Here is a 72,089-nt window from a genome sequence, read left to right as displayed (position 1 = left end):
ATTAAATTTTATTTATCCATTTATCAGTTGATGGATATTTGAGTTGTTTCCAGTCTTTAGCTATTAAGATTAATGCTGCTATGAACATTTGTGTATGAGTTGTTGTGTAGATGTATATTTTCATTTGTCTTGGGTATATACGTTGAAGTAGAATTGCTGGGTCATACAATAACTCTGTGTTTAACTTCTTGGGAAACTCAAGCTGTTTTGCAAAGTGGCTGCAAAATTTTACATTTCAATCTGCAATGTTTGAGGACTCCGATTTTTCCACATTGTATCCAACACTTGTTATTGTCTGACTCTTTTATGTTAGCCATTCTAGTGTGTGGGAAGTGGCATCTCATTATAGTTATTATTTTCATTTCCCTAATAACTGATGATGTTGAGCACCTTTTCATGAGCTTTTTGTCTGCTTGTGTATCTTTGGAGAAATGTCTATTCAAATCCTTTGCACATTTTAAAAAGTTCGTTTGTCTTTATATTATCAAATTGAAGAGTTCTTTGTGTATTCTGGATACAACTCCATTTTCATATACAAGATTTGCAAATATTTTCTCCCATCCTGTGGCTTGTCTTTTCATGTTCTTGATGGTATATTTTGCATCATTAAAACTTTAAATTTGTCTATTTAAAATTTTCAATTTTGTCTATTTATCTATTTTGTCTATTTGTCAATTTGTCTATTTTTTCTTTGTTGCTTGTCCTTTGGTGTCATATTTAAGAAACTGTTGCCTAATCCAAGGTCACATAGAATTATTTCTGTAATTTATTGTAAGAGTTCTGTAGTTGTAGCTCTGACATTTAGGTCTAAAATCCATTTTGAGCTATTTTATATGGCTTGTGGTAGAGGCCCAGATTATTGATATGGTGGGATTTACATGTGCCGTTTTGCTTTCTTTTCTTTCCTGTACGTTTTACATGTTTTCTCTTTTTGTCTTTCATTGCCTTCTTTTTATTAAGTGAATATTTTCTACCATAACATTTTAATTCTTTTAATAATTTTTTATTATTTTTTTTTTATTTTCTTAGTGGTTGCTTTAGAGCTTATAATTGATATCTTAACTTATTGGCCTCTATTTCAGTTTTATACTAGTCCTAGTGAAATAGAGAAACTTTATTCCTATACAACACCATTTTCTCCTGACCTTTTTAAACCATTACTGTTTTGCCTAATATGTCAGTATATATTACAAATCCAACAGTACATTTTTACAATTATTACTTTATATAATATTATATTTTTTAAGTAACCTGAGAGAAGAAAGTATACCAAGTATATACTTATAGAGCTTGTTGTATTGATCACCTTACTTACCCTTTCTGGTTCTCCTCAATTCTTTCTGTGGATTTGAGTTACATCTGGTATCATTTCCTTTCTCCAATACAGCTTTGGTATTGTTAGATAGGTTATATGTCTGTATATTATGACCCCAACAATGCAATATGTGCAGCAATGCATACATTGTTTTAGTAATTGTTTTTTAAATCAGTCAAGAGAAGAAAGGAAAAGAAATATATAATTATACTGTCTTTTCCAATTACCTACGTAATTATCATTACTAGCGTTCTTTTGCTTTTTCATGTAGATTCAAATTACTGGCTGATGTCACTTGCTTTCAGCCTGTGAAGAACTTTTAGTGTTTCCTGTATGAAAGGTCTGCTATCAACAAATTCTTTCAATTTTTGTTTATCTAGGAGCATCTTTACTCTGCTTGCATTTGTCAAAGATAGTTTTACTGGATATAAGATTATTGGTTGACATTTTAACTTTCAGCCCTTTTAATATGTCATCCGGCTGCTTTCTGGCCGCCTTGTTTGTGAGAAGATATCAGCTGTTAATCTTATTGTGGTTCCCTTTCATGTGATGAGTCATTTTTCTCTTGCTGCCTTAAGATTTTTCTTGTCTTGGATATCAATGTTTGCATTATGCCATGTCTGGGTGGATCTTTGGTGTAGAGGTGATTCTACCCAGAGAGGAAGCAGACCATGAGAAAAAAGCTCCACAGCTTGCCTAAGGTTATTCCCTGTACTCAAGATAGGGGTGGGAGCCTTTTTGCTGGAGCACCCCGGCTCTATGAGTAAGCATGTGTGAGGGCGGATAGGCAGCCTCTGGTCTTCTGGACTCTTCTTGATGGGAAACCCCTTCCCTACGAGTGAGTTGAGACAGGGGCAATCAGGGTCCCATTATTCTTGGCCTATGGGGCATGAGGTGGGGCTTCTGCTCTGTGAGTGGGGACTGGCCAAGGAAAACAGACGTGGCCCTCTCCACAGTGCCTGCCTGGAATACAGCTTCTGTAACAAGGGTCTGGGGAAGTAGAAATGCCAGAATCTTGCCCGTCCTGGGGTGAAACCATAGCCCCAGACTGGTTGGTGGGAGACTTCCATAACACCAGGTTGTGGAGGCAGAACGGACTAGTGGTGGTCAACTGTGGCTAAATGCCACAGACTTTCAGTACTCTTACTAAGATTTAGTAGATGTTTTTGAATGAATGTTTCATTTTTTGTATGCCCTTAGGAAAATTTCCAGAGACTTGAAATGATTTTTTAAAAATAATTTTCACCAGTTAAATTGTTGTTTTGACGGGGAGGAAGGGCGACTGAGCTCCTTATTCTTTCATTTTGGAAGTCCTGAGAGGATTCATTTTTAAAGTTAAAGCTACGTGGGAGAAATTACTTCTGTGTACTTTTTATTTTTATTCTATCTCTCTCCTACTCAAATGCTGCCAAAGATTCTCCACTGCCTTGAGTCCACGTTATCTATTCTGAGCACCAAGGCTCTTCCTGGCCTCTGTGTTTTTTCCCTATTTATCTGCAATATTCCACACTTTATAGCACCTTTATTTCATACAGGTTGGTTCACATGTCTTCTGTCATTATTCATATGCTTTTAGTCTAAGCTTATGACTCTCTGTCTTTTTGTCCCAAGTAGCCAAACTTGTCCTTTATGGCCTGTTCCAGGTATTGACAGACCATCAGAGCTGAAACGGTATCCCATTCACTGGAGTAGCAGGACCACTTCTACTAGATAGTTCTGTGCTGCTCTTTACTTTGTTACTTTCATGCCATTTGTCCCTAGCTCTGTTTTAAGCATCTGAAGTAGAAATCGTTTTCTTATGGTTTTTCACTCCTTTTTAACACTTGGCCCAGGACTGACCATGCAGTGAGTATTTAGTGAATTTGTGGAGTAAATTCTCTGTGCATGTTCAATTCCAGCTTATAGGAACCTCTTCTCTGAGCAAGCACAGTCCTGATAGGTGAATTTAGAGTTAAATTTTAAATGCAGAAGGATTATGAATTTTGTTCAATTTATGGTTCTTAAAGATTTTTTATTTTCCTTTTTCTCCCAAAATCCCCCTGGTACACAGTTGTATATTTTTAGTTGTGGGTCCCTCTAGTTGTGGCATGTGGGATGCCACCTCACCTTGGCTTGATGAACGGTGCCATGTCCGTGATCAGGATCCGAATGGGCGAAACCCTGGCCCACTGAAGCGGTCGGTGTGTGTGAACTTAACCAGTTGGTCATGGAGCCGGCCCCCAATTTATGGTTCTTAATATGAAATGTATCTGAAGTGTTTTGTCATGAATGCCATATTTGTAGTTACAGTGTGTGAATATACACAATTTTAGTTGCCTAAAACAAACCTCATGTTGGAGTAATAGTTCTAAAGGCCCAAGGATTAAAGATTACTGGGAAAGATATTTTCTGTTCTACAAAGTCATAATATTCCGTTCACTAAGTGTCTATCAAAACTAGACATCATGTGGGATATCATGGATTTACAAACTTGAATCAGATACAGCATGACCCTAAGGACCTTAGTATCCAATAGGGAAGACTCTAATAAGAAATAATGAAAAAAACCCCACAAATATAAGGCAAACTGCATCATTGGCACAATATATTGTAGGTCTGTGAAGTCCCTCACCTGAGGGACCCTGGGCAGGTTCTCACTGGGGAGGTGGCACCTGAGGGCCTGCTGGACCTTGAAAAGTAGACAAGCTTTTAGGAGATGAGCAAGATGAGTTGGGGCTTTCAAGCAAAAGAGATAGAACAAAGTCCCAGAAGAGAAATCTAAGGGACTTTTTAAAAACTGTGGGCATCCCAATACGTTTGTATCACAGGGGCCATGATAAAGGTGTAGTGGGATACAAGAATGGACATTTAAGTTGAACCAGATCCTGAAAAATCTCAAGTGGTGAGTTGATGAGTTATTAGTTTATTTCATTCTCATCATTAGGTTTCAATTGAGTTACTGAATGTTTTCAAATCAGGGACTGGATGATTAGATCCAGATCTGCACTGTCCAATATAGTAGCCACTAGCCACTTATAGTTATTTAAAATTAAATTAATTGAAATAATTTAAATTAAAACTCAGTTCCCTAGTTGCACTAGCTGTATTCCAAGGGTTCGATAGCCTCATGTGGCTAGTGGTTTCCATATTGGTCTGTACAAAATGTTTCTATCCATGTCAAAATTTCCATTGGACAGTGTTGCACTAGATTTTAGGCTCTGACACCAGCATAAGGAAGGGTCTGTGGGGCTTAGGAAGCAGAGATGGGGGGATGGGAAAGAAGCAGTATAACTGATAAATTTTCAAAGTAATCCAGGTGAAAGGTAATGGGAGCCTCAGCTAGGGTAATGGAAATGTGGGGAGAGCTGAGGCAACCACTGTGACACACGTGTTAGATATTGAGAAAGGATTCTACGATAAAATAATTGCTGTTAGGAATGAAGTGAGGGAGACAGATACACTAAAACAGAAAGTTATCCTACTGTGAGTGGCTGAGTAGGCAGTGGGGCCATTCATAGAGATAAGAGGGAAAAAAAAGGAGGGGTCAGTTGACAGATTATTAAAATAATGAATATAATCTAGTAATGTGGGTTTGAGTTTCCTATAGATGAGTCAGGTAGAGATTTCCAGGAGACTGGAAAGAATATTCTGGAGGTTGTGATAGAAGGATATATTTATACCTAATATTTCTTACACAGAGGTAATTGTTAAAACCATAAAGAAAAGAGAAGAGGATCAAAAAAAAAAAAAAAACACCTAGAAGTATTTCACTATGTTTATTTCCCGTTTGTTCACTTCTTGATTAAAACAATCTAGGTCAAAATTTCAAAGTTTATCCATTGTTTCCAATCATTTTAGTATCATCTTAGTTTCTTAAGAGTAACCCAAAGCCTAGTTTATTTCTTCAAGGCACCACGTACATTTTTGCGAGATAACCGTTGAGAGATTTGAGATATTGGACTTTTCCTGTGTAGTACGAATGACTAAACTTGACCCAGAAAAATGGAGTGGTATTTGTGGTGCAGGCAATTTTGTTTTTAGATTAAAATATAGCTATTGAATTAACAGCACATATTACTCACTGATCTCTAATTGCTAAATTTGTATCCATGTATCTTGAAAAGATTTAATTTATTTTGTGAATATTTACTGATTATTTACAAGATAAACAAATACAGGCGCTACAAAGACTTTGCAACTCAGATCCTTGCTCACAAGGATTCACATTTCAGTGAGAGAACAGATATGAACACAAATAATCAGAATACAGTGTGATCAGTGCTAGAAAAGTAGAAATGGAGAAAAGCATTAAGATCTATATGGACGCAGAGGAAGGAAACGTCCTCTGGGGGAGTCAGGAAAAGTTTCTCAGAGAAGACGACTTCTGAAGTAGATGTTGAAGAGTGAAGAGAGAGCACACAGCATGAGTGGAAGACCTCAGGTTACCGATGATAATGCAGAGGCCAGAGAAGGCAGGTGAGGCCAGATTCTGATCAGCCTTTTACATTATTCTAATGAGTTTGCGTTTATTTTGAAGGAAATATGATAAAGGGGAATCATTCAAGGATTTAAAGATATGAGATGATATCATTGAGTTCCATTTTGGAAAGATACCCACCAGCTGTGGGGCAGGTGGATGGTAGAGAGATGATATTGGAGGAAACGCCAGTTAGAAACCTGCTGGTATAAACCAGATTTGAGGAGGGCTAGAAAGAAATTGATTCCAAAGATATTTAGAGGTTAATGAATACATTAGACATTCATGATACTTTAGGCATAAGTTAGAAAGAGCCTCTGGGATGGTACCCAGACATGTGACTTTGACGTCTAGGCTTAAGGAGGTGTGAGTCCTTGAAGTGAAGGTTCTGGGAGAAGGAGTAGGTGTGGAACATGAAGATGAATTCCAGTTTGGTAATACTGAGGTTGGGGTTCCTGTGGATCATCCAGAGGGCGGGGTGCACTGGGGGATATGGTTCCAATATTGTCTCTTATCCATACTGAATGGCCCAATCATTCATCCTGTGCACATTGGTCATTTAGGGTCCCTGTTTTATTTCCATCCCATGGGTAATGTCATGGCCTCAAGGTCTGGTGCAACTGACAGAAGGTGAGATGCCATTTTCTGAGCTTCCACAGAGGAGGAATGGACGTGGGACTTCGTGGCCCTTTAGGCTGCCATGTGCACTTGAATCTCGTTTGCTTTCTACTTTCTGACCCTGGAACATCCTTGAGAGATGTTTCACTAATGCTTTCCTCCTGTAAAATATTCCCTCTTTGATGTCTCTCTCTCTCTCCCTCCCTCCCTGCTTTCTCCCTCCATCCAAACCCTCTCATTTTTTTTCTTTTTTTTAGATCCTTTTCCTTCTGGATATTTTTACCCACTTGAAAGCTAAATTTCTTTCCTGGGTATATTTCTAAGACCCTTCTTACTCCTCCACTTCCATCTGCTGCATGATAGCCCTTAGGAAACCAGCTTAGAAGATCAGCACTTTGGAGCTAGGTGGAAACTTAGAGAATATCCTCTGTACTATCTTGATTTTGCTGATTTTGGGTTTCCAGAGAGGAAAGAATTTGTTCAAAATCACATCACTAGACTGTGCCTTTCATACACTTTTGATTATCTAAATCTCTGCAAGTTCAATTCTTTGAAAATGCTTTCTAGTTGTAGTATAAATATATAATAATGGATTTTTAAAACATGAAATATTGCTTATTGGTTACAAATTGATTTACATTGTACATTAAGCAACACATTCTGAGACTTCTTTTAAAATGTTTCCTCTAGTCCATTTGAACTTTATCATGTTAGTTTATTAAATTAATGAAGTTGCATTTATATTTCCTAGTGAGGTTGTTTTTCAGTTTATTGTATAAATAGAATGTTTTTCAAATTTGACTGGTATATTTAATATGGTTGTAAGTGTTGGTTTGTTGAATTAATGCATTTTTAAATGTTGTCTTTTAAAACACATTTACAGTTTTTCTTGTCAAAATTACAAATTCACTATACACAATTTAGAAAATATTAAAAATTAGGCAGAAGATTTAAAAAGTCATGTATAGTCTCATTACAATTACACAACACAGTATTTTAGTGTAGTTTTCCATTTATTTTTCTTCTCCATGTTAACGTGACTCTTGTGTAAGACAATTTTTATTCTTCTTTTTCTAATCTAACACTTATTGGTGTACTTCCATGATATATATCCTTGTTAGCAATTTTAATGGCTTTATAATATTCCATTGTGATTCTATTCCAAATATACTCATTTATCAACGTTCTTATTTTTGGATATTTAACTTATTTTCTATTTTTTCATTCTATGTATAATGCTATAAAGAATATTGTTGGATTTAAAGTTCTGTCAAATTTGAGTATTGTTTTCTTGGGGCTGGCCCCGTGGCTGAGTGGTTAAGTTCGCACGCTCCACTGCAGGCGGCCCAGTGTTTCGTTGGTTCGAATCCTGGGCGTGGACATGGCACTGCTCATCAAACCACGCTGAGGCAGCATCCCACATGCCACAACTAGAAGGACCCACAACGAAGAATATACAACTATGTACTGGGGGGCTTTGGGGAGAAAAAGGAAAAAAATAAAATCTTTAAAAAAAAAAATTTGTGCTTTGTTTTCTTATGGTAGATCTCCAAGATAGAAGCACTGAGCAAAAGGAGATCAACATTGGTGTATGAGGGTGATACTGTTGACCTGGGTTCAGCACAACATACAGGCCACAAGTGAGTTTTGAATAGTCTTGATGAATAGGTTCTGAGAACTCTCACTCTTGGTCTCCCCTGGGGCCAGTTGAGTATAATTTGAGGTTGATTGAGGTAAAGGATATAATTCGTATCTGAAGAAGCAGAGATTTTGCCTTGTTCATGCTAACTTGCCCATATGGGCCATAAACTTGATTATATTAACATTGGACTTACAATAATTAAGCTAACGAGGTCAATTGTCTATACTGCCATAGTGTAGACTTTATAAATATATAGTGGAGTTACATAGTCTACCTGGCTATTTTATAGAGTTATAAAATCTTGGAGCTGGAAAATATCCTTAGAAACATTCTAGCTCCTCTACTCTGCAAATGAGACAATGCTAATGAGAAAGAGAGGAACTTCCCATGGCTCATGCCAGCACTACAGCTGAAATCTAAGCCTCTTGCTTCCCAGATAGGAGGTTTTTACCTGGAAACTAATTAAGAATGAACAGTTATCTCATTTGAGCTGTGTTGAACTTTAGTGATCTTCATTCCATTAAAAAATGTATATGCTTCCAATTTTATTGACTCCAAGATACAGGTTAACATGGGTGAAGAGAGACCTTGATTACAGATTATTTGGGAAGCAAAGATACTAGAAAATAATTTCTGCTATTGGCATATCTCCTTAATTCAATTCTTTTAATTTTATATCCATAAATGGACAAATTAAAAGAGAAATTTTCCATTATAGCAATGCCATATGTATAAGATGCAATACACTCACAGGCAAAGAGGATGTTGCAGATACAGCCAGAGAAGGCTTTGCAGGGAAGGATTCTTAAGCTGGATCTTGAGAAAAAGGAATAATTTGCCTAATAAACAAGGCAGTAAGGGCATTCCAAATGAAGAAACAGTCCATGCAGAAGTAGAGAGGCATGACACTCTGTTGCATTTATTAGACTATAAGGAGTGAACATAGCTGAGAGGATAGCAATGAGGGTGAGAGTAAGGCAGCTACAAAAGATGGTAAGGAAGCCAGGTCATGGAGGCCTATAGGCTCAAAAGGGACTTTATTTGATGGAAGATGGTAAGCCAGTAAATACTTCTAACCAGGGAAGAAAGCTCATTTTGTATATAGAATAGTAAAAAGTAGTTAAAATTGTTTAAGTTAACTTGCCACTGAATAAATTGCTTGTTTTACATCTCAATACAGTATGGAGTTGACATGTGCTGTGGCTTCATTAATCAAGGGGGAGTTTATTGAGGTCATATGCAGTGATGTGTAATTCATCCTTTCCTCCATCTCTATGAACAGTAATATTTTTAGAAATTATACCCAATTGTTTTATGAGTGAAGTAGCCACAAGAGCTACTAAAAGTAGTGCTTTACTGAAATCCCTCTCTAGATGATCTTATGTCTGACCTTCTGTACTTTATCTTCCCAAGATCAGCTTGTGGTGTTAATTATGGGGTAAGTAAGCAGTTACTTCCTACAGCAAATCAGCCAAAGTCCAGGTTTGCTCTGGAGGTCCCAGGGATCAGAGCTCTGTGTTTCTTCAGGTTTCAATTTACCAGCCTCAAACCACTTAAAAGCAGGAGGAGGAAAGACTGGGGAGTGATCAGTTTACAAGTGACCTGGGAGTTCACAGCTTTCATCCCTGGAAATCACAGTCCATATAATAGGCCTTGTGCAGATACAATTGGGACAAATTGACTCAGGCGTTGTACTTTCAGAAATGAAAACTCTTCTTTACCCTTATCAGTATCCCCATGTCTGAGTTGTTAGAATCAAGCATTTGCTGGAGGCTGGTAGATGTTCTAAGGTCAGATAGAGGCTGTAGGTCCTGAGTAAGAGTGTAGGCTGTTAAGTGGCACCCAGCTGCGTTAATTGGTTAATAGGACTCTAGCTAGTTTAGGGACTTAAAAGTCTCTGCCAGAGGAACCATGCCTAGCAGACTTTTTCCTTTCCAGGCATGTGAGAGATGTAACTGTGGAACAATGTACTGCTGGCACATCTTCAAACTAGGTCACTGTTGTACCCAATATTTTTGAATATGCCTTTTTGACATGCTTTCAAAATTTTTGAATATTTTCAAGAAAGGCAATATTTCCAACTTGGCCCCTGAAGTTGACTTTTAGAGGCAGTTTGAGTTGCCAGCAACCTGGACTAGTGGATATGGTGATAATCCCTGCCAAATAATCATTCTCAGCAAAAAGAAGTGCAACTTCAAAATAAAAAAAAGAGAGAATCTGAAGGGATTGCTTTCTACATTCTTTTGGATATAAATATTGGATATAGAAGTTCTGGCTTATTTATCAGGAATTCAATAGTCTTGTTTTAAAGTCATGCATAAAATAAGCAATTGGAGCAAAACTCTCTTAACATATCCTTACCATACGTACAGGTACCCCATAAATTCATGCATATTATGAGGCCACAGCACGATAAAGTTCTAACATACTGCAGTTGAATGGATGATATCGTGTCTGTAATGAATATTTTTTAGTGTTTATCTGTCTTGACTCCTCAGCATCATCTGATACAGGTAATTCACTCTTTTCTTAAAATATCCTTTTCCTTGGCTTCCATGACATGAAATTCTCCTAATTTTCCTCATTCTTCTTTCTGGGAATCTCTTCCTCTGTCCATCCACTAAAGTGTTGTATTTCTCAGATGACCGTTTCCACTTTCAAAGACTTAATTACTTCCCGTATGTTGATGATTCCTAAATTTATATTTTCAGACTCTCTCTCCATTGTATGTTTGAGATTTATATTTTCAACTGTCTAATGCATGGAAGCAGTTAGACATCCCACAAGCATCTTAAAGTCGATATGTTTCACTTGAAGTCATTATTTTTACTCTTAAATCTACCCCTTTTATGGCTGCTAAAATTGGGCAATGGTACTATCATATTCAGCTTATAAAATTCAAGACCTGCTATCATCCTTGATTATTCTTTCCCCATATCCAACCAGGCATAAAAACTGAATAAATAACTACATTTAAAAAACTAAATAACACTGTTTATATCTACGTATTGATCGATCAATCGATCTAGTTCTAAATCTATATATATATATGATGTCCTCTTCTATTCACCATTATACTCATGGTTCTAGTTTAGGCTATTATCATTTCTCACATGGATTTTTAGCAGTAGTCTCTTAACCAATTGTTCTTTATGCTTCCTGTTTGGACCCCTCCAGCCATTCTTCTCGCTACAGTCAAAGTGATCTTTATGAAATGCGAACTGATCATGCCATTCTCTATTAAAAGCTTTTCAGTTGACTTCCCATTTTATTCTGGATGAAGTCCAAACTCATTAACATATTTCATAAGACCCTGCGTTAGTTTAATCTCTTACTATCTCTCCTCTGGACCCTGGGATAGCCATAGTGAGACAGTCTTTTTCCTCTTCTTAATTTATTGAAATATCTCTCACTGCTCATCTCGAGGTCTACCCATTTCTTAGAGCATTCTTGCTCCATGTCTTTGCCTTATTCTGGGTAAGGCTTGGGGAGCCCAACTCTCCATCCCACAGTACGGTACCCTCCTTTGCGTCCCCATGGAACCCTCTGTTTTCTTAGCATAGCAATCTGATTACACTGTGTTGCATTTATTGATGTCATTTTATCTATTCCCTACTAGATTAAGTCTTTTATTTTTATATTTTAATCCTCAGGACCTAGCGTTTACCTTTCCTAATAAAAAATGAATATTTGTGGATGATCTTGTCCTCCTGATCCCATTGCCCACCTTAGAATAACCTCCTCATTAATCTGGGCACTGATTGTTCCATTATTGCATAGATTTCATCCTGCTGTTCATAACACTTTATTATCAATCACTTATTGAATTTTATTATGCTCCAGACACAGTAGCAGTCATACATATGAAGTCTCAATTGCTTTTTCTTAAGTGAAAGACCCATGTGTCCCCCATGCAGCAGAGTGTCCAGGTAATATTTGCTGAAGCATTCTATAAGTAAAGGGCTTTCATAATTTAATTGTGAGAAAATAAAGTGCAGATATTGAAACTTCTGCAGATGGATGAAATCTCAGATATATAGCTCAAGAAGGGCTATGTCCCACAAAGTCAGTTTCCAATAAGATATATTTTGAATTATTCAAAAATAATCTTGAATGCTTCGTTTCAGGAAATCTGCCTCTTAGTGACAGTTTCACAGTTTCCACAGCTGTATGGGCTGCAAGTGTTCACTGCATATACTTCCTGTCTCCCATCCTATTCTGAAGGATTTTGAGATTAGAGGAGACAGAAGGGATGTCTCCTCTGTCCTCAGGGAGCACCAAGTCTTCTTAGGAAGGTAAAATATGTCCTTATTAACTAGTGAAGATATAAGGCAGCTAAAATCACAGTGCTTGTTTCATTTAAATCCCTGGGTTTAGGCTCCCCAGTATGTAGACAAGAGGGGGTATTATAAAAGATCAGAGTGCGATGAGAAGCCCCAAATCTAAAGTAGAGAATCTTATTAGTAGTAAGAGTAACAACTGGTCACCAGCCTATATATCATTTGCGGCTTGGAAGATACACATGTTCTCTTGTTTTATCCTCTCACAGAGCCTGTGATGCCAATGTAATTATTAGTATTACTGTTTTAATGATAAACTGAGGGTGAGCAGGATGCAGACATCTACTTTCTTACTAATGCCTGCAGGAAATATCTATATGCCAATAAATCTGTCCTTCTGATAATCTGAATTGATAAAAGTGATGAAATAGCTAATTAAATGCATTTTGTTTTAAAATTACTATAGCAATATATATCCTTTTAGCATGCGATACTGTCTATATGAAAAGTACCTAGCACACTGCTTAGTACAGTAACTGGTACTCAAAACATGAAAGCTATTATGATTATTTGTATACTTGAAAATAAAGTTTTTTGTTACCCTCACAAACACACTCTAAAGTGTGTTTTTCTATTATTTGATGTCGAGTAGTACTTTAGCGCCTCACTTTCCTGTTAAGTTTATGATGACAGAGATCTTTATTAACATCAGAAGACTGATACTTCCTTAAGAGGCTTTTGTGGTTTCACATCTGTGTACATATGCTAGAAAATGAATACTATGTTTATGAAAACTATGTTTGAGGAAATTATCTGAATTTGTCTAACTATAGATAAGTGAGAGGGTCAGAAGAAAACATAAAGGCCCTTCCAATCCTGAGAGTCCAAGAATTTTCCTTTCCCCATTCAATCCTCGTTAAATACAGGAGTTAAAAACATAGCCCCTTTCATGCTGCTTATCACTCTTCAGTTTTAACATCTACACAAAAGCATATAAATTTTCGTTAAATAGCAAATGTTTGGCCAAGGTCACATTTCAAACTAAGGCATTTATTGTTAATTTCACCTATAATTATTAATTTAGAAAATTTGTCTATGTTTGACAAAACCATAGTCAATGGATATCAAATGGGAAAAAGAATGTATGGTTCAAAGTATACTATGACAAAAGGAAAATATGCTTTTGGATTAGAAAAATCGTTTCAAGGAAAACATATCTTGTAAGAATCTGAACCCACCAAAAATTATTTGATTCTTCACAATATTTGGTTATCCTTTATTATACAAAACAATTCAGCATTTTGGGGAGTAATTTAGACAATGTTGGTAATTTGATAAACATTTTCAGAGAGTTTCTCAGACATTGTATCTAAAATTCTTCATGGATACCCAGTGGAAAAATCTCATCTGGCCCAATGATATAAGATATTATAAATGTGATTTTTGCCCATCTTTTTTTCAAGATTTGTACAAATATTTAATTTTCAATGAGCTAGTAATATATCACTTTTATTATTTCTATATGTATTTCTTTCATCATGTGGTGTGACTTAAGTGCACTGTTTGGCATGTTTATCCTATATTTAATTTCCTAACAATCATTATGTATTGAAAAATTCTCCAAGAAATTTCTCCTAGAGGATTGTGAAGAACCAAACCTGATTGTAAGTGACTTGGTATTTTCTAGAGTCCCTCCTTCCTTCCTTCTTTCCTTTCCTACTGTTTGTAGATGTCACTTGACCACGTCTTCTCTTAAACCCTAGTTTATTCCATTTTATTTAACATATTTTAGTTTTGTCCCCTAAAGAGTGGTACATGTTTCTTTTTCTGTGTCAGGACCTAGCAAACCCAAAGAAACTTTCTGAAATTCTAGCCCCTTGTGCGGCCCTCTGTTGGGCAGTAATTAGATCATTATGTACTACACTAACAGATTTAGTGTTTTCATTCCCACAGCAGCCTGCAGGCCCCACCTGTCAGCTGGGGAGAGACAATCTCATAAACCTGCCAATACTATGATTTAGCTGAATACATGTTTGTTAATAAATCTTTCATCATATTATAATCAAAGAGCTCTTTCAGTTTATGACCCACCTAATGAAGGATTTGGGGTGTCTACTTATCAATTTGATCTTTGTAAAGACAAAGCTAACGGGTGTCATTAGCATGTATTTACCCCCTTGGCTCAGGTGAAGAGTGGAGCAGGAGAGGTGGTAAAGGAAATGAGGGAAAATGTTAATTAAAATAAATGCATGGTGTGAGCTACATACTGGTTACTTTGAAAAGTAATGTCTTGTGAGAAAAATAAAATGTTTTGATGTCTTTGAAAATCTACAAAGCCACTAGCATCTTCATCAGTTCTTTATCAAATGCCCTTTTCAAATATTTAACTGCCACCATTATCGTCCAAAGAATTTGACGTGGTTCTCTCCATATGGGGGTGTAATTATTAATATGATGTGAGTGAAGTTTAGGACTTGCTAGGGCTTGCAACCCATGCCAGGGAACAATAATGAAAATTTATACGGCCTTTTTTGACATCAACAGTGTGTGTTCAGATTGCAATTTCAGAGTTTATTTGTGGTTGAAATTAAAATTAATTAAAATATTCTCTTGGTTATCTTTCTTAAGACATTAAGAATAGATAAAATGATTGTTGTCCTGGTATCTTTTAGATAGAACAGTACATATCCCCTTTGAAATATATGAAAGATTTTAATGAATGGAAAACAAATATAAAGGGATATATAATTTGCTAAAGTTATAAAGCAGTTTATACCTTCTGCTGAAAAATCTTTGAAATCGTACCCACCAACTGCATAATTAATTTTTCATGGCATTCTTTGCCCTGTCAAAGCTTTTCTCTGTGGTCCAGTTCTCAGCTGCCATTGACTGAGATCCAGACAAATAAATCTAGGGAAAAAGACAGTACACTGACCTTGGCTTCCTATGTGTTTCCTTCCAACTCTAGAGCAAGTTATGTTATAGCTCCACAATCAACAAATAGCTCTGAAAACCAAAGAGACCACACTGTTGGAAGTCAGAGAGAGCGAGGTCAAAGAAGCCCTAAATGGCTGGATATAAAGTCTTCTCATCTCCCCTGTGGAAATTTCCAAGCTTCACATTCATTCATCAGATATACTCTTTGCACGCTCTTACCAGTGAAATCTCTGGGCTGCTCTAGACTCCACCTGAGGATGACACAGCTGTACCAGGCTGGATGACCTTTTATGTCAGATCTACATTCATTGCTTTCTCTATTTCCTTTCCTTTGTGATATTTTCAGCACCAGGAAGTTTCACTCACCTTGACTATTGTTTTCACACATTTGGGCTACAGACATGGGGTTGTTGTTTAATTTCAATCCAAAAGGATGGACAGGAAGGAAAGCAGACAGCAGAGATATCATTCATTTCCTAACTGAATCATAACACTCTATTTTCATGACTTTGTCACACTGCAGAAATATGCAGGGTGTTCATTTGAAGAAGCATAAACAATGAGACTGTGACATGTGCTTTTGTCGAGCATCTCTGTACTAAACGTAAAGTATCAGCTTGGCTTCGGAGGGGATTGCTAGCTTCTCTGATGGCCCATTCTTCTAATAAAGTCCAGATTTGGTTCGAAATGTATATGCAATTTCCTACTGCTAAAATTATGAGTCGTTAAGTAAAGATCACTGTTTTTTTTACTATTTTTAAAATGGGTCTGCAGAAATAAGGCTGCCTGAACTGATGCTTTAACATTGCTAGTGAAACTTTAGCATGTGTACGTGTTGGATTTTGTTTAGATTTGTTTTTGAGCAAAAGTTTTGGTGCTTGACAGATCTGGTTATAGATATTGGTTTGACCACATACAGGATGTGTAGCTTTGGGCAAGATAATGAACTTTTCCTGAGCCATGGTTTCCTCACTACTAAACTGGAGATGAATGAACTTGAATTGTTGTAATGATTAAATGAGAAAAATGTACATAAAATACTTAACGTAATGCAAAGCACATAGTAAGTATTCATTTAAGATAGCTGCTTTTCTAATTAGTATCTTTATTGGTGTTGGGTTTTCTAGACTTTATATATTCTGCAGATCACTGTAATATACATGTAATCAAATCTGCACTCTGGGCATCCATAGCTATTCTGTTGAATTACCGTATTATTACTTGTGTTTCCTTTATATTTCATACTACCTTCTTTAAAATGATCTATCTCAGAAGTATTATATAAAACACAATTTTGTGTCAGTTTAAAGCATTTGTTAGAATGTTTTCTAGTTTATTATTTTCAAAAATACTTATTTTTTAGTTTTAATTTCTTTATGAAAATATATATTTCAATAGTTTTCATGACAATCCCCAAACTTTGGCCTTTTTTTGATAATAATTTTGTTTTTAAGTGAATGAATAAAAGTTACACCTCCTAAATAGATACAAATATTTGCCATATTATGTCAAATATACAATTTATATGTTCAAAAAAAACTTTAGGTGGGGGAGTTTGACACAGTCTGAGTACACTCATACCAACCACATTACCAGTGTATTTCCAGGTGAGGGTAATTAGCAGATTTAATTTTTTTTCACATTCTGTTTACAGCCAAGATATACCATTTATTGAATGAGTTTGCCAGCTAAATAAGAGTTATTGTCTCAGAAGCAACGAATAATCTTCTGTACCATGTGATCCTTCCATAACAACCTTAATTATTTGAGCTTTTTCAAAATAACCTTTCCCCGAAGTCAAAAAGCATTCTGCATTTTTATATCACTCAGAAAAGAACTAAAGTCAATAGCTTATGTCCGTCCTGGTGCTGGTGGTCCCAGAGCCTTATTGCATGCCTCAGTGTGTAGATCCAACCTTGGATCCAAGATGAGATAATGTTCTAAGGTCTTGTTTCAGGCCTCCCACTTCCTTAGCACCTTGTCCTCTATAGTTCCTCCTGGTGAAAATAATGCCTTTCAGGATTATTATATGCTGGTGACTATTGGGCTCCTTTAATTTCAGCTATCTCTTCAGCAGGACCAAAATAGGAGGAAGGAGGGAATGTGATTTCATGACATCACGACTCCTTGAGATATCATGAGAAAGTGATTAATAAAGAAAACTAGTGATGAAAAAGCCCATCTTAGTATATTAGGAATCTGGTGAACTGGGCTTCCCTCAGAGGGCATGATGGGAAAGTTGAGGAGAACACAGTGATTTGATAAGATTAGGGCTTATGTTGGGAGTACACTAGGAATGGGAGGGACAAAAAGGCAGATTGCACCCTTCTCGAACTCCTGGGAGGCTTAGAACCAAATTATGCATGTAATGGGTTCTCATTATATACTTGTTGAATTAATTGATAAGAATCTTTCCCAATATCCCGGTAATTCACACTTTAGAAGTTTTCCAGCTCCACTGTAAGTTGCAGGATTTCTCACCAGTGGGTATCAAGTTTTCAATTATACTCAACACAGGGAATTTACTACCTGCCAATGCAATTTTATTTTCCTTTCTGAACAATTCTGACAACTGGGAACTACTTTCTTACAATTAGCAAAAATCAGTCTCATCAAACTTCTCAGTTGTGTTTCTTCATCTAAATGGCCCTTCTGGTGTTTGTGTATGTGAATGTGGGCATGGATGTCCTCACAGAATTTTTCTTCTCCAACTACATAGGACTAGTACTTCAGAAACTTAGTTCAGGTTAACAAATGTTAAGCTGGGTACAAACACTAAAGGTATTATGAAAAAAATAAGCATGGCAGATTGAAAACAGGCTTTTTGTCTTTTCCCTTCCAAAACCCCACTAAAATAAAAAGAGAGCGATAAAGTAGAGATAAACCACCGAGGACTTGGAGAAAATGTAAAGAGTTAACAGAGAGATGTTAACGAAAATTTGGAAGGCGGAAAGCAGATGAGTGAGTAGTAATTGATTCAGCGGACAAGAGAAAGCTAAAAGGTAACTACTTGAGTTCTTGGTGGTGGTGGGGATTAATGAGGTTTAATCAGTTCTCACCGTGGATTCTCATAAAGGCTCAAGAATAGATACCTTAGTGCCATTGATAGTAGAGTGTTGATGTGACTACAAACCAGAATATTGATTGAAAACATTTTCAACCAACTTTAGTTACTTGATATAGTTGGATTTAGGGTTAGACCCTAAGTACCATCTCCTGCTTCATGCAGCTAGATGACCATGACTCTTCTTTCCTTGCAGAAATGGATGAACTTTGGTGTTTCATTCTATTCATGCTTTCTTTCTTTCATTAGATTTTATTTATTTGTTTTAATTTTTTTTATTTTGAAACAATTTTAGATTAAAAAAATTTTCAGGATTAGTTTCATGGTGTATCTTTCATCCAGCTTCCCTGAGTTTTGCCAGTTGTTCCACTAATATTCTTTTCCGTGTCCTGGGGTCCCATATTGTGTTTAGTTCATATGTTTCCTTTGTCTCCTCCAATCTGGGATAGTTAGCCAGTCTTTCTTAGTCTTTCAAGACATTGACAGTTTTGAAGAGTGCTGGTCAGTGGAATATTCCTCAATTGGGGTTTGTCTGATTTTTTTCATTATTAGATTGAGGTTATGAATTTTTTGCGAGAATAACTGAAGTTATTTTTTGCCCCCTCAGTATATCTTACCAGGATGTATATGATGTCAATATACTTTATTACTGGTGATGTTAATTTTGATCATCTGATTAAAATGTTGTCTGCTAGATTCTCTACTGTGAAAATTTCCTCTTTAATTAAAAAGTATCTTGGATTTTGTACCTTACTAATTTTAGAATATGCTAATATCCTGTATCTAATTATGCTTTGACTCACTTCTTTTAGCATCCATAGATGATTCTTGCCTGCAACAATTGTTACTTTTGTTTGCCTAATATTGATTTTATATTTCCATCATTCTTTCTACATTTAATAATTGGGTTTCTAGAGAATCTCCCTTTCCCCCATTTACTTATTTACTTTGATTTTTTAAAATTTATGTAAGCACGAAGTCCTGAATATTTCATCCTCTAGGTTATAGTCTATTACTATCATTATTTACTTTACTGCTCAAATTATTCAGATTTGGTCATTGTGAGCTCCTTTAAGTTGACTAACATGACCTTTTGATATGACCCTATCAATTTCTGAGTATTTCCTTAAATTCTAGCACCATAAGATCTTCTAGGCTCATCATGTACTTTGTCTGTTCCAGTCCTTGAATCAACCATTTCTTCAACTCCCTGCTTCTTTTTATGAATTGAATTTTTATGAATTGAATTTAGAAATCAAGATTCCGGCTCTGCATACTCACTAGTATTGGGGTATCATTGCTTCTAGACCTTCTCAGCATTGAGACCTAGGAAATATTCATATGTATATGAACACATGAATACCTACACATTTATATTTCCTTTTATATAAAAGCTATGAATCCATACTGGTACCTTTGATTCCAATCTATCACCATGAGGTTCATCTTATCTTTCTCCTTTTTTTTATTTGTTACATCTCTAACAGTAAGAAATGTGGATCTCATTTTCCTTAATATATTCACTTATTTTGAATCATTGTATGCACATAAACCTTTAGGACTACTAACTAATTAATAGCTTTAGAATTACTAACTTACATCCCTGTGGAAAACAAAGTATATTTATGAGTTTTTTCCCCCCATCTTTAGCCGTACGTTGTATAATCAAAACAGTGCTTTTTGTTATGTAAATTATTTTCTTCCTCTCACTCTTCACTGTGATTATTTTATTCCTTTATAATATAGATAGGTCTGATTTTCACTGTTTTAATTCTACTTTGAAACTCCTCTCCCTACACACTATTTATTTATTTTGGGGGGGGGAGGTCAAACATTACAGTGCTTCTAAGAGTCCAAACTATACAAATGATAAGCTCAGGTAAGTATCACTTCCTCCTCACCCCTTCTACTCTGTTCTCATTCCCGATTCTTTCTACCTCATGTCTATCCACTCTCTACAGGTAATTAATTTCATTAGTTTCTGATTGAACTTTCTTGTATTTCTTTTTGCACAAATTAGCAAATATGTGTATATTTTATTATGTCCTTTGCTTTCTTACTTGAAAGATAGCATCCTATGAATGTTCTTTGCAATTTCCTTTTTGTCTCAATGATATATTGGGAAAATCATGCCATATCTTTTCATAGAAATCTTCCCCAAGTTTTCTTACAGTTGTGTAAGTTTCCATTCCATGATGTGCCATAGTTATGTCAGCCAGTCTCCTCTGTATGGGTGTGTGTGTTGATTCCAATGTTTTGCAATTATGAATAACGTTGCTCTGAATAAATTTGCGCATATGTGTGTAAATTATGAATAAATAGGTCCATAAATTTCAAGGACCGTCTAAGTAAGTTGCTGACATCATGCATCATTCTTTTCTAAACACGTTATTGTAAATATATTCAGGTATCCTCAATTAGCCATATTCATCCCTTCCAGGAAAAGAATCCTATCCAGAACCACACAATGATTTTAGTCTTCTTCAATATGGACTTGTTCTTCAACCTTTCTTGACTATCATGACTTTGATAATTTTGAAAATCACAAGCCATTTATTTTCCAGAATGCCTCTGAATTTGAGTTTGTTTTATATTTACTCATGAGTAGCTTTAGATCATGTATCTTTGGCAGAAATATCAGAGAAATGATGCTACACTCTTCTATTTTTATTCTATCAGGTGGCGTTTCATTAAAATGTGCCCTAATTCTAATGATATTAGTTTAGATCACTTGATAAAAGTTAACCTGCCAGTTTTATCCTTACTTTACTATACATTGGCTAAAGGGTCAAATCCAGGAAGCAGTTTAAGATTTCCACTGCAAGACTTAGGAAAGCTCTGTTTAATGGAGGAGGTTTATAGCGAGTTATAAACATACTGATATTATTTTTAAAACATTTTATTTTGGAAAAAAATAGAGTAGCAATGCTATATTTTCTTTTCTTTTGAGAATTTTGTCTCTATGTTAATGAGAGATCTTTTTCTGTAGTTTTTTTCTTTCTTGTAAAGTCTTTGTTTGGTTTTCATAGTAGGGTAATCTCAGCCTCATAAAATGAATTGGAAAATATTCTTTCTGCTTTCATACTGTGGAAGAAGTTGTGTAGAATGAGTGTTTTTTCCTTCCTTAGATTTTTAATAGAATTTTACATTGGAACCCTCTATGCCTACCTTGATGAATGTTCCATTTACTCTCAAAAGAAAACATATTCTACTGTTTTTGAGTGCTACCACTTTCGCTTTGGTTTCAGTAGGTACATCACATTCTTCACATTCCTCTGGAGATGCCTTGTGCTGGGGTGGTGTGTGGTTACCCAGAGTGATGTCTGTATGATTCTGAGTTTTAGATCTTCCATTTGTGCTGTGCCTCAGAGAGGGTCTCTTTGCAAGCTCTTGTTCCTCTTCTGAGCCTCTCTAGCAATATTCTCTTGTTACTTGTTATTCCAAGCTTCTTCGGGTGGTGTTGGTGGTGGAGTGTGGTCTCTGTTGTTCTAATTAAAGCTTGGTCTTGGGTATATACCATGTCCCTGCATCTCAGCACAGTGGCCTTCTCTGTTCTCTGACCCTCCTCTACTGCAGTTGTGAGCTCATCATGTAACTCTATTCTCCTCCCAGAAATAGGATGTTTTTCCCACTGTTCCATTCCCTCAGCTACAGTGTGTATTCACTAGGCCATCAGGTCAAGGGCATTGCCCTTCCCCCTCAGATAAAGACTCTGTTCCATAGCGGAGACAGTATAGGGGAAGGATCTGGCAGAGGTTATTGTCCCTTTTACATGGCTACTGTTCCTCTCCTTCAGATCTGCACGATGATGGACGCTTCTTAGGGCTCTTTCTGATCTTTTTTGTCAACACCCAGGGAGTCCTTGGAGAACAAGCCTGAAGGATATTGTGGACTTCTCTAGTTTCTGTAACCCCCGTCCCCAGATGTTTCCTCTGTCCCACCAGCTTCTACTTGGCCTTTGCCAATTTGTCAGCTATTCTAGTTGAACTTTTTTTGTTGATGTCTGGTTCCATCTATCCCTACTGGTAGTATGTGTTCACATCTTCTCTCTTCCTTCAGGCACCATCTCTCCTTAGATTTTAAGCCAGCTCTCTGCAACCTCTGTTCTCTGATGGGTTTTAAAAATGCCATGAATTTGAAGTCAGTCTGGCTCTTTTTCATTATTAGTGTGGGAATGCTGCCTTTTTCCAATTCTTTATATCCTGGGGCTGAAGTTGGAGGCAATCCACTGACACTATTTTTTAAGATTAATTTTTCACCGCTGTTCATTTCTTCTTTCATCCATTTGTCATTCCAACATTTACTAAGCAACTATCATTTGAATTCTGGGGACATAAAGGTAAACAGAATAATATCCTTCTTCTCATGAACCTCACTATCTGGTGGGGAGAGGAAACAATCAGACAGAAGAGCAAGCAGTTATCCTAGATCCAAGGCATATGTGCTCCGGGGTCCGAGGGAACAGAGCCTGGTATGTTTAAGTGACATTCTTAAGAATGAGTGAAAATATGTCCATAGGCAAAAGGTTGGGGAGTGCATTATGTGAAAAGGGAATAGAACATGCAAAGCACAAAGCACGAAGCACGAAACAAGCACAAACTTTTGGAACTATAAGTGGGGTAGTATTTCTGAATTATAGAGTGTACATTTCCATAGAGGATAGCTGTGGCTGAAGCAGATCAAATACTGCTATAGCATTTCAGACCATCAAAAAATTTTTCCTCTCCCTTTATTCCTTGCACCAAGCTCAAAATACTCTAGAAATATCAGCCTTAGTCCATCCAGTCTCTGTCCAATGGACATTTTACTCAAATGCATGAAAAACTACAAATGTTAGCTCTTTCTCTGCCATTAACTAAGCTGTGCAGCTTTTTCCATTTTGCTTGGGCCCTCATGTCCTTGTCTGTCAGTTGAGGTAATGCTCCTTTTCCTGGCTCCCTCACAAGAATGGAGTGAGGATATTGTGAGAAAGAAAGGACAGGGAACACACTGTAAAAAACAAAAACATCCTTAAAATACAACATGAACAGATTTCATCCCTGCCAAGAAATATTTTCTGAATTCCTGGATTGGCTAAATGTCCCTTCTCTGTGTTCCCACAATACCCTCACTTAGATTTGTTTTATCACTTAGAATATTTTATTGAAATTATCTGTTCATGTGCATGTTTCTACCAGTAGACAGTGAACTCCCTAATCTAAGAGGCGTAGAGTGTTTATCTTCATACATCCTGCCTTTAGGTTCATGACAGTATCTGTTTTGCTAAACTGAAGTTCATCAGCAGAAGAGCTGTGTCCCTCCAGAAACAGACTCAGTTTCCCGGAGCTTCCTTTGGCCTCAACAATCTTCTGTTATATATGAGAAAACCTTGTCCGGCTCCCTGGTCAGGCTCTGTGATGCTGCCTGTTTCCATGAAGACATCACCATAAAATGGGCTTAGACTAGGAAACCCCTACCTCTCCTCCCAAATGACCCCAACATTTCTGAAACTCCTTAATACCAAAGCTTCATCTCATGAAAAGAAATTGGATGAAATTCAAATAGAGCCATAAAATATCAGAGTTTTAAGGGCCTTTAGAGACTGCTAGTAAATTCTGTTCTGAAAGCAGTTGTTTCCAGGAGGAAGAGGAAGGCTGTGAGAGAAGTAGAAATGATACTTTGATGAGGGCAGAGCATGAAAAGGGAAGATAGAGTCTGCATCTTTTAGTTTTTCTCTATTTTGTCAAAAGCCAACCTTTCTCCTTCTGTCCTTTGAACTTAAGAATCCTCTGTCCCCCAGAAAAGGTGTATCTGGGCCCTTCCAGGGTAACTAGAGGTCATCAAGAGGGCATGTCCTCAAAAGATGACCCCTGGGATTCCATATGCATATGTGTTATAAATTGATTGCTTGTTTGGATGCTAATGACCTGGTTTGGTCTACATCTGTTCAAGGATGTAACTGTGTTTTGTAAACCATGAAAGGCTGTTTCAGTATGAGAGATAATGTTAGTGATGATGACTCTAGATGAGCAGGCAGGCCTCTCTTTCTTCCTGAGGGTCATTCCATAAGGCACTGGTGCATCCGGACATAGGTGGCTAAGATTGTTGAGACACAGATCTGGGGAGTCCAGTCTCATGCCTGGCTAAACCTTTCCTGCCTTAAAATTCAATGCCTAGCTCCTGCAGGGCCATGGTAGGGCTCCCCTCACTCCCCAGATCTGTGACACATGAAAGGGGCATACCCAAGGGTCACAGCAGAATGCTACAAGGCCCCCAAGTGCTTGGCAGAATGCCCAGCATGCATTTCTTTTAACCAGAGAAAGAAGACAGATCTTTGTGGGAACGAGATTCAGAAACTTGGGAATACATTGGAACTGAGCCAAATGTTGAATCCTGAAAGAAAAAGAGAAACTCCAGGCATTGGACCGATGTTCCTGGTTAGAACAATTGAGTTACATATATACATGCATGTCTATATATACTCACACGTGTTTATGTATATGTGCATATATTTATTTCATATTTCATAATTTGTAATGTTCAGACATATAACAGCTACACTCCAGGAGATGGATTTAAACAAGGTCTTTAGGAATCTGAAGATTTTACCCAATGAGTTTTAAACTCTGTCCTTGGAAATCTAAACCGGAAGAGACCTTAGAAATCAACCGTGGCCCTTCCACTCCTGTTTCATAGATGAGAAAAATAAGGCCTGGGGAAATGATGCAACTTTCTCAGTGTCACATGGAGGAACTATTGGGAGTTTTTTCTAAATTTGGGCAGAGAAAGCCTGAGCCCCTTTCATTTCTCTGTGTGGGCCCCTCTGGATCACATGACTGAGGCCCCGGCAAGCCTAGCCCTGAGCTATGTGTAAGGGTTTTCTCACGTTTCTCTATTTAAGCCACACCTCCACTTTTGTGTGGAGGTAACTGTTATTTTCTGTGTATTTCACAGGAGGAAGTTGAGGTCTGGTGAGGTTAAGTGACTTGTCCAAGGTCACATGTCTAAGAAATGGAGGAGATTGACTTAAACCAAAGACCATCTGCTTCTCAGTTCATTACAGCTTCTCAAGGGGGAAAGAAAGCAATAAAGGGGTTAGGAAGCCGTGAGTGCTCTTGTCTAGGAATCTTGCCAGGCTCTCACCACAGTCCCCTGGGATCTAGCCACACTAGACTATACAGCATTGTGCAGCTATCACCTGCACCCTCTGGGCTTTTGTTCTTGCTCTTCCCTCTTCTTGGAATCTCGTTTCTCCCCACTGACCTTTTCAAGCTGACAGGCTCCTGGGTTACGCCTCTCCACACCCTTTCTTTGCCATGCTTCTTGTCTTAATGTGGACTGTTATAATAAAACACCACTGACTGGGTGGCTTTTGAACAATAGAAATTGATTTCTCACAGTTCTGGAGGCTAGAAGTCCAAGATCCAGGCACTGGCATGGTCAGATTTTGTGAGAATCCTATTCCAGGTTTCAGACAGCCAACTTCTCGCTGTATCTACACATGGTGGAAAGACTAAGGAATCTCCCTAGAGCCTCTCATATGAGGGTGTTAATCCCATTCATGAGGGTTCTGTCTATACGACCTAAGCACCTCCCAAAGGCCGCACCTTCTAATATTACATCAGCTTAGGGGTTAGGATTTCAAGGTATGAATTTTGGAGGACATGAACATTCAGACCGCATAACCCTTCTTCTTTCTTGGAAGAGCAATTGCCTCTATCATCAAGGTTCTTCTAGCAGATTGTTTGTATCAAGTTTTGGCAGGTATGAGCCAGACTGTGCTAGAATCATTTGTTCCCTTTGACGAAGGCAGAAATGGTGTCTTCATGCATGTTCTGCATAAGGCCTGGTACATCAAGGGTGCTCAATATACACTTGCTGAATAAATATAATATGAATAGTAGCCTGGGAATCTTACTTCTTTAGAGTCTATGAGACACTACTACATAGTACCTTGCACAGAGTGAATGTTCCCAGAATGTTCCATTGGCCAAGGCCTTGACTAGTTTCATCTTCCTTATTGCATCATCCTCAGCAATTCACATCTGTCCTTCCAGAACACTGCTGTTTTTCTCCTTAGTCACTCTGTTCCTCCACTGATTATATTGACTGGAAACATCAGAAGAGAAACATATCTTGATAGAAAATGTCTCAAATATATGGAATAGAAAAATGTTTCAAGAAGGAGAAATCAGGAGACAGAAAGGATAACTCTGGTATTTTGAGAACTCATGTAAAGGTCCCTTCACAGCTAAAACTCTGAGACTAAACCCCTCATGTGAGAGGAAGGGTGTGAATGGATTGAAAACCATGGTGTGGGGCTATTTTTGCTGGTTTTTGTGACCATGTTCACACATGAAGTTATAAATCTGGCTACATACAGTAGTATATAGTTAGAATAAAAGCTGAGGGCTGGAGGTGGGGAGATCTTTCTTCCAGCTCCACTTAACTGCCCTTTGATCTTGGAGTGGAGATTCAGCTTTTAGGGAGAGAGTGCACAGGTGGCAAGATGTAAACAAAACAACATCCTGGGACCTTTGTCAGTCCTTCTGAAAACAAAGTGGGAACATGGTTGGCTCCTGAGCTGACCAGACGTTAAATAATGAGTCTGACATATAAATGAGTGGTTCACACCCTCACACATTCATGGGAGTCCATGGCAGCAGACAATGAGCCTTCTGCAAGCAAACTGGGGGTGATCTCCAGGACCTGTGGACTTCTCAAGCGTTCTCTGGATTCTCTTGAATAATCTTTCAGTAGAAGCACAATTATTCTTGCACACAAGATTTCAGTTACTATAGAGAAAATGGGCATCTCTGTCCTGGCTTTACCACTATGCATTCTCCCATTCTGGAGTGAGTGCTACGGGCTAGCTATGGGTAGAGGTTAAGAAAGAAAAAGTGGTTGATTTGTGTTCCCTTTCAGATGGAAATAAGAGCACAAGGCAGGAAACGGGTTTGGACACCTTTGAAGTCTTTCTCCATTTTATCACTATGGAGGGACTGAAGCTGGTACTGTTTATTGAGAACCTGTCCTGCCCCAGGCTCTATGCCCAGGTGCATTCCTGGAGCCCCCACCCTGGGCTCTCAGGGCCTGGCAGCACCTGAAAGCAGCAGCTCTGTGCAGAGCACAGGAAGCTCCAGTTAGGCGTCGGTTCAGATGGGGCCAAGTGGTCAGAGGCAGAGCAGGGACTTGTCTCATTCACTCTGGGCCCAGAAGTGCTTCACTTACGTGGGTACCAAACCAACTCCTCGCTCCTGGCCTCACCCCGTGTTCTATCACGAATTCCTTCTGAGCAAGAACCGGCATTTGTGTATTTTGAAAAGTCAAAGCCCGGTGTTAAATGTTCCTACCTCTGAGAGAAAGCACATTGCCTTCCCCATTGTCGCGCAGGGGAAGAAACCCCAGCTCTGCCGTGAGCTCATGACTCCAACCAGGCCTGTTGGGTGCCAGGTTCTCATCTACGCGGAGACCCTGAGAACCAGCAGTGGGGCTCAGCTGCAGTTAATTTTCATTTGCTGTTTGTATATAAATGCTTTTAGTACTTAAACTAAATTCAGATCAATTAAACTAATGTTGTTTGACATAATATTCCTTGTTCCAAAATCAATATCCCTTCATTTGACAGACTTATTCTTGAATTCAGGATGTTTATTGTTCTTAAAGCTTACCTATAGACCTGGTTTTTGTCTTTAATGATATAAAACAGCTCTTCCTCACATACTGTACGCCAGCGTGTAATGGGGTTCACATTTCTCTGGTAAATATCTTTAATTGTACCATCATGCCTTTTAATCTCAGCAGCACATGACCGCTCTTTCTCTGTCTCCATTTGTCTCCTTAGTTTTAAATACATTCCTTTAACGGTGTCTGTTTAGAAGGAGCTGGGTGAATGAAGGAGCCAGACAGGGATTTCAGGGCCAGCGCTTCCTCTTTCCAAAGAGCTCGGCCAACTGAGGAGAAGCCCCCAGCAGCCCAGGTGCTCCAGGCTGCCTATGTGACTCTGGCCACTTCTCCTCCGCCAGCCCCCTAGTCCACACCACCATCATGTAACATGCAGCTACTAAAACGCACTGCATTTTCTCCTGTCGCCTTTCCCCCATGCCCTGCGGCTCTTCTTCACCCTGCCTTTGGCTCTTATAAATCCTGTTCTGTTTTTCCTGGCCTTTGTCCAGAGACCGGCCTCGCTTGGCTCTGGGGAGAGCCGGCTGGGGGTCATTTATCACTTGAACAGTGGGAATAGGGGACTGAACGGTAGTTTTCTTGCCATCGCCATGGCAAAGGTCTGTGCGTAGTCACCTAATTGAAAGAATCTGGTCCGTGTTCCCATAATTGCTCCACCTTGATAACTTTGTCCATTTACCTACTTTAGGACAAAGAAAAGGATCCGCTGAGAGGAAGGACCCCTTGGTGATAAAACAAGAATGGTTTGCTGTGTTTTTCTTTTTTCCAGACAAATATTTTCTTTAAATTAATAGTCATTGAAATGATATAAGCTGGCGTTTGTGAGAGCTTTAATCAGCCTCTGAAATACACCCGACTTTGCTCTGTGACCAGCCTTCAGACAGGATGAAGCCTCATGAAACCCGAGCTGGGCTTGCTGTCTCAGCCGTCCTACTGGAAAGGCTCCTGCAGCAAAATGGGCCCAGACCCTGGGAAGGAAGCTGCCCTGCCCCAGCCCCAGCACACACACAAACACACACACACACACGTGTGCACACACACACACATTTTTTTCTATGTCGTTTTTCAAAGGAACATAGATTGAGATCAGAGAGACTTGGTTGAACTCAAGAGTCCTTAAGTTCAAATATTGCTTTGGTTAGTGGGGGCAAGGGAAATCAGGGGAATAAATGGTTTGTGCTACTGCATTCGGTTTTCTGTGAATGATGGACGCAGCTTAACTTTGGTTCTGCACAAAAAGTGTGAGCTCATCCTCCTAGGGATCAGTCACCCCCTCTATTCTCTTTTGTCTTGTTTGCTCTCATATTTGTTCTTTCTCCTCTTTTCCTTCTCTTTCTTCTGATCCTGACCCTCTTTTCTGCTTGTCCGCAGTATCCCATCTGGAATAATATCCTGTATGCTCTGAACATGGTTATAGTAAATCTTCATAATTGTAAGTTGCATAAAACAGCGTTGGTTAGTACAACTTGCAGGGAAAAGCTTTCCCACAGTCGCTCTCTTCAGTGAGCCAGGTTTCTGCCCCTGGGACGCCTTTGATCATTGCCTTGACCACACCTGGCTGCATTTCATTTCCATTCCTCCAGATTCCCGTTGCCTCGAGCTGATTGCTCTCTTCATCTGCTGAGTCCTATTCCCATGAGGATCTAGCCCGGCTGGGAGAGGAAGCAATGCTCTGTTGCTCCTTGGAGAGAAGTTTCTAAAGGACCCCCAGCCTCTCACTAAGCTCTACTCTGACAAGGCTGTCAACAGAGGCCTGAGTGGGAGGCCCAGGGTGGAGTCGAGGAAGGCAGCGAGGGCCCAGGGCTCTCATGGTAAGGTCCTAAAAAAGACCAGGAACAGGAAGCCTGTGCAGACATTTCTTTAGAGATACCCTTCATTCACCACCATAGGAAGGAGAGCAATGGCTGCACCCTGGACCATCACAGATGGTAGTGATAATATCTATGCAATTCTCAACACTGCACATAAGCAATTTTTCAGTTAATTTTTTTTTTGAGGAGGATTAGCCCTGAACTAACATCTGCTGTCAATCCTCCTCTTTTTTGCTGAGGAAGACTGGCCCTGAGCTAACATCCATGCCCATCTTCCTCTACTTTACATGTGGGATGCCTGCCACAGCATGGCTTGACAAGCGTTTTGTAGGTCCGCACCTGGGATCTGAACCAGTGAACAGTGGGCCACTGAAATGGAATGTGTAAACTTAACTGCTGTGCCACTGGGCCAGCCCCTCAGTTAATCTTTTTTGAATGTTATTTAACCTGCACCATTTCCATGTGGGGTAAGAAGGGCTGCAATTATCATCTCCACAGATGAAGAAGATGAAACCCAGAACAGTGACTTGTACAAGGTCACATAGCTAAATAGCTAATACTTGGGGGTGATAAGATGTGAATCTAGGCTCTCAGCACCAGCTCTACGGCTCACTGCACTGCACTGTGCTGCACCCTTCTCAAAGGAGCACCCCTCTTCCTGGTCTCTGCCATCCTGTTTGCTTCCCTTGGGCTAAAATACTTGAAATGAGCTTATATCTCAGAAGACTTAACCCTTCCCAGAGCCGGACCTTCCCAGAGTGCTAACCAGAAGCCATCCAAGTGGCCATGCAAGAAGGACCATTGCTGCAATGGACAGCTCTGACAGCTTGCAGAGGAGCAGCCCTTGGGTACAAAGGCAGTGGATAGGTGTCTACTGTGTGGTTCCGGCTTCCTAATCCATGTAATATGTGATTTATTTCTGGTTTTAGAGCCAAACACATCTGAGCGATCCCTGGTTTAGGTGGCAGTGGAGTGACTCAACTCCTACTTACCTAACGTATGTTGAGCGGAGAAAACATTAAATGAAATGGCACATACCGCTGACCTACTTCAGCCCACGGCACATGGGATACCCTTGGTAAATGAAAGGTTGAGTCCTTTCTCAAGGGAGATTTGAGTCTGATTCCAAAAGACAAAGTGACAGGCTAGAAAATTGAGGGTTGAGATGTCCAAGTCTGGTTTAGCTAATAGTTTTAAGTTCAAGTTCACCTTTCTTGGCTATCTCTAAGAACTGGCTGGGTAGTTTACAGACTCACAGAAAGGCTAAAGTTTGAAAAAGGTGGCGTTCTTAAAGGAATTCCTCCAGGGAATTTGGGCTACAAGTATGCCAGGTGAACATTTGTTTTATCCAGTTTCTCTGTGTAAGGAAAAATGATGTTCCAAGATGGAATAAAGAATCAAGGGGAAAACATAAAGATATTAAATATGGAGCATGTCTAAGAGAGCCTTTTACATATTTAAAGGCTAGACGTGGTAATAATAATGTATTCAGAATTAATTTGAATACAACTTACAAAACAATTTTTAATTCATTATCTTACTTCATCCTTACCACAGCTCTCTAATATAGCATTATTATCATACCCACTTTGTGGATGTAAAAACCTGAGATTCAGGAAACTGAAGTGACTTCTCCAAGGCAGATTGTAGTTGATGGTTTGGTACCCAGCTGTGCTGTTTGCTCTCTTCTCATTCTCTCGCATAAACACACACAAGAATATACAGACCTGATAAAGATGAGAGAGAAATGATGATAACCCCTACAAGCCAACATCAAGCCTCCAACAATTTTTAATGAGATTGACATTAAGATTGCTTAATTCATAAGGTTAATAAAACATAATCCCAGGGGGGCCGGCCTGGTGGCCCAGGGTTCACTGGTTCAGATCCCAGGTGTGGACCTATGCACCACTTGTCAGGCCATGCTATGGTAGGCATCCCACATAAAATAGAGGAAAATGGGCATGGATGTTAGCTCAGGGCCAGCCTTACTCAGCAAAATGAGGAGGATTGGCGGCACATGTTAGCTCAGGGCTAATCTTCCTCAAAAATAATAATAATAATCCCAGGATCAAGCTTTGGTCACACACTCAATAATTGAGCATCCACCTTCATTTCATGCAGGTCTTAGCATATAGAGGCTTCTAATGAAATGTAGTATATTAACTTTAATAAGCAAGAAGATCTTAGTAAAGGAGCAGAAGTGGTAGGTGGGGTGGTGGGGTAGGAGGGAGGTGGCAGTGAAACAGAGAGTGAAATAAATACAGAGAAAGAGTACAAATAGAATATCCTCTTAGCAATTTCCATGAAGGGCTTGGTGTCTTCTCTAGTAGCTCGGGGTTGCAAAATTCAAGGCCAAGAGGACCATCCTCATTCATGGACCATCCTCAGTCCCACTCAATGTTTGCCTTTCAATGGCTTCTCAAAGCATACTTTGCCTGTAGCACTGTTCTCCTTTAATTATAAAAACTCAGTGCATTATTAAGAGAAATGCACGCCATATGTTTCTGATCCATTTTGACTTAAATCCTTAGCCTCCATTTAGCTAAGAGAAAGGCAATATTCAAGAACGCATCTTAATAAGCAATGTTAGCGGGAACGTTCTTAAGAAACAAGTTTTCATTTTGCTGGGAAAAGTGAGAGAGTCTGAATGCTGAGCGGTTTGGGTAGGATTTGGAACTCAACCACTGAGAACTGCAAAGTGAGGAGTGCGTTGTGAGAAGCATGCCTTCCTCTTCTCGGCTGAGGATCAATCTTTGTCAAACTGGAGTTAGTGAGGCCTCCAGGGAGTGAGGGGAAGTAGTAATTTAGGAGAAAAAGAGCTGTTACCTAGGGCTGCTGTTTACCTTACCGTAAATATGGGGGAATAGTGGTTAATAAAATAGTTTTATATTTTTCCTTTAAGAAGCAGCCATAATGTATGAAATATATCAGTATTCAAGCTTTAAAACAAAACAATAGACTTTGTGATTTAATAAAAAAAAAAAAAAAGAAGAGAAAGAAGAAACACTGCTTCCCCTTTCGTTGTTTGCAAACTTATACCATCTAGTTATTAATTGGGTCTAAGTTTTTTTAAAGAGGAGTATTCGTCTGTACTGTGAACTTTCCCCACCTTGGGCTCATTATGTTAAACGTCGCATTTAACCCACACATTAGGGGGAAAAAAGTAATATTTCTGTTGGTTTAAACTGTCAGGTTGACTCACATAATGGAAAATGGGCTAACTGGAAGTAGGGAAAAATATTTCTGCAAAAGCAAACATCCCTGTGAAAGGATTAGCTCCAGCTTATTCCTTTTGGCATTGGTGCCTCCTGGCCTCTCCCAGGGGAAGAGCTGGGGGAGGGAGCACATGGAAAAGAGGAGACTGGCTTGCTGGAAGCTATGGGAATGAAGTTGCGCTTGCTGGCATCTACCTCTCATTAGAGAAATCCTGGGCAAAATGGCAAGGACAGTGCAGTTGGTTTCATGCCTCCAGTTTTTCTTTTGTTTCATTATGCTGAATCCAAATCTACTGTTTTCTGTAATTTTTTAAAGTGTTCTGTGTTACTGTGTATCTTTTCTCCTGAGTGACACGCAAACCTGATTTTCCCTGTGAAATAAGCTTTCATGCTTTCTTTTGAGAATGTTAGATTTTAGAACTTATCAGGATCAGGCATATGGTCAGAGCCCAGTAATAGATGCTGAATATTGTTGAAAGAATCTTCAGGAGGTAGAAAAAATGGCAAGGGTTAGGGCAGTGCAGTGGGTAGCAGTGCATATTTAAGAATTAGACAGTTGTATTCAAATCCTGGTTTTACCACTGATTAGTCATCAGGTTAGGTCCTGGGCCATTTGTAAACTAGGCATAGGAATGGCTGCTTCAAATTGTTGTGTAAGAGTTAATGAATTTATGTACATGTCAATCCAGACACATGGCAGGCATTCAATAGACAGTTGCCATCTGTTCATTTAGGGCCTTGTGTAGATCTGTACATGGCCCTGAGACTGCTTGGGTTAAAATCCTGACCGTTTACCTACTAACTTAGTGAGTCATTTAAGCTTTCCAAGCCTTAATTTCTTCATGGTAAAAGAGAGATGTGATACTTGTTCAAAGAGTTTTTGGAAGGATTAAATAAGGTTTTAAGCGCATTTGATGATGGGCAAAGCCATCAACTTCAGGCCTGCCTCTGAAAGTATTCTTCAAGCATCCTTCATCTTGAAAGCATCTTCTTCAAACAAGTGCAAAGATTTGGGTTTATGTGATGGCTTCAGTGACTACATCTTCAGAGAAGATGAAGAGATCGATATTTACTTCAGTCAGTTAGAATTTGAGGGGAAGAAAAACTCAATAACTTGGTAACAACATGAACTCCAGCAGTGCCTCACATTGGCAGAGCAGACCCAAAACTGCCTGGCTCCTCCATTGACCTTGGCTGGAAATTAGCATCTCTTTATTGTTGTAATTGTATAGTATAGTGAATTCCAGAGTAATCAGCAACTGATAGTGCTAAGAAATGATTTTTCCAACACTATATCAATCTTTTAAAATTTGAATATAAAATGTTGAAGATAAAGTTGCAATAATATTTACTTTTTGATAAAACTTCAGATTTAGTCTTGTATCTCAAAAGTGCAGTCTGTGATAATGACAGTCTCTGCCTCAGCTTCCAGCCAAATATTGACTTTAATAATCAGTCATTCAGCCCTAGGCCAAAATCTGTGACCTTAGTGAATGTGTAGTACCTAGTCAATTGCCTGAAAATAAGAAGCACTCCATGGATGGAATATTTTATTATTGATTGTGAGGCTGAAGGGAGGTTTCCCTGGTGCCCTGGACATCACAACATACACGAGGCTGTTTAGTGACGTAGTGTGGATCTTTCTGGCATGATTTACCCAAACATAAGACAAGGGGAGAGTTTAGACTCCACGCCCTCTTACTGTCTCCATTCTCACCGAGCGCCCTTGGTGTTTCTTCCACTCGTCGCTGTGAATGCAGTACAGATCCAGGAAGCAGCCATCCCAGGTGCCCTTCCAGCCTGCTAGCTCTTTATTCTTCATCAACTCTCTGCTAAGTTCTCAGGTAAGTAATAAAGCTGAAGCCATTAGACAGATAGAGGAATGACGAGCCCCTTCCTGATGATGAAGTATTGACGCAGACGTATGTTCCCAAAGAATAGCCCAAATCTAAGATCATAGCACGTCAGTCAAAATATGAATTAAAAACCACACATTTTGAAGAAGAACCTATATGGAAAAATACATAAGCCAATGAGCAATGCCAAGAAGTGGCCCACAGAATCAATGCTGCCTGTATTTTCTATTCCTTTATCAAAGAAAATGGTAGGGAAGAATTGGCCGTTTATTGATCTCTATGTTCCGAGTCATTACTAAGTGTCTGATAAACATTTTCTATTGACTACTCATTACAGCACTGCCAGATGTGTATTATTTTTATTTTTTTGATTTTATTGATAAGAAAGGCAAAATCCAGAGTGATTAAAATGCATGCTAAAGTCACATAACAGTAGAGCTCGGTAGCTAAGCATGCCAACCCTGGAGTCAGACTCGTTGGGTGTGCATGCTGGATTCACCTTTTATTCATCCTGTGGTCTCGGGCAGTTTTCTCATCTGCAAAATGTAGATCATGATAGTGCACATGCCTTGGAGTTTAATTCACTTTTCCTTGGGCAGTTTTTGGAAAAAATCTCTGTGTGTGAGTTGGCCAGTAAACCAAAATATTCTGAACAGATGTATATTAGAGAGGCTGGTCTGGGACTCTTATATCTTGTGACCTCAGGAGTGGAGACCATGGGCCATGGGACTTAGCCACTTCCCACCCTGGCTCATAAAAGCCTTTGATGGGCAGGGGGTGAAGTTGGGGTGAGGGGGAGGGGGTTGAATCTGTGACGCAGCTTTTTCTTTAAGATATTCTGTGACAGCATCACTCTGAATACCCATAAACTTTGTGTCTCCTGGTGTTGCTAGCTTCTGGATGAAGGGAACCTTCCATGTTACAGGTTCAGCAACAGCAGTCTTTTCCCTTAAACAAGGCCCTACTCATTATGGTTCTCTGCCTTCAGCAAGAATGCAGGACACGGGTGGAACAGTTGGCAGCTCTCTGGCTGCTTTCTCTCTCCACGCAGCGCTCTTGCTGGCTGAACTAGGGTTAGGATAAAAGAGGTCTGCAAACAGCAATCTGTCATGAGTTGGAGAAGAAAGGGATCTGATTAGAAGAAAAAGTGGTGGCTTTTGTGTGTGCCTTAGACATCAGAACTTCTTCCGAGTTAGGGAGAATTGCAGCCAAGCAAATGAATAATGTTGAATTTACTACAAGTTTACCTGAGATTAAGGGTGAGTTAGATACGGCCGGTATCTTTTGTTCCAATATTGACTTAGTCTTGTTGTCACAAATCAGCTATTGATTTTTGGGGTCCCCATTAGTCTTAGGAAAGAGAGCTAATCCTTCTTTCATGTTTGTTTGTAGACCATATTTGGCCGGAGCTCAGGGTGTACTTTTCACCTTGATCTGCAAGTAGGGAGGCAAACACGTGACCTCAGTACTAGAAGCCACCCTGCCTGGTCACTCTCCACTGTTTGTTTAATTTCTCTCTGACTTCTGCCTGCCTCCTAATCCCAGGTATTCGGACATGTTGCAAAAAGAAAGAGACCCAGAGATCAAAGCTCTGGTCACGATTTTACTAGGGGGCACCTCTGAAAGCATTTGTAGGCCTGTGTGAATGGCTAGTGCTATGACCTCTAGAAAATACTTTGCTCTCCAAATTGGGGCTAACAGATTTATCACTCACTAGGCCCGGACCCTCCAGGTCAGTCTAGGGTTATTTTTGTGTATTGTGTGCAAAGACATGGTAGTTCTATTACAGAAGCCTGAAGAGCAAATATTTAGAACACGCTTTAGAGATAAAAGAGACTTCTGAAAGGCTATTTTTGATTTTAGAATTCTCTATAAAAATGTTAACTTTATTGTCATCTGCTTGGGGTCATTGTCCCTGGACAGATTTCTCTCTCTGCGACCAGCATTGTAAGATTTCAAGATGATGGATGCCTTTGTCTTCTGCTCTGTGGAATTTCAATTTGTACCCTGTGGAAGGCTAAATCTGACTAGAAAAAATTCTGAAGGACAGTTCGATTGTTTTTGTTTTATTAGTTGTACGAAGTATGTTTCAATAAAGAGGGAGTATTAACATGTGCAATATAAAACAACAGTTGTATTCTGATTTTATTGAAAAGGTGGTGATTTTAATATGGTTTGGGACGTTCCTGTTCAAAACTGCAGAATAGGGAATTGACAAGCAATATAATGCGTCAGTTTAGGGCACAGAATTTAGTAGACATAAGTTTAAATCCTGACTTACCATCCATGTGAACTTGAGTGAGTTATTTTACCTCTTTAAGCCTTAATTTCATAATCTATATAGTGGGAGTAACGTTGGTATTGACCTCACAGGGTTATTGGAAGCATAAACATAATTGTATGTAAGATACTTAGCATTACACCTTCCGCAGCAATAAAGGCTAGCTGCTATTATTGTTCAGTCTCCGAGACCTCCATTTAACTCCTTGCAGATGATCGTGACTTTTACTTTACAGAGGAGATTGAAGCTCTGCTGTTTTTTCACCTCAAAAAATTTCTATATACCTACCAAGTAATTCTCAAAAGTGTCGAAAATTTAGTGGGTGCTTCCTTTGTGCCAGGCTCGGTTCTAAGCCCTTTATGCATAGAGCTCATTTAACTTATAAGAAAATTGAGGCTCAGCAAGCTTAATAATTTGCCCAATGTTATATTGCCTGTATCTGAACAAAAATCCATCCAGCTCCAGGTCCATCTTCCTAACTTCTGTGCTCTCCTGCCTCTCCTCAATGCCTTAGATTTTAGTTCTGCACGTGATCCTCTTGCACGTTCATTTTTTCCTCCCTTTCTACTAGTGCTTTGACATCTTTTTCAAAGAATGCCTGGGTTTCTCTCAAATTAAATGAATTAATAAATGGATGAATGAATTCTTATTGATAATAAATAAATAAATTAATGACCAAATAAAAAATCTTCGTTGCTCACTTCTAAACTTCTTATGATCTGCTTGTTGTCCCGCTGCGCCAGAAACTCCCCTCTGAAAGGTCACAACTGAATAGAAAAATGACTGTACATTAGTAAGAAAGCAGGGAATCATTTAGGAAGCTGTTGCAGTAGTCCACGTGGGAGAGCTTGGTTGCTGGGACTGGAGTAGTGGTAATGAAGGAGAATATTAGATTATTTTAGGACATTCTGGAGATAAATTCAGGGGGACACACTGACTGATCTTATGTATGAGGTGAGGGAAAGAGAGGGATAATGGCTGCCTTTTAAGTTTTTGGTTTTGAATGTTTTGGTGGATGATGTGACTGCTTATAGAGAAGAGTGGACTTGGAGCAGGTTTGGGGAAAAGTATGGAAATTAAGTGGATTCTTTTTGTTTGTGTGTTTTCTGAGAGAGTGTTATAGGATGGAGATGTAAAAGGATTGTAAGAGTCTGGAGCTCAGAGAAGAGTCATTGGCATGCAAATGATATATGAAGCCGTAGATGTGATCACTTACAGAGAAGTAGCTTGGGAAATAGTGCTAACGTTCAGGAGCTGAGCAGAGAAAAAGATAACAAAGTGTGAGAAGAAGGAATGGACAGTGAAGTAAGAATAAAATGAAGAATATGGTGTTATTAGAAGTTATGTTTGTACTCCTCGAGGTTTTCTGAGACTATTATGTGGATGAAAGATTCTATACTTTTATACACCCTGTCTCCAATGCCTACGAGGCCTTCCTCAACTTCTCTGCCTGAAAAACTCCTACTCTTCTTTCAAGACTTGATTCAATTCGCCTGGAAGCCTACTCTGATTCCTCACCTCTCATTTCCCAGATGGGTGTTTCCACAGCACTGTATCCCTACCTCGATCTTAACACCCAAAACTGGGCACTTAGGATTGTATAATTTGTTTATAAACTCTCTGGTTCCAGAGGTGAGCTTCTTGAGGACGGTCACTGAATCTTATTTGTGAATCCCCAGCAACTAGCACAGTGACTGTGGAAAAAGAATTATTTGACTGTTGTTGGCTGAATAAAATGTATGAATGACTAGATTCCCTTTTGAGCTCCAATATTTAAGTCAAACGATTTACTATCTACTAGAGAGCTCCGCCTAGAGCTCAACATTGAATTCCACCTAGAGTTCAAATTCTGCATATCTCAAATTGATGTTACTCACTTCCCTTAAGACTTACTTCTATTTCTATTCATGGTGCCAATATTCTCAAGTCCTTCAAACTTTGAAACAAGAAATCACTTTTGACTCTTCTCTTTACATAGCCAGGCAGCCACTATTTCTGTCCATTTTCCCTCCTTATCTCTTGAATCTGTATCCTGTTTCTTTTCCCTAGTTAGCAACTTGCCCAGGGTCACTGAGCTACTCAGATACACAGCCAAGATTGGAATCCATTCTGTCTGACTCACTAAGTAATATCACCTTTCTGGCTTATGCTTGGGTAACTAGGATCCTTTGATAATATGGGAGGTAATTCCAAAGAATATAACTTGTAATTTTCTGGAACACTTTGGGAAGGAAAATACTCCATGGACTTTTATTTTGTCTTATATCTGAGACATAAACCAGATATTTTATGAGGCATTGACAGAGAAATAGATGGATGGACTGGTATATTTCCCTCAATAGGATGCAATCGGATGACTGTTTAAGGATATAAGAGTTTAAAAATATAGTAAAGTATTTGTACCTAGAATATTTCTGTTAAAAATCATCAACTGCATTAACTAGGACATTTTACTTCCACTCCCAAAGTTCTATTCTACTCAGTTTTGGTGTCTTCTCCTAAGATTAATTTGCTCCCTAGGATCTCATCCTAGCCACAGGGTAAATTTTACAATTCTGAATTTTCATACATTTTTGTCTTAACCCTGGGTAATATCCAGAGAATGGTTGGTAATAGACTGAATAAATAATTGGATGTATGTATTGCTTATTAAGTGAATATGTAAATATGTATGCGCAATAGTATCAATTATCTGAATGATATTTTTCCCACTTCCTTACCATTTGGCTGTCAAGTAAAGATGGACAGGAAGTTACTCAATCATATTGTAACACTATGTCACCACTAATAACTGCTCCTTTTCCAAAATCATGAGTTCTCACATTCTTCTTTCTCACTTCTACTCTACTCAAATTTTGCACTATATTATTCCTCAAACTCACTGATTCTACCAGTTTTTTGACACGCTACTTTCAAAAATCCATAGTTTAGACTTCTATTTTGTGCCTGATTAAGATAACTAGATGTGAACTCTTGCTATAAATACTATGAGAACTGTGAAAAAATATATGAAATGCCTATTTTCAGACAATGCACAATAGGAAGTACAGTACTATGATTCACCTCTGATTGTCCAGTTTGACACTAGAACGTGGTGCAGGGGGAGGAGACTCGAGCAGAACATGGTGGTCTCACTAAGACGAGGGAAAATAAAATAGCTCAGAGGGACAGAGGCCGCTGGAATTTGTGGAACAGAGTACCAGAAATGAGGAAGCTAAATAAACAAACTGCTATGTACTGAATTGTATCCCACTAGAATCCGTATGTTGAAACCCTAATTCCCAACATGATGTTATTTGGAGATGGGGTCTTTGGGAGATAATCGGGTTTAGGAAATCTATGAAAATTCTGTAGCTAACATTACATTTAATTATAAAGATTTGAACATTTTTCTCCTAAAATCAGGTACAAGGCAAAGGTTTCCCTTCTGACCACATCTGCTCAAAACTTTTGCTGGGATCCTAGCTAGTGTAATTAAGGCAAGAGAGAAAAATGAAAGGCAAATATAAGGGAAAGTAAATGTGGATATATTTCTTTCACAGAAAATATGATGATATAAAAGATTTTAAAGAATCTACCAAAAAAAGAACTACTCAAGCAAATAAACAAGATCTCAGGATACAAAGTCAACATATAAAAATAGTTTTGCTTCTGTATACTAGCAAAATTGGAAAATGAAAATTTAAAAATACCACTTACAATAGTATCAAAGACATGAAATACTTTGGGATAAATTTAACAAAATAAGTGCAAAACCTCTACAATGAAAACTACAAGTCATTGTTGAAAGAGAGAAGCCCTGAAAAAATGACAAAATATAACATGATACTGAATTGGAAGCCTCAATTTTGTTAAAATTCCTCAAGATGGTCTACAGATTCAGTGAAATCCCACCCAAAATTCCAGTAAGATTTTCTTTATTTGAAGACATTGAGAAGGTGATTCTAAAATTCATGTGAATGTGAAAAGGATCTAGAATATTCAAAATGCTTTTAAAAAGGAGAACAAAGTTGAGATACTTACAATATCTGATGTCAACACTTACTGTAAAGCTGTAGTAATCAAAACAGAGTGAGACTGAGTAAGGATAGACAAATAGGACAACAGAACTTGATGCTTATCTCCAACTCAGACCTTGCCTTTGAGCTCCACAACATTTTTTTAATAACTATCGTACATCACTTTTTGAATGGCTTAAAGACATCCTAAGCTCCATGTATCTGAAACCCAGCCCATTATCTTCCTCCCTAAAGGTGGTCTTCACTCTGTTTTCAAGCTCCTTCATTTACATTCCCCTGCTTGTTGTGCAAACCAGAAACTTAAGAGTAATCCTCAACCCCTCCCTCTCTTTGATCCCCCATGTCACTGATTCCTTACTAGGAGCTTTCAGTCTTATCTCCTAAATATACTTTGACTTCAGCCACATTTCTCTATTTCCACCACCCTATTCTAATACCTGCTGCCTGGACTTCTGTAAAACTTTCCTAAACTAGGTAACCCACATCTACTCTTAACTACCTCCACAGTATATTTTTGAAAGGAAAATTTTATGATGTTAAAGCTTGCTTAAAATACTTTAATGTCTTCACATTGGTTTTAGGAGAAAGATAAATTGTAATATGGCTTTCAAGATTCTATCTGGTCTGGATTCTGCTTGCCTCTCTAGCATCTTCTTGCTCCATGCTGTCTCTTGCTTTCTCAGAGAATAGTGATTATGTTAATTTTTTAGTGCAGAGGAATGCTAGCCCTCAGAATATATTTGTCAATACATTGAAAGTAAGTTCCAGCATGTGCTCCTCTTTCCAATATGTAGTTCAAAGGTTAACAAACGTAGAAAGTTGCAGGATAACAAGCAAACAGTGTGCTACTTAATACTCAGTGTTTTAAAAGAGAATTCTCGACTTATCCATCATCACACACGTGACAGAAGCATACATCACACACTCCCATGGGATGCACCTGAGGTTACATGCAATTTCCTGAGGCTAAAACTTCAGCGGGTTCCCTCCCTTTAAGAAAGCATATTGTAAGGCAAGTGAGTGAGAATGACATTATTTGGGGGATAATCTTCAATCTGATGTATAGTGTTCTGAAATGACATCATTTGCAAATTTCAGACTTTACCTGCCATTAATAACAAATGACTTGTGGTGCATCTCACCAGCAAACTGAGCAAAAGAATGCATTACAACATTGAAGTACACAAACTACTGTTTTAGAAGATAGCGACTCAACAGTCTTAAACCATCACTGTGTTCTAGACTGAATGAACATAACAATGAACATGCTGAACACCACAGGGCAAATTATGCACACATTTATATACCAATATTAAAATATGTCTTCATATAAAAACATTTCTCTGTTGAATGTGTCCATACACCCAAATATTCATGCATATTCCCAATAACGCTGCTTGTAAATTCCTTACTCACAGATACTGGAGAGTGGAGGGCATGGAATTTTTGTTAATAATACACATTTATTAAATACTTGTAAGATTGTAGAAAGTAATATCCTCTGGGCTTATGTCAAGGTGGTTGTACTGTGATTAATTCTATTAGTGACTGTGCGTGGAGGAGTTATTAGGAGTTTATAGGTTCCAGTGGGTTGAGCTGGGTTCCTCTCTATTCCATTGCTCTCCCATTTCCCTAAGTCATCCCCTGATGGTCATTGTCTGCGAGAAAACCTGACCCCTACAGTGATCTCTTCTGTGGCATCATCTAGTCTTTTCTTGAAACCTGGAGCTGAGAGTTTTCTACAGGGGTATTTGTTCTCATGCTGTAAACCTTTAATCTCAAGAAAGGCCCTCTTAAAAATATGTTAAATGTGACTTTACACTACTTCCACTCACAGATCCTAGTTCTGACTTCTGGGCCATACTCAACAAACCTCCTCAGTAGTCTGCTTCTTCCCACAATATTTTTTGGGCATTTTCTTGTCTTTTGAGTTCTGTTTTTTCCTGCTTAGTCTTTTCAGTTCCTTCAACTATTTTCCATGTGAAATGTTTCTCTAACCTCTGAAACAATGTCCCTGTAAAAGTCTAATCCCCAAGATGAAACGATTAGTGATTTTTTTCTTACATTCAGGGGATTCTTGAGTAAGTGGCATTTAAGCTGAGGCAGAGGCTGAGGAGAAGGTATGCAGGTAGAAGAAGAGCTGGGGGAACAGCGCAGAATCAGGAAAGTTTGTGACAACACAAGAAAGTCAGCATAACTGGCAAATCATGTATGTTATGCTAAGGCATTTGGGAATTTTCCTTCAGGTTATCCAGATCTCTCAAAAGTTTCTAAACAGAGCCAATGCATGATAAGATTCATGTTTTAGAAAATCTCGTTTCGTATTAGCGTTGCAAAGAGTTTGTGAGGAATAAAATTAGTGCAGGAAAACTAGTTAGGAGATTTGTCCAAGTGAAAGGGATGGAATAGAAGCAGAGAGGGATCTTAGGCAGATATTTAAAAAATCCAAGAGTAGGTAAATAATTAGGGGTTGCTTCTAAAATATAGGTCTTTAAGAACACACTTGGAGTTTAGGTCCCTGCTTATCCTGAGGAAAATACACCCATTTTCCCCATAGTGCTTCAGAAGCAGATTTATTCCACTCAATGGGGCCATGCCCAGTCAGAGTTGCACATTAGGCCAAACTTATCTTGAGATTTTCCTGTTCTGAACCTCTCTACCATGTTTCTACCATGTCTTTCTCTGCCCTCTTTCTGCAGGCCACAGCTGTCAAGGTGCCCATCTTTCCTTGCTCTTGACTCATGGAAAAAAGGAAGGCAGCATGGTTAGCAGAAAAAGATCAGCTCTACAGATAGACAGTCCTGGACATGTAGCCTTGTCCTGCCACCAAGTAGTTTTATAATCCTAGAGAAGTTTACCTTTCTGACCTTCAATTTCCTCACATGTAAAAAATATTCAGAGGTCCCTTGGAGTGATATATGTAACTCATACACAATGCCTGGCATATAGTACAATCTAATAAGCAAGATAAAAATATTTAAATCAAGACATAGATTTAGAATTTGTAAAGTATTTAGAGGGACAATATTTAACCCAAAAGACTGGTGTCCTTCAAGATATGAGAGGGAGAAATCATAATTTGATGACGTCTGTGTCAAGTCACATTTCAAAACCAAATACTTACATTGTCTCTGCCAGCTCATCATCTCCCTGGGATGAAGAGGTCAGCAATGATTACTCCAATGATAGACATTTCATGGGACACTGAGTTGAAGAAGAAAATCCACTAAAATATGAAGCCTCAGGAACCTGAAATTTGCTAAGGGAAGTGGCATATGTCATCTCTGGTTCATGCTGCGGTCCCACAGTCCTAGTTTTGTTCTCTTAGAGTGGTATAGTCTTTGCTGCAGTGATGTGGGATGAGAGTGATCCAGGGTATATCTATTCCAACAAAGCGCTCATTTTCAAAGTTTGTCTCTCCATGACTACTTCATTAGCAAGCCAAGGAACATGGTGTGGCCTCTGAATGAGTTGTAGTTGGTCCAGTTATGAATTATTTAAACGTCTTGGGTTGTAAGGTGGAGGGGATGAGGTAGATGGCAAGGCTGGGAACCAGTGTTTGACAGAAGTGTTATCTGGCTTCTTGCCAGACACCAGGGCCTGCTGACTTGTGAGTGACACTTTCATCTTGAAGTGCAGAACTGAGTCTGATGCAAAGACTGTGTTACACTCAGCCCAGGAATGTTTTAAAGCCTAAATAAGCTGGAGAATCCCTTTTGCTTGGTCTTGTTGCTGGCTCAGCAGCTTGATTTCCACCTCTGCTGTCACCTAGTCCTTCTGTTCTTCTGTTGCGAGAAACTGTGGGGGAAGGTAGGGCTTCCTGAATCCTACACTGCATTATATTAGCAGGTTGTCAATGTCTCACCACCTTCCCTGCAAAGCGGGTACTGTTACAGAATTAGCAGCCCACACTGCCATTTCAGGGATTTTTGTTACCCTCGGCAAAGCCTGGTTTTCTTTTACACTCTCGCATAAAGGGGCAGCCTGAAGAAGCCACCCCAGGGAAGGTCCATACAGGGTAGATGGAGAGTTCAGATGATTGAAAGGCAACTACTCCTGCTTGAGCCCCTCTTTTGTGTTACTGTGACCCTATGTGCTAGAGTTGGGCAACACAGGAGATTTCAACTACCTTTAGTGCTATGAAGAGAGCACAAGAGATGTTTAGCACACAGATAAATGAATGGATGATGGCCAGCTGGGTAAACCATGATCTCTCAACTCACCCAGGATTCTGCTTTCACATATGTATATGAGGACTTCTCATGGAAGTTAGGCTTTCTGATATTAACGTCAAATGCTAGAGATTTCCCACTACATCCACCATGGATTGATTCCTCATGAATATAAAATGATTCTTGAGGAAACAAACTCCTTATTTTATGAGCATATGAATTAGGGTTTAGTTTTATTTTATCTCAAAGATGCCTCCTTCAAATCTCAAGATGTCTGCCCTAGTGGCTTATTGAGCAAATGTGTTTACACTAATTTCCGACTCTCATAATTACATTTATTGATTCACTCAGGTGGCAAATGATTTTTAAGTGCCTATTAGCACCCAGGCTTGAATCAGTTACAGTGGAGGATGCCAAGGAAAATATAAAAATGTGTTTATCTATCTTTTCTAACCTCTAGAATGTAAATGCCTTGAAATCAGTGGATTTTTTCTAACTTCTTTCCAAATGCCTAATTCATTCCTTTATATCTGCCATGTAATAGCTACTGAGTAAATGATTTTTGAAAGGTGAGTGAATGGATAAATGGAAGAATGATCCTGCTGAAAGAACAGAGAAAGCATCTTTCTCTTTCAAACAGGCAGATAATTATTCACTGGGCCTTGAGGAGTAGGGTAAGCAATTTCTCTGAAGGCCTACACATTCTGAAAAGTAAAAGGATTTGTCAGTCCAGAATACGAGTCTCTTCTCTGCATAATTCTCCAAAGAAGAGGTTTCAGGATACAAATGAAATAGTAGTCTGTGTATCTGGAGTTGGCTATACAGTCTCCGTAGTCATGTAAGTAACATTCAGAAGGCCATTCCAATAAATAAATAGTGAATTCCACAAAATTATAGTAATGAACAAAGATAGAAAGTTTTCCTGTTCATCTGAACACTCAAAATTTTTAAGACAACTATTAAACAAATAAACGCAGCTGAGTTTGGATTACCCCATACTCTGTATCCAGATTACTCTGGGACTGTCAAGTCACCGCAATACTCCTATAAGGATTTATGAACACTTAAAAAAATATACAAAATGCATACTTTGTGAAATAACTTTCGTTAATAATATAATAAAGTGTTTGATGATGTAACTTTCAACTAAACAGAGCGTTCGATAGCTGTGAAATGAGCCAAACATTTACTGAGCACCTACTGTATAACAGGCCCTATCTCCAGGGAGACAATAATTAATAAGATCCTCAAAGAGCTAATATTTCATCTAGCGGATGCTGGTGTCTGCAAAGTTGTCTGACACTACAATATTTAAAAGACAATATCATACCACAGTATTAGTTATAGCAATTACTTTCTAAAAGCATCATAGTAAAATCAAATGAATGATCCTTTGGGGCAGCCATGTACTATCATCATCCTTGCCTACCTTGACCTTGAATTTTAAAGCTGATCTGCTCATGGACCATGGGGTTGGCTCCTAATAGAAAAGAGCTTGGGTCTTTTGATCCTTCCAGTATTGGTCTTACACTCTATGCTTTGTAACTATTTGCTTCTTGTTCTTCATTCTATCACCACGTCTCCTAGTTTTTGGCTCCACAGTACTCCTAAAATGTGCGGGAAGGTTCAGGTTCTCTTATTTTCACTCTTGGCCTTCCTTCTCAGACATGGCTCCACCAATGGGGCCCAGGCCCCAGGATTATGCTGTAGATAAGCCTCTGAGACACTGTGTAGCTTCTTCCAAAATCCCACCTTTGGGATCTATGTAGGGATATTTAATTTTATGATGCCGAAAACCCCATCTTCATTTTAGGTAGATATTTATTTCTACTATAATTTGAATTTGTATTTTTTCTGACAGTAAAATGATGTTATTCCTATGTGAGAGAACATGAAACTGGATTTTTCAGATTCAAAAGAAGTTCTATTACTGAATTTACTTGAAATGACCAAATATTTCACTGGCATCTGGGAGTGAAGCCAACAAACACAAGTGGTCAGTTTCTTTATGAGTAGGATGAGGGGATTTGGGTCAGACTGTTTCTTAGATTCTTTATAGTTTTAATTTTCAAAGACTTTTTAACCCTGATTCCAAGGAAAGATGGAACTATATTAATCTGAATTTCAAAATAAACATGCTCTTTTCAGCAATGCAATATTAGAATTAGAAGGAACTTAAAAGAATCATGCATGGCAATCCTCTTATTTTACAGACATGGAAAAGGAGGTCCAAAGGGGACTGACTTGCTCAAAATCACCCATCAATTGAGGGAAGAGCTGAACTTGAACTTGAAGTCTCTTGACTTTAATTCACTGACCTTTCGTTGTCCCAGGGAAGACAGCTTAGAGGAAGTGCTTATAATTTGCCACAAAAATCTGGCACATTCACACATACTAAATTTGGGGTTTTGATTTAAATACTCAGCTGTTGTAGAAGCCATTGAGATTGGCAGTTGATCCCTCAGCTCATATTGGTCTACAACCCAGTAAGCTACTCCGGCTTGATCCTGAGCCTGAGGTGCTCTTTTTTGTTCTTGCTTCCCAGTGACCACTTAGCCCTTGCTAGAAAAGTATTCCTAAACCGCACTGAAGGTGAAGTCAATTTAAGTTTCGGAATCTGTTCTTTTCCATATACACCTTCTAACTGAAGCATCACATTCACTATTTCTAACCTCAAAAACATTTTATTTCATATTCCGTAATTAAGCTTTTTATTTTATTTTTAGTAACCTTTTCTTTTTTTGATGAGGAAGATTGGCCCTGAGCTAACATCTGTTGCCAATCTTCTTCTTTTTGCTTGAGGAAAATTCTCCCTGAGGTAACATCTGTGCCACTCTTCCTCTGTTTTGTATGTGAGACACTGCCACAGCATGGCTTGATGAGCAGTGTGTAGACCCACTCTCAGGATCTGAACCTGTGAACCCTGAGCCACCGAAGAGGAGCATGCAGACTTAACTACTATGCCACCAGGCAAGACCCCATAATTAAGCTTTTCAGAATTCAGAAATAACAATCAAAGGTGCTTAAAGAAATCTTTGGAAAGGTCTGACACTCTCTAGGCAATGTCAATGGCTTTAATCAGGGAATACCTAATGTATGTGGAGCAGACTTCTTCAAACTGGCTTTACTAGTCTCCTGAATGTTCAAATGATCATAATTTGCTCCTATTTCTTCTGAAAATTGGAAGTGATAACACATTTCTTGATAAGATCATTCCAGAGAATTATGAAGAAGAGGAAACTTTGAATATTTTAAGACATGTTCGTTTTTCCTTGGAATCATAAAAGCTGTAGCCACAATCATACTTGCAGTTCTATCCCTTCCTCTCTAGCTACCATTTCTAGATTTAAAACCCTGGAAAAAGTACAATTTTACCATCTACCACTAGTACCCAGTGTCAGCAGCTCATATAAAACCTGGGAAAATATAGTTGGGATTAAAGAAATCTGTAAAACTGTGAAGTAAGGCCATAGCATGTAAAATGCAATTCCTTTTCCCAAGTACATAATTTATTAGGAAAGCTCTTTATTTATAGGAAATCTATTTGACACCTTATTCTTGGCAACTGTTGCCTTTTTTTTTTCAGAAGAACAAAAGAATGTATAAAATGTTCCCCAGTATAAGACTTCATTAATTTCTCGATAAATATCTCTATGTCTGTGCTTCATGCCCACTTCTCTACCCCAAAGCACAATTCTCCTTTCCTATCTTTCTTCCTCCATCCTCAAATAAGTCGTCTTCCTATAAACAATCTCGGGGCAAGAATTAATAGAGATTCATACCTACCCCTACCTCTCTCCTCACCTCCCCCATGCACCACCGTGCCCACTATTAAATTCGCTGTCGCGAGTAACTAGCATTTGACTTTTGAACTCTCATTGATATTCACTTCCACTTCTCTCCTAGTTCTGTGAGCCATGTCCAACTTCGTAGTGAGGGGGATTTGGTCTTTTTACCACGGTTATTGTCTGAGGAAAACATCAATTACCTACAATTTTGGACACCTTTGCAAATAGAAGGAGCTCTTCATTTTCAGATCCCTTTGCTCAAATTCAGTAGAGAGGAATCCATGTCACAAGCACTTTTGCTTGGTCAAGTGCCCCTGTCCTCCAGGTATACGTTGTCCTTGTATATCTGAGCTGTCTGATAACCTCGGGTTATACAAGCTGTACAAATGCCTTTCGCTGCATTTTGAGTGAAGCTATGTGAGCATCAGGACTTCGTTGTAGAAGTTAGCTTTTGTTCTTGTAAAACTGTTCTCCTTTGCAGTTTCCAAAGCTTCATTTAGTTTCTGGAAAGGGAATTCCCTGATTTATTTTCTCAAAGTGAAGTTGAGATATTATGTCATATTGTCATCTCTAGGATTTCTTTCTATTCTGGGGAAAGGACAGGAAAAGGCTCACTCATTCATTTCAGAGATACAATCAACATTTAGAGGTGAGGCAGGAAAGGGCCTGGAGGACAGCATAACATGTGGTCATTGATCAATGAAGAGCAAAGTAGAGAGAAATTAGAGGGAAGCCCCCACCCCAAGCCCTACACTCAGAAGTTCTAGGCCAGCTGGCTCATGATGCTCCCCTTGATTTTCCAACACTATTTATCAGCTCCAGTGGTAGCAAAGGGGCTGACTCAAGCCCAGCATAAGCTTATCTCATGGTTGCTGAGAAGAGTTTATGTGTAGAGCATGGGAACCGGGTATAGGTGTTGGTTGCAAAGTTCATGATACCATAAATTTCTTATGTAGAACTTTTCACGCAAGGCAATGTGTCCCAGGGCAAAGCCTAGGTTATCTTTTTGTTATTTATTTGTGGGGTCTTCATGTTGGAAAAAGCAATCAAAGTTCAAGTTTTTAAAAACTCATTTCAATGAAATCAAATTGTTTTTTTTTTTCAAACTCTTGCTTTAGGATTTACATTTTCATCAATTGTCCCAAATACTAATAACAGGTCAGTTAGGCAAACCCTTGTTAGAACCCAAGTGAACCTGTGCTTAGGATAGAGCAGGAAGACAAGATATTCAAAGTTAAAACGGGGAGTGAATTGGAAAGCTCTATTTGTCTTCTTTGGTACAACTTTACGTCTGAACAAAAGCCAGATCCCTTCCGTGCTTTATTTGTGCCTTGTTCATTTAACTTGTAAAACAGATTATGTGTCTACTCAGATACCACAGTCCTGGATGTAAAAAACCTTATAGAGCGTAGGCTGGTCATTGTCTTAATCATTACTATCATCATCATTACTATTATCCATCATGTATAGAACACATTGTGAACAAAATACAGTACTAAGTATTTTATATATCTTATTTAGTCCTAATTACTCTATGAACTATTTCCACCTAAACTCAATGAAATTAAGTACTTCATTCAACATGATACAGCTCACAATTGACTGAATCGCAATCCCAATGTTCATGCTATAAACCTGCATGAGATCTGTTTCCTAATGAAAATATATCCTAAGATATATATCTTTCTAGCAACAGGGACTAAAGAGAAAATTCTGGCTTTGGTTAAATGTGTGTCAGATTCAGTAGTTCTGGACCACCTGTGCTTTTTAGACTCAGAAATTTGCATGTATTGGTATTGATTCTTTCACACACTGAGCAGAGTGAATGAGACCATGGGGCAGGAACTAGGGGCTAATCTGATCATCCTCCATCTGAAAAAGCAATTATTATGAGGGTAAAAATAACTCTCAAGGGTTTCATTTCTTTAAAACCCCTAACTTCTCAAATACAGAAATTCTATGGATACTTATTTTGATTTTATGGTATTTTTCTTGTTGCTGCTGTTTGTTTTCTTTTTCCAGTTAGAAATCACCTCCTTCCTCCCCAAATTGATCATTTTTATCATGAAAGATTTTAAACCAAACAGTAAATATAGAGAGTAATGTAAAAATGTCTGTGCCCCTTCTCCAATTGTGGTCTCTCTCTCCTTCCTCAGAGATCACCATTATCGTAAACTTAATATTCATTATTCCCATGAATGGTTTTATACTTCTATGTCTAAGTATTCATACACTTTATAAAGTATTGTTTTTTGAGTTTTTAAATTTGATGTGAATAATTTCACACTGTATGCATTCTGCTTCAAAATGTTTATTTTGTGTTTTTGATAATCATCCTGTCGATATATAAGATTCTTTCTTTTAAAATGCTGTGAATTATTCTATAATGTAAGCATACTGCAATTTATTGGTTCGTTATCATGTGGATAAACATTTATATTATATCTAATTATTTTTATTCGAACAAGTGCTGCAATGAGCAGGCTTTTATGTGCTAGTGTATAAAAATTTATCTCAAGTTGTTATCTAGAGGTATAATTGCTGGCTGGTATCATAGAACATGCCCATGCTCAACATTATAGCATATTGCCAAAATTCACCTGGCCTCAGAGAGTTCCAAACACCCATGTGGGACTACAGCAACCAGAAAGTGGATTTGGTGAAATGGGTTAGGTTCATGAATGGACACAGGAAGGTATACAATTCTACTTTCCTTCCACAAGCCTGCTATAATAATGTAATTAATTCCTTGCAATCTTGAAAATTTTGGCAGATTGCAATCTGAAGCTGAGATTTCCATTTATATTGTTTTCTTCTTCAGATTTTTTCCTCTTACTCCAAAGTGAAAAGGAAATAAGTTCTCTCTAACTTTGAGCACTCTGTCAAAATAATGCTTCTCAATTAGGTCCACGACTGGTACAGGGTGTTGACCCGTTTGAGAGGTGAAAAAGCAAAGATTTAGAATACGACAGTGCTTCTCAGACTTTAATGTGCCTAGGAACCACCCGGGCATCTCATGAACTTACAGATTCCTACTTAGTAGGTCTAGGGCTGGGCAGAGAGTCTCCAGTTCTAACAAGTTCCCCGGAGATGCCAATGCTGCTTCTGGTCTGAAGACCACACTTTGAGACAGGGGGCGCTAGACTAGAGGGAAAGCGTTTTTCAATATTTAAACCTTTCTGGGAGTTAATGCAAATTATTGCTTTAAATTTCTTATTTTTTGTTTTTCTTTAAGTACCAACAGATTATGTAATAGTCAGAACACATTAGGACAAACTTCTTTCAAATAAGTTCTTATATTCTTCATATAAAGGTAAGCCGTTTGGTTGGTTACAATGTATTACAGTGTCTGTTACAGCATACAATATATGTCAATTTCATTTTTGATGAAATAACTGAGTGTGTACTTACTTCGAGCACAAATATTTAGGAATGCATTAACTTTTTTTTCAGCTTTATTGAGATATAATTGATATATAACTATGTAAGTTTAAAGTGTGCAATGTGTTGATGAAATATATGTACATATTGCAAAAGATGATTACCACATTAAGGTTTGTTAACACCTCCATCACCTCACACAATGACCATTTGTGTGTGTGTGTGTGTGTGTGTGTGTGTGTGTGTGTGTGATGAAAACACTTAAGATCTACTCTCTTGGCAGCTTTCAAGTATATAACACAGTATTGTTAACTATAGTCACCATGCTGTGCATTATATACCCAGAAATTGTTTATCTTATACCTGGAAATTTGTACCCTTCGACTAACATCTCCTCATTCCCCACCCCACCCCTACCCCTCACACAACATCGCACCCCCTCCCATGGCAACCACCATTCTACTCTCTGTTTCTATGAGTTTAGCTTTCTTAGATTCCACATATAAGTGAGATCATATAGTATTTGCATTTCTCTGACTTTTTTCACTTAGCATAATACCCTCAAGTTCTGTCTATGTTGTTGCAAATGGTAGGATTTTCTTCTTTTTTATGGCTGAATGATATTCCATTATGTGGAATACCACATTTCTTTATCCCTTCATCCATCCATGGACACTTAGGTTGCTTCCAGGTCTTGGCTATTGTGAACAATGCTGTAATGAACATGAGGATGCAGATATCTCTTTGAGATAGGGATTTTATTTTCTTTGGGCATATACTTAGAAGTGAAATTGCTGGATCATATGGTAGTTCTAGTTTTAATTCTTCTGAGGGTCCTCCTTACTGTTTTCCATAGTGGCTGTACCAGTGTGAAATCCTAGAAACAGTGCACATGGGTTCATTTTTCTCCACACCTTCACCAATGCTTATCTTTTCTGTAATAGGCATTCTAACAAGTGTGAGGTGATATCTCATTATGGTTTTTATTTGCATTTCCTCGATTATTAGTGATGCTGAGCACTTTTTCATGTACCTGTTAGCTATTTGTATGTCTTCTTTGGAAAAATGTCTATTCAGATCTGCTCATTTTTTAATCAGATTTTTTTTCTATTCAGTTTTATGAGTTACTTATATATTCCGGGTATTAACCTCTTATCAGATATATAGTTTGCAAATATTTTCTTCCATTACCATAGAATATCTTTTAATTTTATCGTTTCTTTTGTTGTGCAGAAGCTTTTTAGTTTGATGTAGTACCATTTGTTTATTTTTGCTTTTGTTGTTTGGGCTTTCTATGTCATATCCAAAAAATTGTTGCCAAGACCAATGCCAAGGTGGTTTTCCACTGTTTTTTCCTAAGAGTTTATGGTTTCAGGTCTTATATTTAAGTCTTTAATCCATTTCAAGTTTATTTTTGTGAGAGATTTAAGAAAGGCGTACAATTTCATTTTTTTTGCATGTTAATATCCAGTTTTCCCAATAGCATTGATAGAGAGACTATCCTTTTTCCTTTGAGTATTCTTGGTTCCCTTGTTAAATAATAGTTGACCATGTATTCATGGGTTTATTTCTGGGCTGTCAATTCTGTTTCACTAGTCTATGTGCCTGTTTTTATTCCAGTATTATACTGTTTGATGTCTATAGCTTTGTATCATTTGAGATCAAGAAATATGATGCCTCCAGCTTTGTTCTTCTTCCTCAGGATTGCTTTGGCTATTCAGAGTCTTGTGGTTCTATATGAATTTTGGGAATTTTTTTCTATTTCTGTAAAAAATGCTATTGGAATTTTCATAGGGATGGCAGTGAATCTACAGTGGCTTTGGGTAGCATGGACTTTTTAACAATATTAATTCTTCGATCCATGAACATAGGCTATATTTCCATTTATTTTTGCCTTCTTCAGTTTCTTTCATCAATGTCTTACAGTTTTCAATGTGCAGTCCTTTCACCTCCTTGGTTAAATTTGTTCCTAAGTATTTTATCGTTTTTGATACTATTGTTAATGGGGTTGTTTTCTTGATTTCCATTTTGAATAGATCATTGTTGGTATAAAAACTGATTTTTGTATGTTGATTTTATATCCTGCAGGTTTTTGAATTAATTTCTTAGTTCTAACAGTTTTTTTGTAGAGTTTTAGGATTTTCTACAAATAGGATCCTTTCATCTGCAAATGGAGATAATTTTGCTTCTGCCTTTCAGATGTGTATGTCTTTTATTTCTTTTTTCTTGCCTAATTGCTCTGAAGTGTCTAGGACATGTAGTACTATGTTGAATATGATTGGACATCCTTGTTTTGTTTCTAATTTAGTGGAAAAGTTTTCAAACTTTCACCATTGAGTTGTAATGTCTCCTGTATCATTTCTGATTTAATTTGTATTCTCTCTTTTTTTCTTAGTTAATCTAGTTAAAGGTATGTGTCAATTTTGTTTATCTTTCAAAAAGCCAGCACTTAGTTTTGTTGGTCTTCTCTAATGTTTTTTATGGTCTCTATTTCATTTATTTCTATTCTGATCTTTACTATTTCTTTCTTCCTATAACTTTAGGATTAGTTTGTTCTTCTTTTTCTAATTCCTTGATATGTAAAGTTAGGTTGGATATCTTTCATTTTTTTCTTAATATAGATATCTATCACTATAAATTTCCCTCTTAGAACTGTTTTTGCTGCATCTCATAAATTTTTATATGTTGTTTCCATTTTAATTTGTCTCAAAATATTTTTTAATTTCCCTTTGACTTATTCTTTAACCCATTGGGTGTTCAGGTGTATGTTGTTTAATCTCCACATATCTGTGAATTTTTCAGTTTTCCTCCTGTTTTTGCTTTCTAGTTCCATACCATTGTGTTCAGAAAAGATACTTGGTATGATTTCAATCTTCTTAAATTTTCTAAGACTTGTTTGGTGTCTTAACATACAATCTATCCTGAAGAATTTTCCATTTGTATTTGAGAAGAATGTGTATGTTGTTTCTGTTGGATGGAATGTTCTGTATATGTCTGTTAGGTCCATTCATTCTAAAATATAGTTCAAGTCCAATGTTTCCTTGTTGATTTTCTATTTGGATGATCTATCCATTGCTGAAAGTGAGGTATTGAATTCCTCTACTATGGTATTGTTGTCTTTTTCTTCTTTTATATCTGTTAATATTTTCTTAACATGTTTAGATGCTCCAATGTTGAGTGCATTTATATTTACAATTGTTATATCCTCTTGATGAATTGACACCTTTATCATTTTATAATGACCTTCTTTGTCTCTTGTTACAGTTTTTGACTTAAAGCTTATGTTGTTTGATACAAGTATAGTTCTTCTTGCTCACTTTTGGTTTCCACTTACATGGAATATCTTTTTCTATCCCTTTGTTTTGAGCCTATGTGTGTCCTTGAAGCTGAGGTGAATCTCTTGTAGGCAAGCATACAGTTGTTTGTTTGTTTTTCCATTCAGTCACTCTATGCCTTTTGTTTGGAGAATTTAGTCCATTTACATTTAAAGTAATTATTGATAGGTGAAAACTTATTAATGCCATCTTATTGTTTTATGGCTGTTTTGCAGTTTCTTTGTTTCTTTCTTTCTCTCTTGCTGTCTTCTTTTGTGTGAACTGATGATTTTCTGTAGTGGCATGCTTTGATTCCCTTCTGTCTATCTTTTATGTATCTAGTATAGGTTTTTGCTTTGTGGTTACCATGGGGCTTACATGAACTATTTGATTAACAGCAGAGGTAGCAGGGAGCTCATTCACATACTCCACTTTCACTCATGGGCAAAATCACGGGCCAAGAAGGTCCTTGCGACAGAGCTATGCCACCTTGGGGAAGGGGTGATGGGGGTAAAGTGAATCTGTTCCTCTTACCTTCTTCAGTGAATCCAATCCTGGATTTTTTTCTCCAAAAGTGTGCTGAAACTTCTCCACTGAATTCCCTGATTTTCAAAAAGGCTTTCTCATCTGTGGGTAACTGTCAAAATCATTGTTCTTTTCAGGGAAGATGGTAGAAAATTCTTACTTCCCTATGTTGATGATATCACATCTATATTAACTCATGACGCTCTGAATCACATTAGGAGAGAGTTCTGTGATTTTTAAGTGCCAGGTACTACTCAAAATGAATTTACAGAATGCTTAAATATGTAAATATGAAAATAAAAACAAAAAGTAAGTACAAGAAAATACAAGAGAAGATTTATCTATTCTTATAAAGAGAAAAACCTTTCTTGGTGCAAAAGCAAAGGCAAAAAGAATAAAGGAAAGTACCAAAAGATTTAAGTTTATAAAACTTTAAATATTGAGATTAAAAATATTGCAAACAAATTAAAAGAAAAATCATGTTGAGAAAACTGCAAAATATGGCACATTATTTTTAAGAATTTCATAAATGAAAGTGTTTTAAGTCATAAGGAGAACATGAAAAATACAATAGAAAAAATATATATAATATGAATGGAGAGTTTTCAATAGAAGAAATACAAATGGATAGTAAATGTGAGAACAGTTAAATCTCATTATACTAAAAAATTCAAATTAAACCAAAAGTAAAATACAATTTTCATCTATCAAACTGACAGAGTTGCCCATCTCTTCTTTTATTTTTCTTTCTACTTCTTTACCCCTCTCCCCCTTTTGAAGCATTTTGTGCCAGAGAGTAGGAAATCTAGGGGAGAGAGGAGGTGGCAATGGATTTGGAGGAGAAGGAAGGTGAAGAGTTGAGGAAAAGAAGGAGAGGAAGCAATTGCTCTCCAGCATCCTCACACCAAGAGCCTTTGGCAGAAAGACAGCAGCCTTGGGAGCTGCAATAAATCCTTCAGGAACTACTGTTCGTGTTCCCAGTCTTCATGGTGCCAAATAGGTAATATGTGTCATGAATGAGAGCTTTGAGGAAGATATCAGGCCCATATAAGAAGAGGGTTGGTATGTTGTTCCTGTCTACCTCGGGAATGTAACAACGCATATTGAATTAGTATAAATCAAGTGGGCGGTAATGGTCAAAACCACCTGATTATACCTTTTCTTTCAAATTAAGTACTGGGAATCCCATCAATAAGACCAGTATTAATAACAATGCTTCAGGATAGGGAAAGCTTTAGTAGCTGTTGTTGTTTGTGGGTTTTTAAATTTTCATATTAGAGATATATAGAGATATACATTTATTTAATTTTATTGAAGTCATCATAGTTTATAACATTGTGAAATTTCAGTTGTACATTATTGTTTATCAGTCACCATATGAATGTGCCCCTTTACCCCTTATGCCCACTCCTCAACCCCTTTCCCCTCTGGTAACCAATAATCTGGTCTCTTTGTCCATGTGTTAGTTTATCTTCCACATATGAGAGAAATCAAATGGTTTTTGTCTTTGTCTGGCTTATATTGCTTATGTCCATCCATGTTGCTACAAATGGGATGATTTTGTGTTTTTTTATGACTGAATAGTATTCCATTGTGTATATATACCACATCTTCTTTACTTGATCATCAGTTGATGAGCACTTGGGTTGCTTCCGCTTTTTGGTTATTATGAATAATGCTGCAATGAACACAGGGGTGCATAAGTCTCTTTGAATTGTTGATTTCAAGTTCTTTGGATAGATACCTAGTAGTGGGATAGCTGGGTCATATGGTATTTCTATTTTTAACTTTTTGAGAAATTTACAAACTGTTTTCCTCAGTAGCTGAAAGCAGTTTGCATTCCCACCAACAGCGTAATGAGGGTTCCCTTTTCTCCACATCCTATCCAACATCTGTCATTTTTTGTCTTGATTATTATAGCAGTTCCAACGGGTATAAGATGATATTTTAGTGTAGTTTTGATTTGCATTTCCCTGATGATTAGTGATATTGAAAATCTTTTCATGTGCATATTGCCCATCTGTATCTGTTCTTTGGAAAAATGTCTGTTCATATCCTCTGCCTATTTTTTGATCAGGTTGTTTGGTTTTTGCTGTTGTTGAGTTGCGTGAATTCTTTAAAAATTTGGAGACTAACCCCCTGTTGGGTATATGATTTGAAAATATCTTCTCCCGGTTGGTGGGTTGTGTTTTTGTTTTGTTCCTGGTTTCCTTTGCCTTGCAGAAGCACTTTAATCTGATGAAATCCCACTTGTTTATTTTTTCTTTTGTTTCCTTTGTCTGAGTAGACATGATACTCAAAAAGATCCTTCTAAGACTGATGTCAAAGAGTGTACTGACTATATTTTCTTCTAGGAGTCTTATGGTTTCATGTCTTACCTTCAAGTCTTATCCATTTTGAGTTAATTTTTGCGTATGATGAAAGATAACAGACTACTTCATTCTTTTGCATGTGGCTGTCCAGTTTTCCCAATGCCATTTATTGAAAAGACTTTCCTTAATCTGTTGTATATTCTTAGCTCTTTTGTTGAAGATTAACTGTCTGTAGATGTGTGGTTTTATTTCTGGGCTTTCAATTCTGTTCTGTTGATGTGTGTGTCTGTTTTTGTAACAGTACCATTCTTTTTTGATTAGTATAGTTTTGTAATATATTTTGAAGTCAGGGAGTGTGACGCCTCCAGCTTTGTTCTTTTTTCTCGGGATTGTTTTAGCTTTTCAGGGTCTTTTGTTGCCACACATGAATTTTAGGATTCTTTGTTCTCTTTCTGTGAAGAATGTCATTGTGATTCTGATTGGGGTTGCATTGAGTCTGTAAATTGCTTTAGGTAGTATGGACATTTTAACTATATTTATTCTTTCAATCTATGTTCATGGAATATCTTTCCATTTCTTTATGTCATCATTGGTTTCTTTCAATAATGTCTTATAGTTTTCATTGTATAGATCTTTCACCTCCTTGGTTAAATTTATTCCTAGATATTTTATTCTATTTGTTGTAAGTGTGAATTGGATTATATTCTTGAGTTTTCTTTCTACTAGTTCATTACTAGAATATAGAAATGCAGCTAATTTGTGTGTGTGAGGAAGTTTTGCCCTGAGCTAAAATCCATTGCTGATCCTTCTCTTTTTTTTTCGCTTGAGGAAGATTAGACCTGAGCTAACATCTGTGCCAGTCTTGCTCTACTTTGTATGTGGGATGCCTCCAGAGCATGGCTGATGAGTGGAGTAGGTCTGCACCCAGGACCCAAAACAGGGAACCTGGGCCACTGAAGCAGAGCATGCAGGACTTTTCTCAGCCAGGGGGCTGGTCCCCGCAACTGATTTTTTTTTTTTTAAAGATTTTATTTTTCCTTTTTCTCCCCAAAGGCCCCCAGTATATAGTTGTATGTTTTTAGTTGTGGGTCCTTCTAGTTGTGACATGTGGGACGCCGCCTCAGCATGGCTTGATGAGTGGTGCCATGTCCATACCCAGGATTCGAACCAGCGAAACCCTGGACTGCCACAGCTGAGCATGCGAACTTAACCATTCGGCCACAGGGCTGGCCCCCCCACAACTGATTTTTGTAAGTTGATTTTGTACACTGCAACTTTGCTGTAGTTGTTGATTATTTCTAATAGTTTTCCAATGGATTCTTTAGGGTTTTCTATATATAAAACCATGTCATCTGCAAACAGCAAGAGTTTCACTTCTTCATTGCTTATTTGTATTCCTTTCATTTCTTTTGCACACCTAATTACTCTTTCCAAAACCTCCAGTACTGTGTTGAATAAGAGTGGTGAGAGTGGGCACCCTTGTCTTGTTCCTCTTTTGAGAGGGATGGCCTTCAGTTTTTCCCCAATGAGTATGATGGCTGTGGGTTTGTCATATGTGGCCTTTATTCTGTTGAGGTACTTTCCTTCTATATCAATTTCATTGAGAGTTTTTATCATAGATGGCTGTTTGATCTTGTCAAATGCTTTCTCTGTGTCTATTGAGATGATCCTGTCATTTTTATTCCTCATTTTGTTAATGTGGTGTATCACATTAATTGACTTGTGGATGTCAAACCATCCCTGCATCTCTAGTATAAATCCCACTTGATCATGATGTATGATCTTTTTAATGTGTTACTGTATTTCGTTTGCCAATATTTTGTTGAGGATTTTTGCATCTATGTTTATTGGTAATATTGGTCCATAATTTTCCTTCTTTGTGTTGTCCTTGTCTGGCTTTGAGATCAGGGTGATGTTGGCCTCATGAAATGTGTTAGGAAGTATTCCATCTTCTTCAACATACTGAGATAGTTTGAGAAGGATAGGTGTTAAACCTTCATTGATGTTTGGTAGAATTCTCCAGAGAGCCATCTGGTCCTGGACTTCTATGTTTTGGGAGGTTTTTGATTACTATTTCAATCAATTTACTTATGTTTGGTTTATTCATATTCTCCATTTCTTTCTGATTCAATTTTGGGAGATTGTATGAGTCTAAGAGTTTATCGATTTCTTATAGATTGTCCAATTTCTTGGCATGTAGTTTTTCATGGTATTCTCTTATAATCCTTTGTATATCTGTGTTATCCATTGTAATTTCTCCTCTTTCCTTTCTAATTTTATTTATTTGAGGCTTCTCTCTTTTTTCTTAATGAGTTTGGCTAAGAGTTTGCCAATTTTGTTTATGTTCTTGAAGAACCAGCTTTTGGTTTCCATTGATCCTTTCTACTATTTTTTGGTTTCAATTTCATTTATGTCTACTCTAATTTTTATTATTTCCCTCCTTTTCCTGACTTTGGGATTTGTTTAGTCTTATTTTTCTAATTCTTTTAAGTGTAATTTAAGATTATTTATTTGAATTATTTCTTGTTTATTAAGATGGGCATGTATTGCTATGAATTTCCCTCTTAGGACTGCTTTTGCTGCATCCCATATGAGTTGGTATTGTGTATTTTCGCTTTCATTTGCCTCCAGATATTTTTTAATTTCTCCTTTAATTTCTTCAGTGATCCATTGGTTGTTCAGTAGCATGTTGTTTAGTCTCCACATATTTGTCACTTTTCCAGCATTTGTCTTGTAGTTGATTTCTAGTTTCATAGCATTATGGTTGGAAAGGATACTTGATATGATTTCAATCTTCTTAAATTTATTGATGCTTGCCTTGTTTCCCAAAATATGGTCTATGCTTGAGAACATTCTATGTGCACTTGAGAAGATTGTGTATTCTGTTGTTTTTGGATGGAGTGTTCTATATATCTCTATTTTAAATCCACCTGGTCTACCTTTTCATTTAAATCCACTATTTCCTTGTTGACTCACTGTCTGGATAATCTATCCATTGAGGTAAGTGGGGTGTTAAGGTCTCTTACTATTATTGTATTGTTGTTAATATCTCCTTTTAAGTTTGTTAATAGTTGCTTTATATACTTTGGTGCTCCTGTGTTGGGTGCAAATATATTTATAAATGTTATGTCTTCTTGGTGGAGTGTCCCTTTTATCATTATATACTGCCCCTCTTTGTCTATCATTGCCTGCTTTACCTCGAAATCTACTTTGTCTGATATAAGTATGGCAACATTTGCTTTCTTTCATTTCTTCTTAGCTTGGAGTATCATCTCCCATCCCTTCCTTCTGAGCCTGTGTTTGTCTTTAGAGCTGAGATGTGTTTCTTGGTGACAGAATATTGTTGGGTCTTGTTTTTTAATCCATCCAGCTACTCCGTGTCTTTTGATTGGAGAATTCAATCCATTTAAATTTAGAATTATTATTGACATATGTGGGCTTAATGCTGCCATTCTATCTCTTATTTCTCATTTGTTCTGTATTTCCCTTGTTTCTCATCCCATGTATTTAGAGCTTCCAATTCAGTTTGGTCATTCTCTTTGATGATTTTCTCAGTTTTCTCTTTATTTATCATTTGTGTCTCTGTTCTGATTATTTGGTTAGTGGTTACCATGAGGTTTGTATAAAAATCTCATAGATGATAGAGTCCATTTTCTGATAGCCTCTTATTTCCTTAGTCTAAGCCAATTCCATCCTTTTCCTCTTCCCCTTCTAAGTTGTTACTGTCACAACTTATTCCATCTTGTGTTGTGAGTTTGTGTTTAAAATGACAAGATTATATTTATTTTTGAAGTTTTCATTCTCTCAATCTTTATTGTTATAATTAAGTGTTTGCTAACCTGTTCTGATAGTAAGCTGCAATTTTCTGATTTTGTCTGCCTATTTGTCTCCTGTTCAAGGCTTTGTAAATGCTTTCTTTTTTTTTTCAGGTATAAGGGCCTTCTTGATCATTTCTTGTGGGGGGAAGATCTTGTGACAATGAACTCCCTCAGCTTTTGTTTATCTAGGAAAATTTTTATTTCTCCATCATATCTGGAGAATATTTTCTTTGGATAGAGTATTCTTCACTGAAAGTTTTTGTCTTTCAGAATTTTGAATTTATCATTCCACTCTCTCCTAGCCTGTAAGGTTTCTTCTGAGAAATCCACTGAAAGCCTAATGGAGGTTCTTTTGTAAGTTATTTTTTTCTGCCTTGTTGCCCTTACTATTTTTTCTTTGTCATTGACTTTTGCAAGTTTTACTACGATATACCTTGGAGAAGGTCTTTTTATACTAATATAGTTAGGAATCCTATTAGCTTCTTTTACTTGTATTTCCAGCCCCTTCCCCAGGTTTGGTAAGTTCTCAGCTATTATTTCTTTGAACAGGCTTTCTGTTCCTCTCCCGCTCTTCTCCCTCTTGAATACCTATAATCCTTATGTTGCATTTCCTCATTCATTAGGATATTTCTCAGAGAGTTTCTTCACTTCTTTTTAGGCTTAGTTTTCTCTCCTCCTCCATTTGAAGCAGTGTTTTACTTCTGTCCTCCAAACTGCTAATTCTGTCCTCCCTAATATCAACTCTGTTATTCAGGGAGTCCAGATTTTTCTTTATCTCATCCATTGTGTTTTTCATCTCCAACATTTCTGATTGGTTTTTCTTTTATCTCTTTTGTGAAGAATTCCCTCTCTTCATTAGTTTTTTTTTCCCTGATTTCATTGAACTATCTGTATTTTGTTGTAACTTGTTGAGTTTTTGAATTCTCTGTCATTTAGATTGTAAACTTCTGTGCCTTCAGCACTGATTTCTGGGTGCTTGTCATTTTTCTTATGGTCTGGAGTACTAATATATTTTTTCATACTGTTTGATGACGTGGATTTGTGCCTTCACATAGTGATAGTATTTGTTTGCAGATTCCACCTGCTGCCACTGGAGTTGTCAGGAGCTGTGTATTCTGAGCCCACCATGACTGCTGGCATCTGTGCCTGTCCTTAAAATCTATGCGATTTCCAGCTCACTTGCTTACAGCTGCTGCTTTTCTAACCTATGTGTGGGCACTCTGAGCAACTGGCTGAGCTGGAGCACGAGGCCTGGGGAGGGGCACTTTCTTTTATCCACTGCCCAAGAGGTGTTCTCACTCTGCCCTCACTATCTGCTCTCCTGGAGTGTGGGCTTGGTGGTGACACTTTCGCAATAGCTTAGCCAGCTCTGTGTGGGGCTCTTCCACGGGCTGTGAGGGAATTTGGAGAGCAAAGGTATTCCCACAGAAAGCAACCACTCCTGCCTCTTTTCTAAGAGCCACATGCTGTCCTGCACCCTGGGTCACTGCCATTGTTGGAGGAGAGGAGAGCCGCTTACCTCCTTCCACTTCCTCCCAGGGCCTCCAGCACCTCCACCTTCAGATGTATGCCTTGATGGGTCTCTCAGATGTCTTTTGTGTTGTGTGAATGTCCTCTGTTTGTTTATGAATGTCCTTTTCATTGTATCTTAGGGAGGAGGCTCTAGGAGAGGAGCTCACTCTTCCATGATGCTCTAGTAGTTGCTGTTTTTATATGGCAAAAATCACCTACTTATTATTCTTCTAATTAAATATAATGCCCCTTGAGTACAGTGTTTGACCAGAATATGTGACAGCATCCCAATTAAATGATAAAAACACATATTCTTGATTTATATTGGTCATAAAAATAGTTTGGCATAAATCTTGCTAATACTTCTGCCTTCTCATTTACATCAACTGCCTTGATCTCATTCGTGTAAGTAAACTCCTTTCCAGACCCTCCAATAAAGAACTAGCTTCTAAGTTATAGGTTAAGAATTACTTCTTTTAAAGAATTCTGGTAAATTCTTCTAGCATAGTAGCCATGTAGTACAGACCTAGAGCATACTCCTAGGGACAGAAACTCGTGAATTTGTATCTTTTATTCTATATGGAGTTGTCAAGTTTACACTGGACAAAGACTAATGCTTTCTTAGGTGTAGATTTGAGGTCATCTGGAATTTCATGGCAGGACATGTATTTCTGGTTGAGCTGGGTCAAGTGCATGAAAGATTGCCATCAAGAGAGCTCACTTTTCATTGTTTCATTTCCCTTTTCAGAACCTGGTCTCTTGCACTGAATGTATGGAAAGAGAGGGGAAGCCCATTGCTTTGGGTATGGCAGTGGGAGAGAGTTATACTCTGAGCCTGATGTTAGTACCAGCTGATAGCTACACCCCACACACTTTCACCTCCTCCTGCTGATACCTCTAATGCCTTTGGTTTATTCTGTATAATAAACCCTCACTTTGCTCTTTCCTAGGCCCTGTGTCCTTCATGCTCTGCCTACCATTTGTGTTTGCTTCCCTGTATAACACGTGTCTTTGCCTCCCCTGGATAATCATATAAAACTGTCTTCTCTTTCCCACAGGAGCAACAAGATGCACCAAAATAGAATGAGCTTTGCAGTCAGACCAGCAGCTCTGCCTCATCACCGTTTGGAGGTGGGACTTAAGGCAAATTACTTAAACTCTCTGAGTCCTAGTTTCTTTAATAAAAAATGGAGATAGGAATATATTATTTGCAGTGAAAATTATGTAAAGCATCTAGTGTAGTGTTCGGTCCATGGTTGGCTCTTTATATATGCTATTTATATTATTTTAAGATCCCTGTGTACTTGAATATTACATTTTAATTCATACTTTATCCCATAGTAGCTAGAATAGAATTAAAACACTAAAATATGGTATGTATGAAAACTGAGGTAATCTAGCTTTGCTGCTTTCTTATCTGAGATTTGACAAAATTCCTTAAACTCTCTTAGTCTAAATTTTATCATCTAAATCTTAACAGAATAATAGTAAATATTCCACATGATTGTGTGAAGATTAAATGTGATAACGTATTAAGGTAATTAACAAAGAGCCCCACCTAATAAATATTCAATAAACATTAGGGATTGATCTTCAGAAAATGCAGAGTGATAGCAAGCCACGAGTAATTGCTCCTACAAGTTGGACTGACCTCCCCTCTCTCCTCAGTGCTCACAGTCTCTTAAGGAAAATATCAGGACGGTGAGAGGGAGGCAGAGATCTTAGGGATTCTCTGGGCCATGGCCTTCATGTACAGAAGTAGAAGATGAAGCTCAGGAGCGGTGGGGGCTGGACCAGGCCACACAGGAAGCTAATGGCCAAGCCTACTGGAGTTTTGGCTGTTTCCACAGTTCCCCAGGGTATGACCTCTCCGCCATCTCTCATTTCTGTGCCTTTTGACCTACAGGAGTGCACAGCAAGGCCTTTGACAAATAAACAGTGGCCTAGAGATTAAACTGCACCTGAAGCTGGTTATGCAGGTTCACTTAGCATTTGAACCAAGGGCAGAAACTCAGCTCTACCCAGACTGCTAAGGGATTAACCCATTCTCAGACTCAGCCTGTGAATTATTGCCTATTTAGTAAATACAAAAAGGGAGAGAGGAACTAAATCTCATTAAAAGAAACACAAACTTGTGTAAATTTTTTCAACAGGCAAATAAAAATAAACAAAAGAAAGCAACAATAAATAAAACGATTAGAAAGGAACTAAATATATTTAGATGTGCAAAAAAAATTCCAGATAACCTTTCTTCTGGCTATCTCATAGATCATGGACAAGAAAGGAATATGACAGAATGAAGGCAAAAGAGTTGTTTTCTGTGAGAAATCTTGGGGGCCGTCTTAGAATTCTACCTACTGCTATTGTGTTTCAAACATCTTAACCTTTTTCCTCACTTTGCTTCAGCCAAATCAGGCTTCTTTCTGTGCCCACAATGAGCCAACTTTACTCTTACTCAGGGCCTTCGTATTTGTTATTCCTTCCTTTTGGATGAAGGTTTTGCTTAGAAGGCACTTCCACAATAAGGCCTATTTGACATTCTAGTTAGAGAGTTCTCCTCTGCCTCCACATGGAAATTCCCTCTTTATCTCCCTAACCCTTATTGCCACATAAATATCATTCCTTTACTTATTGGATTATGTGTTTCTTGTCTCTCACTATGCCCTTCCCCCCATAAGCTCCTTAAGAGAAAGGACTTGCTATATCCCCAAGGCCTGGATCAAGTGCTGGCCCATGATAAATATGCAATAAGCCCTGACTAAGCTTGCACATGAATTCACGTTTTGTGGAAAGTGAGAGGATAGCATTATTGTAGAAGTCGTGAGGGAGGAGGATGCAGTGTTTAGCTAGAGCTAAAGGCCTTGAACAACTAGTTAAGAATTTGAACACAATCCTAAGAGCAGTGGGACTCTCTTGGAGAGAAATGAGGTGTTAGAGAACAGGAGTTCACGGGAGAGTTCCAGCTCCAGATGATCCTGTAACATAGCGCCCTCCTCCCATGTTTAGGGAACATGGAGCTTCGAGTATAACACTTAGGAGTGGGGTGAGCTGACACTCCTCCCACCATTCCCTCCACTCTGATTCTGTGATTCCCTTGGGGTTACAGAACAAATCTACCTTCCCACTTTACCTTGTCCAAAGAATGACAGATGAAAATATAATCGTAGTTATGTATAATGCTGGCTCAAAGGAGAAAAAACATGAACTTGTGATAACAATCATCCAATGTTATTTCCAGATACCTTTAAAGGACAGCGGTGCAAGTATGTACCTGTCAGAATTGCCTCCCCTTCCATCAAGTCTCAGGATGCGCCTCCTTCCAAACCTTGAACTGGACACGGTGGATGCAGATGTAAGTTTCCAAATCTGCAGTTCACTAATCCTTTTCTTTGCTACAATATTATTTTAAAAATCCCTGGTGGTTTGTTATGAAGGAAAAGAATTCCCCTATGTGACACATATTGGGTACATGTGTGTAATAAGCTTTGGGACTTTAGCATCCCTTGACAATTACATTTCTTGCTATATCAGCTGTTTTAACACATTTTCATCTTAATGATTTGGGTTTTAATTGTATTTATGCTGAGACACTAGCATATGATGTTAAGTTCCAAATTTTAAATGAAACTCTTTGTACCATTTATTGTGAGATGCTATCTTTCTTCATTTCTTATTAATTTTTCAAATAATTTTATGGAACTTTTATTGGTGGGGGGGTGTATTAAAGATACTTTTAGCATTTAGAACCTAGGATCCTCGCTTAGTCATCATCACAATCTAGCAGGTGGAATGACCTTGTAGGTGTATGTATATAAAATGTGGGTATTATATATATAACTCTGTGGTGCCTTTTATTAAAGTTCAGTGCGTGAGTAACTTCAGCTATAAATATTTTCATTCATAGAATTACTCCTGTGATACAGCAAACATGTGCTCTTGTGGCAAAATTCATGCTGACTGAGCCCAGATCAAAGTAAATTAAAGAAAGTGGTACCTGTTTAGGAGTTTTAATGGTCATTGGGGAATTTCCTCTCTAGTTACCTCTTAATCAACTGAGATTTCACTGATATGAAATGACAGGAATTGCAGGGTTTGGTCTGGCTTGCTAGATTTTGCCAAGAGAATCTATGTCCCCTGGGCTTGAGACCAAAGTACATAATTTTTTGCCTAGGCCTGTAGGAGTACACACGACTTGTCATAAAACAGGCTACTGACATTCTAACACTTTGAGGATATTTGTTTCACTAGAAAGAGTGAGGAAGAAGCTATTAGTAAAACTATGTTGATCTTCTTTCAGAGGAGGGAAAATTGAGCCTTAGGGTGAAAAGGAGAAAGTTCAGAAGGAATAGCTGATGTGTCTGTGATAATTATGTTTACATGGGTAAGAGGTGTCAAAGTGACATTACTCATGAGACTGATTTGAACAGAATGTTGCAAATCACTTGCAAGATTTTTTTTTTGGACTTCCCCATATTTTTGGAGGTCGGAGTCAGGATTACTGGCTTTGGTAATTAATCCTTCCCAGCCTACATTCTTTGCTACTGAGCATAGCAGTGATTCAGGGGCCCAACCTGCTAAATCAAGATAATGCTTGACCTCTGGAAGCAGAAGTCTTTTCCTCACTTAGGCAGAGAAACTAAACCCAGGAGCACAATTGGTAAAATCAACAGAGTTCATATTTGAAGAGCTGTAGAGGGAACTTACAATATCTATTTGGAGACTTTTTTGGGTATTTTAAGAATGTAATATAAAAAAGTTGTAAACTCAGAGGGCAGAGTTAGTTGAGTTTTGTGTGTGAGTACAGACATGGGGCACTTAAAAAGCTGTAATATTTCCAAGGGAACCATCGATTTCAACATAAGCTTGTCACAGTTGATCTTTCGTGGCTGAAATGTTTGCATATTTACTTGCCTAGTGTTAGTTTCACAAGAACCTTATATTAATATCACAGCTATGCATGAAGAAACCCACTTGTTTGGTTTGACCAGAGTGAAGATGATTGAGATTATTCTGCCCAACAGACTCTCATTATCTTTGTGTTACTCTGCAATTTGTTATAATGCTTTAGACAATTCCTCTGACTCTAGTGAGACTGCATAGATAAAATTATCACTTTACTTTTTGTCAAGAGACGGAAATAGGATAGTTTTTCCACTATGAAATGAATTAAGTTTTATAAGAAGTTAAGACCAGAGTGGCTCCTTTTCAAAGAGTTAAGACAAAGTAGCTGTGTCTCTAGATGAGTGACACTTGGTACAGAATCGGTAGTTTAAAATACATTTGAGTGAGTAAACAAAATTAAATAGTGATTTTCTGTTGTTTTAATAATATTTTTGTTAGTCATTCAAACAGCTTAAACTTGAGATTTTTGAAACTAGAGAGAAGAAACATTTTGATCGAGTTGCCATGGTATTTTTCCAACTGCACAAATATTAAAGCCATAATATTTCTCTGGGTTTAAAGATTAGTCTGAGGTGGGATGAACCAAGAAGGAGAGAAACATCTCCTATTTTGAAAAACAAATGACACACAAGACATTTTCTCTGTTCCCTGCCACCCTGCTCTGGCCTCCCAGAGCAATCTGAGCTTGCTTTTAAAGTCGTCCTCCTCATTCTGCCCTATAATTGTTGGATTCCACTGTCTATCCCAGTAGATTGCACACTCCTTGAGAGCAACATTTAAATGTATTACCTGACTATATATTCGTAGGGTCCACTTAGTGGCTGGAACATAATAGGAACTCAAAAATAGGAGACAGAGTGAATGTGTAAATGACCGAATTCCGAAAGCTTTTCTGAAGCTAGTGAATCCCATCAGTTCTTGTGTATGGGGCGGGGGTTGGGGGGGGGGGAGGACGGGGTGTACGTATCACTCAAGATATTACCAGCCTCATCTAATCACGTTTTTTCCTTACTATGTTTAGTCTGGATTTAATTTTATACTTACACCCACACATAACCTCAAATCTCAAACCCACCAGACACACGCCCATCACAACACTTATACACGCCACATATACTTCCTCATTTTTAGACTTTAAAAGCAAAAGGAACAATCTCCATATTTCTTTCATTCCAAGAAGCTAAGCCATTCTGTTGTCAGACACCTAAACCCTCTGTCAGTGACGTTGTAGCCTGCGGGCCATCCTCAGATACTTGCATTTTTAGGACTCCGCTTGACCAGAAGTTGTAAACATAGAAAGATTTTGGTCCTTATCCTCAAATTCTTCGCTCAGTTAAACCTGTTTTGCATGGCAGTCTCATCCTAGGGCAACTCTCAGAAACCTGACTTTTATACCTGAAAGTTTGCAGAGACTCGGAAAAGGTGGGTAAAACTCATGAATCAAAACCAAAACATAGTTTTTCTTTAGGTCAACTTTTCAGGTTTGACGTCAGAAGCCCTAGGTTCTACGGGAAACCAGTGTGAGATGAGTGTACTTCCTTCTGTGCTGTAGCACAGCATGAACTTTAGAGGGAGGATTTGCAAGTTGTTTAAGGCCTAAAATATTTGCTCCCTGCTTTTCTGGTACACGTGTTTGAGGCCGAGAATCTTATCAGCAGATAAGGGCAGAGAGGCTGCCATCCCACATTCCACAAACTCACTTCCAGATGGTTTAGAGACTAAGGGGTGAAAAACTCAAGCTCTTCAATCAAGCCAAACAACCCACACCTGTATTGCCCCATTTGTTTCCAAGACTGTCACTGGGCCTCCTAACATCTCAGAATCAGCCATGGGGGCAGCTGTTTAATTAACTCCTCAAGGCTACATTTTGGTGGGGGCAAATCATTTATTATGAAAAACAAATTGAAAGCTCCAAGGTTTTTTTGTTCCTTTTCTTCTTTAGTGGTTACTGTTATCTGGAGCTTCTGGCTCAGTCCAAATAGCAACGATGATGGTTTTTTAAAAGGAGCCACTTGATCTTTTGTGTTCTTATTTTTTCCTTCTTTCCTTTTTATTTTCCTAAATCAGACTGACTATCTGACTTGAACATGGAGACATTTCTTTTCCTTGGTGCCAGGAAACAATGAATGGCATTTTTCCAGACTTTCTTTGTGTTTTATTGTTGTAGAAATACCGCAATTGCAATATTAACTTCTTACCACAGCGATAAGGTTACATGTTGCTCTGTCCCAGGTTAAAAGTTTGTTGTGAAGTATTTTTGGCCAACTTGAGTCTAATAAGAATTTGAGAACTTATTGCAAGACATCTCTATGCCAAGCCCTAAGGAACATACAGAAAGAGAAATGAAGACCCCTGGCCTTGAAAAATTTACAATCCAACTTTCTGGGAAAATATACACTCATGCTTTTTTATATCTAATATTTTTATTTGGAGATAATTTTTGTCTTAAAGAAGATTTGCAAAGATATTACCGAATGTTCCCATAGACTCTTCACCCAGCTTCCTCTACTGCTATTATCTTACATAACCAGGATATCAAAACAAATACATTGACATTAATACAATACCGTTAACTAATCTATAGACTTACAGACTTTACCTAGTTTTTCCACAAATTCCCCTTTTCTGCTCGAAGATCCAAACAGGATCACACAGATTGCATTTAGATGTCATGTCTCCTTTGTCTCCTCCTATCTATGACCGTCTCTTGGTGGCATCTTGTCTTCCAGGACCTTGACACATTTGAAGAGTGGCGGTCAGGTGTTTTGCAGAATGGCCCTCTCTACTAATCCTTTCAGTGCCTATTGAGAATCAGCCTCTTTCCGAATGCTCCCTGGAGACAATGTACAAAGATTTAGAATCATATGGACTTAAAGTTAGAGCCAAAGGGTCCCCTAATTTTTAAGATATAGAAAATGAGGTCCAGAGAAGAAAATAAAGATTTGACCAAAGTGAGACAGCTGGCTGAGGTAGGATTAGAAAAACCCAGACTGCCTGACTTTCAAGGCAGTGTTGGAATTATCCTCCTTTCCTATTTGGATTCCTGGGGAAACAGTTCCTGGGAAGTCTGACCTCTGACCTCCAGGTGTGTTCCCACAATGCCCAGACACTAGGCTCCACATGCTTCCTTGGGCCCACAGCACAGAGCCTGCTCAACAGGCACTGTTGAATTGAATTAAATTACGCTCCAGAGACTCAAAATTCT

Source organism: Equus caballus, chromosome 15, assembly GCF_041296265.1.
Source record: "Equus caballus isolate H_3958 breed thoroughbred chromosome 15, TB-T2T, whole genome shotgun sequence".
Lineage (NCBI taxonomy): Eukaryota > Metazoa > Chordata > Mammalia > Perissodactyla > Equidae > Equus > Equus caballus.
Note: the sequence above shows the minus strand (reverse complement) of the source record.